The sequence below is a fragment of the Humulus lupulus genome, chromosome 1 (assembly GCF_963169125.1).
Source record: "Humulus lupulus chromosome 1, drHumLupu1.1, whole genome shotgun sequence".
Lineage (NCBI taxonomy): Eukaryota > Viridiplantae > Streptophyta > Magnoliopsida > Rosales > Cannabaceae > Humulus > Humulus lupulus.
The window spans coordinates 8,346,168-8,417,526 of NC_084793.1; the positions used below are offsets into that span (position 1 = coordinate 8,346,168).

At 36.1% G+C, this 71,359-nt stretch overlaps 7 protein-coding genes across 9 annotated transcripts in view; 6 read left to right on the top strand and 1 right to left on the bottom strand.

Moving 5' to 3' along the window:
• Positions 1-3,624: 3,624 nt before the first annotated feature.
• On the top strand, positions 3,625-6,104 carry LOC133785135 (TOM1-like protein 2). 2 transcript variants are annotated; one of them, XM_062224394.1, is made up of 5 exons: positions 3,661-3,777; positions 3,878-3,908; positions 4,011-4,529; positions 4,878-5,153; positions 5,450-6,104. In XM_062224394.1, the coding sequence occupies exons 3-5, from the start codon at positions 4,044-4,046 to the stop codon at positions 5,897-5,899; spliced, it is 1,212 nt and encodes a 403-aa protein (XP_062080378.1). In that variant the 5' UTR covers positions 3,661-3,777; positions 3,878-3,908; positions 4,011-4,043; the 3' UTR covers positions 5,900-6,104. The 2 variants fall into 2 exon arrangements, with proteins under 2 accessions (XP_062080375.1, XP_062080378.1); XM_062224391.1 differs by lacking the exon at positions 3,878-3,908 and having other exon boundaries at positions 3,625-3,777.
• Positions 6,105-18,749: 12,645 nt separating this feature from the next.
• LOC133831413 (putative ubiquitin-conjugating enzyme E2 38) lies at positions 18,750-19,785 on the bottom strand. The gene has a single exon (XM_062261730.1). It carries the CDS (start codon positions 19,783-19,785, stop codon positions 18,814-18,816), a length of 972 nt encoding a protein of 323 aa, XP_062117714.1. The 3' UTR covers positions 18,750-18,813.
• Positions 19,786-23,540: 3,755 nt separating this feature from the next.
• On the top strand, positions 23,541-34,441 carry LOC133785142 (structural maintenance of chromosomes protein 1). 2 transcript variants are annotated; one of them, XM_062224401.1, is made up of 19 exons: positions 23,541-23,715; positions 23,841-24,292; positions 25,071-25,307; positions 25,837-26,070; positions 26,322-26,560; positions 26,787-27,053; positions 27,314-27,584; positions 28,491-28,615; positions 29,253-29,362; positions 29,446-29,553; positions 29,627-29,766; positions 30,923-31,012; positions 31,100-31,308; positions 31,699-31,868; positions 32,598-32,707; positions 32,789-33,168; positions 33,442-33,693; positions 33,849-34,076; positions 34,175-34,441. In XM_062224401.1, the coding sequence occupies exons 2-19, from the start codon at positions 23,855-23,857 to the stop codon at positions 34,221-34,223; spliced, it is 3,657 nt and encodes a 1,218-aa protein (XP_062080385.1). In that variant the 5' UTR covers positions 23,541-23,715; positions 23,841-23,854; the 3' UTR covers positions 34,224-34,441. The 2 variants fall into 2 exon arrangements, with proteins under 2 accessions (XP_062080385.1, XP_062080382.1); XM_062224398.1 differs by having other exon boundaries at positions 23,541-24,292.
• Positions 34,442-34,609: 168 nt separating this feature from the next.
• Positions 34,610-36,835, top strand: LOC133785150 (patellin-6-like). The gene is made up of 4 exons (XM_062224407.1): positions 34,610-35,808; positions 35,906-36,030; positions 36,119-36,260; positions 36,346-36,835. The coding sequence occupies exons 1-4, from the start codon at positions 34,978-34,980 to the stop codon at positions 36,610-36,612; spliced, it is 1,365 nt and encodes a 454-aa protein (XP_062080391.1). The 5' UTR covers positions 34,610-34,977; the 3' UTR covers positions 36,613-36,835.
• Positions 36,836-37,860: 1,025 nt separating this feature from the next.
• LOC133802213 (11S globulin seed storage protein Jug r 4-like) lies at positions 37,861-39,864 on the top strand. The gene is made up of 4 exons (XM_062240785.1): positions 37,861-38,212; positions 38,307-38,563; positions 38,658-39,197; positions 39,297-39,864. Exons 1-4 carry the CDS (start codon positions 37,885-37,887, stop codon positions 39,708-39,710), a joined length of 1,539 nt encoding a protein of 512 aa, XP_062096769.1. The 5' UTR covers positions 37,861-37,884; the 3' UTR covers positions 39,711-39,864.
• A 2,809-nt stretch (positions 39,865-42,673) lies between these two features.
• LOC133803235 (prunin 1 Pru du 6.0101-like) lies at positions 42,674-44,617 on the top strand. Its single transcript, XM_062241554.1, has 4 exons — positions 42,674-43,003; positions 43,096-43,346; positions 43,445-43,975; positions 44,051-44,617. Exons 1-4 carry the CDS (start codon positions 42,703-42,705, stop codon positions 44,444-44,446), a joined length of 1,479 nt encoding a protein of 492 aa, XP_062097538.1. The 5' UTR covers positions 42,674-42,702; the 3' UTR covers positions 44,447-44,617.
• A 26,723-nt stretch (positions 44,618-71,340) lies between these two features.
• LOC133831491 (protein FAR1-RELATED SEQUENCE 5-like) overlaps positions 71,341-71,359 on the top strand; it is an 876-nt gene continuing 857 nt past the window's right edge. The window contains exon 1 of the mRNA XM_062261841.1: positions 71,341-71,359. This exon is cut by the window's right edge and continues 857 nt beyond it. Coding sequence (XP_062117825.1) covers positions 71,341-71,359 — 19 coding nt within the window.

Genomic DNA, 71,359 nt, shown 5'->3' on the forward strand with positions numbered 1-71,359 from the left:
TTTGAGCCTGAATAATATATATTTGATCATTTTTGTAATTTGTGTCTAATTGTGTATATTAGTTCATACAATGTTCAATTGATTAAATAGATAAATTAGATACATGACAAAATCGTATATTCTTTGTTAATTTTTACCAAACAAAAATCTAAAAAAAAAATCGAATACATAAAACCTAACTTAACATATTCCTTGATTTTTCTAATTACATAAGTTAGGTAGAACGAAGTCCATTAATTTATGAAATTTTCCCCTAAAAAAAATAGTCCATTAAAATTAGTGGGGTCATGTGGTTCTCAATTTCCATCAACTAAAAATATTTAAAACTAATTGATTGTAGACATTTCTATTATTATTATTATTATTTCTAATAGTGGTTCTTGTATCACATTAAAATGAGTGGATTATACAAATAGATAGAGCATTTCATTTCCTTAAGTTCATTGTGTAGCCTAATAATATTAATTATCTTTAAAAAATTTCACAAACCACCCAAATCGAATAATCAACCAAAATTAAACCAAATAAACCAGTAAAAAACATAACTCAGATAACCTAATGAAAATTCAAACCATACAATCTAAAAATTATGCGGGTTGAAAAATATTTCAACAAAATATTCCAACCTATCCAAATAACCTAAATAAACCAAATAATTTTTTTTATACATATATATTATATAATATTACAAAAATTGTCTTTTTAAAAAATGAAACTCAATATTTTTAACAAAGAGTTTAGAATATAATATTTGTGAGCTTGAAAGACGTATATTATATTTTTAGCATATTGAATTTGATTATTTCAAAACTAAAAAAAAATCATTAAAGATTGGGATCGGTGTAAACGGGTTAATCCAACCAAATCGCTAAAATTATTAAGCAGGTTAATTTTTTTTTTCTTATTTAGGCGGGTTACAGTTAGATGTTTGCAACTCAATATTTAAATTATGTTACTTAAAATATAAACCAACCAATATACAACCCTAAAAAATATGATTCTATTTATGTGTCGCTTTAAAAATATTGCACCTTACATACAAATGTCTGAAAATTTAAGCTTTAAAAGCATAAACGAGTAAAAATAAAAAATATCTGTATCAAACAATTAAAGAAAATTAATTAATTAATTAAGTGAGAGTAGTGATATATTCATACATAATTTAGTAATTTACACTAAAATATTATATACAGTAGTATATTTTTTCAATTAATTACATTTAATTTAAGATATGTAATATTCTAGCATAAATTATGTGTAGATACTAATAGTCATTAGTTAGATAGTGATAAAGTCTAATGCCATCTTACATTATATAGTTATTGGTGTCTATATTTAAATTAAAATATGTGAAATTCAATATAAAATAATACCAATCAACATAAGACCATCTCCAATAAGAGATGTAAATACTAAATATTATGTTATATTTAGCACAAAAAATCAATAATTGATATATTTGACATAATTTTTACAATTATGTTCCAATATAAAATTGTAAATGACACGTTTACTAAACTGTAATCGTAATCGGAATAAATTAATGAGATAAATTAATGAGAATAAAATATTGAAAAATCAGAATTATTATTTTATTATGTTGTTTACTAAACTGGCTAGAAGGAGAATTAGAATCATTTTTCTTACATAACTAGAAAAAGTAATCAGAATGTTTTAATTTAACTAAATTGCTATTTATAGAAAATGTACATGTTGTACGTGTTTTCACCAATTGACACATGACGTAAATTAAGAGTGTTTAAGGCTCCACGGGAGCTAAGTCCAGTTTTCATCATCGTTACCATCATGGGTGGAGTGCATCCTCCAAGGACATCACCTCCCGAGGACTTAGTCGAAGAGTAATGCTCCAATAACCCTTCATGTTGTGACTAATTCCTCCAAGTGTGCGAGAACCCTTCTCCGGAGTAGAAGAACAATTGTCAGGTGTCAAGCTGAGAGGCGTTCTGGACCACAAACAACTACCTAACACCCACCTGCCACAGAGGTCGTGTTGTCGATCTCGTACAAGCGACAAAGAGGATGTCTCACGACGCCGTCTGACATGAGAAAACGTGCAGCTACCACCCTGAAGGATGTTTTCCCCAATAAAGTAGTGGATTGAGCCTCCTCGTACTGGGCCCACACGAGGTACACTAGAGCCCATGAGCTTAGTAAATGCAAAATGTATAAATTTATGTAATAACAACTCTCATCAAGAGATGAATAATTGTAATCAACTTCAATTAATGAGCTTAATCTTCCTAGTTGCCTATATATAGGGTTAGGACACACTTTGTAAAGGATCTCAATTCTCGTTTTTCAGAGTGAGAACATACGTTTCCTGAAAATCTAGAGAGTATGAGCTTTGCAAGCTCTTATTCGTTCTAAATACAAGTGACTCGTGGATTAGGGTTAATTAATAACCTGAACCACATACAATTTGGTATTTTTTTTCTTCTTCTTTAAGCTTTTCTCTTAATTTGGTAGTTGATGAAAAAATCAGTCAACAATATATATTTTTTAAGAGAAATTTTTTTTTTAGGATAAATTTGTCTTTTAATTTTTTATCATAAAAAATAAAATAAAATAAATAAAAAATAATTACCATTAATGTCATTACTAAAGAAAATGAGAGAGGAAGTATTCTCATTGTTTTATCCCAAATTCATGTGAGTCCCGTATTTCTATTACTAAATAAAAGTAAATAAATAAATAATAATAATTACAACGTATGTGATTCTCGTTACTGACGAGTAAACATGCCTAAAAATTGATAAAAATATGAAGTTTTCATTAACGTTCCTTTAATATTTATTGAAAATATAAAAAAATTTATTTTTATTTTATTATTATCTAAAAATCTAATTATATAAAAAATATTCATTTACATTTACTAAAAGTAATAATAAAATATTAAAAGTAGCATAAAAGTAACTAATTAATGGCAATTTAAAAATTGTTCTCATATAAAAAAATAGTTTATAATATTTTGGATTTTGTGTTTTTTCACATTACATGTTTGTAATTTATGTTTTAATAAATTATTTTTTATACCTTTATTTTGTAAAATAGTTCAAATAGATTCAAAACCCAATTTTGATAAACAAAAAAATTGAATATAACAATACTATTATTAGACAGAATGATTGAATTTTTGTTTAGAGTTATTAGTTTGTTGAATTATTTGTAATTTTAATTCAGAATTTAAAAATTTATTTAAATTATTTTATAAAATATAGAGTTAAAAATATAATTTATTAAAATACATTATCCAAACCAAATAGACAATAAAACAAAATAAAAAAATCCAAAATATTGTATTAAAAAAATATAAAAAGAGTTGGCACCACCCGTCTTACACTTTTCAGATACCAAATTATTTACTATTATTATTATTTTATTTTTGGTGACACTCCATTATTTATTATTACTTAACAAAATATCTGACCGACTGGTCAACCAACCTCATAAACCCATCGGGGACCACTCGGCATTAAAATGGCCGTGGAACCCACCAGAATCAGAATAACGAATATACTAGGATGACGCCACGTACACATTGCCCACGAAATCTCAACCATCCATTTTATTATGCTAACGCCACGTGTCATCATCTTGCCGATTCCCGAGCTTTCGCTCGGCTTTTCGACAGTAAGGCTCATTCAACTAAAAGCTCTCTTCTTTCTCATTGTGATTTGAATATCTTAAGCTGATTTCTCTGCTTAATCTTCAAGCTATGCCTTTTTGAATTCGAATCGAAGCATCAACGAGATTCAGGTCTGTCTAATTTATCTTAATCTCATTTTCGTTCCCCGCCAATTTTCCCGGGAAAGCAAACTTTTCATTGCTTATGGTTTTTTTTTTCTTTTTCGGCCAGGTTTGTTTTGATATTGAGATCGAATAGTATGGTACATATCGTGTTTGTTTTTATATTTCCTGTTTAATTTTTAAATATTTGTTTACATGAGTGTTTGAGCTTGAGAGAAAGCTAAAAATGGTGTTTATTTCAGTGAAATTAGGGTACCAGTAGTAGAGGTGAGAAAATGGATAAGTTGAAGTTAGGTGAATTGGGCGAGCGGTTGAAAGCGAGCGGAGCTAAAATGGGTCGGATGGTAAGTGAGAAAGTGAAGGAGATTATGCAAACCCCAACCCCTGAATCAATGATGGTCGATGAGGCAACATTGGAGACTTTGGAGGATCCAAATTGGGGTATGAATCTGAGGATATGTACAATGATAAATTCTGAAGAGTTCAGTGGCTCAGAAGTTGTTAGAGCCATCAAGAAGAAGCTCTCAGGGAAAAGTGTTGTTAGCCAGAGGCTGAGTCTGGAGTTGTTGGAGGATTGTACTTTGAATTGCGAGAAGGTTTCGTCGGAGGTGGCATCAGAGAAGGTGTTGGATGAGATGATGAGGCTAATCGATGATCCGCAATCGGACAATGGGAATAGGGTCAAGGCTATGCAGTTGATAAGGGCTTGGGGAGAGTCTGAAGATCTTGCTTATCTACCTGTTTTTCGTCAAACTTACATGGTACGTTGTTTTCTTGTCTTTCCACTTGTTTAATTGGTAGTGGTACTTACCATTTTTATCTAGTGTGAAGTATTGCCATTAATTTTCCTAGATGGCACTAATCATTTAGAGATGTTTTTATAATTGTGGGAACTAAACTTGAAAATATGAGTCTTTAATTAAACTTGAAAGTACGAGTTTAATATAATTTTCCTGCAAATATCAACTACCTTGTTATGACTTAAATTCTTTCTTGGCAATGCTCAGATGTGCTGGTTATGGTTACTTTGCTTTATGAGAGGCCCTGTTTCATTTAGGTACAAGATGTTGATGTCTTATTTTTATATGTATAATCTGTTTGTATGACAGAACTTGAAACGAAGAGGAGCACCTCCATTAGTACAGGAAGGAAATTCGCCACAGATGCAGCACGACTTAGAGTCATACGTTCAACAACCATTGTCTCCCCCTGAGAGGTACCCATTGCCTAACACTGGATCGCATGATGCAGATGGCAGTGCTATTCCCTTCAATTTTCGGAGTCCATCACTTGAGGAGACGAAAGAATTTATCGTCATAACTCGAAATAGCATTGAACTGCTGTCGACTATTTTGAATAGTGAAACAGAGCCAAAACCCTTGAAGGTATTTCATTTTCAGGCTCTTTAGCTTAATTCAATAAAAATAGTGTGATAGTTGGAACCCAGCTAAACTATAGAACTTTATGATGTTTCTTGTATGTGCTCCTGTATGTCCCCATAGGGTTTCTACTTGTTTTGGTACTTTGGTGGCAATAATTTTGTTCTTTTGAATTTTTATCTTATCCTGCTGTGAAGTCTGGTCTGATCTGGCCATGTTCTTGTGTTCAACTTCTCACTAAATGTCACATATATGTATTGGAAAGGAACATGATGCTAAGAGAAACTCTTCCATGATTGCAGGAAGAACTTACACTGAGCATGCTGGAAAAGTGCAAGGAGTCTCAGCCTGTGATTAAGGCAATCATAGAAAGAACCACCGACGATGAAGGAATGCTATTTGAAGCTTTGTATCTTCATGATGAACTTCAGCAGATAATTTCCAAGTATGAAGAGTTAGAAGCATCTCTAAAGCCCGAAGGAGAACAACAGCATGAGAACTCTGACTCAACCAGGCACGTGGAGTCGGAAGAAACTGCTAAAAAGCTTGGGGAAACATCACCTCCAAAGTTTGACTCAGAACCAGAGAGATTAGACGGTGCCAAAGCGCACGGTAGAGGAAAGCAGCCCGAAAATGTGGCCGAAGTCAGTTCTTCTTCTCAGTTGGGAAGTGAAAAGGAAACCAAAATACTGGATACTCAAAAAGGAGGAGGGAGCTCTGAATGGAGCAGCAGTGAGAAAGAGGGTGCATGAAGTGGGTATTATTAGGTTCTCTCATATGGTTGGTGTATGGTTATTTCCGCATTATGTATGCTTTGAGCGCCGGACTAGCTCCGCGTGCTCATAATCCTTTTCTCCTCTTATTCTGATGATTTTTAATTTTTATCGTCTGTATTAGATACTATGTTGTTGTAATTATAATTAGCCAATAGAGAAACTTTAGATTTTCTTTTTTTAACTACTATTTTTTTTGGCATATATGGTTCTACGGAGACATAATAGGTTATTAGTGAAAAGATGCGTATCTTTTAGCTTAAAGACATGTGGAAGTCCCAATTTATATATACTACCTAAAAATAACGTGATTGCAAGCTTACAAATCTATTAATTTTTTTTATTATATTTTTTTAATTGACATATTTATTTTTATATGTAAATGTCATTATTTTGTCTTCTTAATGTCGCAAAATACATCTATTTTAATTAGATTAGCCTTCTATGTTTTAATATTTCTCTTAGCCGTCCATTGATTTAGTTTTTTCTTTACTCTTCACACAGCGGCCACTTTCCATCTTCCATGCATCCTTTTATGCTATTTTCATATTATTATACACACTATTATTAGAAGGGAAATTTCACTTTTGTATGCCTTATAATATCCTAATTGAAAAAAAATACCAGCATTATTCACATTTTTAATTTGATGCTAATGAATCCCAATGTACCAAAATACCCCTTCCATTATATTTGTAACACTTCTTCTCTCTTTCTTTCTCTTCTCTCTCTCACAAAACTCTCATCCAAACCCATGGTTTGCACTTTGTCTACAACCTGAGCCACATTGTGTTCTCAAATCATTGAAAGCCATCTCCATTGTGGTTGTAAAGATCCCGATATCAAATGCAACATTTATTTTGAGAGATTTTGTATGAGAAAAACCATGACTAAGAAGATTATTCATTTTTTTTATTGGGAATTCTTTGTTTGCTTTTTTTTTTTTGCTATTTCGAACAGAACTGAGTATAGGTTGGTGTGTTTTTTTGGTTTCTTTGAGAGATTTCTTGATTAGCGAGTTTCTGGGTTTTCTGCAACTGTTTTGCTCGATAAGAGCTCGATAGTAGCTCGATAATAGGTAGACGATAAGTTATGTTATGAACTCGATGATGGCTCAATAAGTATACCAATTATTTCTCGATGAATGCTCGATAGTAGTTTCTCGATGGTGCTCGATGAAAATACTTGGTTAGGGTTGGGTTTGGTGAAAATATTTATTGCTCGATTGAGTTCTTTTGATTTTTTTTTAACAATTCTTTGTTTTTTTTTTCATCACAAGTTCCATTGTTTACGTTTTTGTATCTTACAATGGTGTTTGAGAAGTGTATGGGAGGAAGTGAATTTTCAAGGATGCACAATGTACAATGATACCGATGGAGAATGATGTAGCGTACTTGCAATTGTTGGGAAAAACTTATACTGGATCTTGTTTATTTTCATGTAAATCTTATATTAAACAAATTAATTTAAGACAACCTATAACATGTTTCTATAATTGAATTTAAACAGAGATAATGATAAGAACACTTACATTATATGCAGTGGAATGTATTAGTCATTTCTTCAGTTTCTCTAACCCTTAAATCCTTTTTGTCGCAGGGTATCACCAAGAAACTGGACCGATCTTCAAATTTCTTCACAGTCTTCCAAAGTATCTTTAGAATCACCTAGACTAGAGTGGCAATTCTCAACACATGAGATAGATACAAAGAGAAGAAGATAAGAGAATTTAGAGGCTTAGAAAATGACTTTTTGCTGTAGAGAGAATCTAAAAACCTATAGCATCAAAACTAGATGTTTTGAACATCTGTTCATCTGTCAGATCGTCTGATTTTAACTCTCACTTAGCATTCTTTTTATAGGCTCACTTAGGTCATTTATTTAATAAAAAAATCAATAAAATATTAGTCATTAGGTCGAAATTATCATGGGCTTTAGGCCTGTAGCGACCCAAATTTGCTAATAAGGCTTAGGACCTTGATTAGCGTGCCGGGAGAGCAATAATTGATTTAATTGAGATTATATATGAATTTGGTGACTATGTGATTAGACATGCATGATTGTGTGTGTTAAATATGCATGTGGGCCCCGTCTGGTTATTAGGGGCATGTTTGTAATTTTAGCCCGTTGAGGGCATAAATGTAATATTTGTGAATACTGTGATATTTACCATGTATGAGTGGTGATACATTTGTGATGCACGATCCGAGACAGTCCTAGGGAGTAGTCTAGCTAAAAAGTCACAACGGGGTCAAATACCCGGCTCGGGAGGAGCCTAGGGGTATTTTGGGAACGTAAACTGTGTTCGAGACTTATGGAGTAACGGGTAGTAGTTTGGTAATGATTTGGACATGTCAGGATTAATGGGGACTTGTAAAAATACCCGGGGACTTAACGGGATATGTCAAATGACTAAATTGCCCTTGGGTTACCTAAGGGGTTAGGATAAGCTTTAGGGGCAATTGTGTCATTTGCTAAGGGATATATTGGGATTTATTTGACTGATAAGGCACTAGAAGAGGTTAGAAGGGAAAACATTCAGAGGGAAGCTCTCTCTCTCTCAAGTCGGTTCTCTCTCTCTTTCTAAGCTAAGGAGGATTTTCTTGCTGAAAATCAAGGGAGGAGCTTGATGATTGAAGGAAGTGAGGTCTATAAGTAGTTAGCAACAGCTGAGGAATTGAATTTGTCATCAAGGTAAGAGTCTATATTGAATTATGTTAAGTTTTGGCTGTAGATAGATGTTATTTTTAAAAGTTAAGCTTTAGTTTGATTTTTGAGCTTTGATGGGTTTTGCGATAAGTTTTATGGTTGTTAAAGTGGTTATGTTGGTTGGATATGAATCCTAGGAAGAATTCTGGGATTAGGGCTCTGAATTGAAGATTTCCAGGGAAGTTAGCTCTTAAATTTTGCATGGAATTTCTGGATTTCGGGGTTGAGCCGCGGCCCGCTTGAGTTTTTAGGCCAGAAGGGACTTTGGGAAAATTGCCTAGGCGCCGCGGCACAAGTTTGGGCACCGCGGCCCTAGGCTGTCAGATGTGAGGCAATTTCGCCTCTGCTTTGGGGTGCGCCGCGGCGCTTAAGGAAGGCTGGGCCGCAGCCCAAAAGTGGATTTTTGGCAAAATGAGGGTTTTTAGCTCGGGAACTTGAATGTTAAGGCTCGGGAAGGTTTCTACTACCCATATTGGTAGAAACCAAGATCCCGGAGGTTAGAGTTAAGTCTTGAAACTATTTAATGAGTTAGAACTTGATAGTTGGTTTTATTCATGTGTTGTGACTACGATTTCTCTTCAAGGCTCGGGTTAAAGGACTGTGCTCGTGATCGTGGTGCTCGGGTAGCTTGGGACATAGGTAAGAGAACTGTTTGTACCCGTAGAGCTATGTGGTGTGTTGTACTGTGTGTATTTCTTGTGGTTTGCCATGTTATTAATGGGAATGTGACTGGTCGGCAAGATCCGGGAGTGGCAGAAGCCGGGAGAGGCAAGAGCCGGAGGCGGCAAGAGCCGGGAGCGGCAGAAGCCGGGAGAGGCAAGAGCCGAGATCGGCAAGGGTCCGGGAGCAGCGTTAGCACGTGGAGTGAGAGTTGCCAGGGTGAGACCCTAAAGGATACCTGAGATATCCTCACGGTGTGGACCGTGAACCCAGGGCTTGGTAAAGCACCTGGGATGGCACGACCGCTTGGTGCTTAGCTTGTTGATTGCTTCATTGTATGTTGTTGTATTTCTGAACTACTAAGATGTTGTGCTACGATGCTTATATGTTTGATGTTCCTATGTGCTGTTGTTCTGCTATGGTATGATGTTGCTATGCTACTGTGCCTTTTGTATTCAAATAACGGTTTAAATAAGTGTTTATTTGCTGGGATAGATTATAGTATGTTGTGTTTTAAGGTTCTCTTGCTGGGCCTTGGCTCACGGGTGCTCTGTGGTGCAGGTAAAGGCAAGGAAAAGATTAATCAACGATGAGTTAGAGGGCATGGAGCAGTGAGTACATGTTTGGTTTGAGGAACTGGTCATGAACGCTGATTTTGTCGCTTAGGCCGACTGTTAAATAACCTTTTGAGTTGTAAATATGTTTTTTTGATAATATATATGGGATCCCAATGTAACCCTTTTCATGTATTAAAGGAACGACCGACTTTTTATACCAAAATCTTATTTAAGCAAGTTGCACTTTAATTAGCTACACATTTCAACCTAAAACCTCGATTAACGAGTGATTAGCACGTTTAAAACTCACTTAGTAACGGCTCTAAGGAAATAGGGCGTTACAAGACCCGCGAAATTTCTCATTTAATTATAAGCCCATTGGACTTAAAATCAAAGTCTGTATTATTTTCTATTGATTAATTAATTAAATAATTATTTAAATCCTTTATCAAATTGATATTTTATAATTTGAACATTGATTTAAACCTATTTATTAATTTAGACACAAATTTGTCTTACTTAATATATATGTCATAAAATCTATTTTTTTCTCTAAATTGTATAACTCTGTGAAACTATCCAAAATTGACCTAGACAACTTTGATAATTCTAATTGATAATTAAATCAATTAATTTGAGACTATCTAGATGATTTTATCTAAGGTACATTGGGGACCATGGGCCTATGAAATCAAGCTCCAATAAGTTATCATAAATCTAACAAATAAATTTACTAACTTATTAATTCCTCGTGACTCTACTAAAGACTCAGAATTGCACTCTTGAATTCATAGAACGCTCTATAAGCAATATAGATACGCTATTAATTATTCATTGTTACAACCATAATTATCACTCAATCCTCTATAGACTGTCAACAATGAGATGAGACTAAAATACTGTTTTACCCCTGATTGTATTTTATCCTTAAAACACTTAGTTCCTTGTAAATGATATTTCAGTAAACTAATATTAATTACTGAAATGAGATCTCTACCATTTAGCACCTTGAACCAAACTAAAAGAAAACCATCGTTTTACTTCTTCATCAGAATCTATAGATGTTCATATCTATGATTAACACTCCCACTCAATTATGCTACCGAGTTCCCAAGATGTAAGTATGGGCTAGTCTGTAGGGTAAGCTGGTAAGAAACAAGTCAAAGAACTCATATAATACAATCAGTTAGAATACTAACCACTCAGAATTGAGATTGAATGGACCTATGGTAAACTATATGATATGACTATAATAGATAATAACAATATGTTTACTTATCCTATCCACTGTCAATATCAGTCCAGTCCGATGTAGCAAATACATCTGATCTTATCTATTTCGCTAATGTTCTGGAAAGAACATAATACTACAATGTGTAAGTAAATTATATCGTAGATTGGCAAGTCAGTGTAAACCATGTGCACTGACTAATCTTAGGACTAACTTATATTTGAACATATAATCACATTTATATTCCACTGTGATTACGTCACTATAAATATGATTATCTATATGTTCGATATTTAATAGAAGTTTATATTAAACAAATAATCACGAAAATAAAACATGTGAGCAAAATGACTGTCCCAGTCAAAAAGTGATTCCTATTATTTTATTGACAATAAAATAAGATTACAAAGAAATTGAGTTTTAATTAGGGCATAAAACCCCAACAACAACTTCTTGACATATTGCATAAGGAACTTCGTGTTGAAAAATAGTTGTATGAGTTAAAATTTGAGGTTCCTTACACATGTGGTGACCAACCATTTACACCCGTTTATGTTGAAAGTGATCTTGGTGTCCGTGCACTCTTAGGAATAACATCACAAGAAATGATTGCCTTGTGTGTCACTCTTGTTAAGAAGATTGTCATTGTAGATCTATTTTCACTCCCAGTCCCAGTGTTAATAAAGTTCATAGTGAGAAAGAGATTTTATGGGTATTGTTGGTGTTGATATCCCAACTGGAGGTCCTATTGGTTTCTTGGAAGGACAACATGTATGAGTACGACCCCTATGTGAATGACGATCCAGTAGCTGAATTTGATGAGGGGTCGGGGGACAATTCAGAGGCATATTGTATAGTGTAGAAGTGTTGATTGACAGGCATGTATATTATACTCATTTATCAAGCGGTCACTAGTTAGACACTCATCCAACTCTGCTTGTGATGGTCCAGAACTGAAATTCAACCCCATCACCAGAGCAAACTCTCCCATGCTGAATCTATAGGCCATTGAGCCCAAAAAGAAATGCACCTCATCTTATTTTTTACTTGTTATTTTCCTCAATAATAGCTTATGCACTAAAACTATTGAGAAATTAAATTCTAAAGCTAAAAAGACATGTTTGAAAGGGATTCCTTAGCTCTTTCTATCTGCCCGAGCTCCACAAACCTATTCTTAATGGTATCTGTTTACCGAGATTTTCGGAAACTATATTAATAAAGATTAAGCAAGAATAATGCTGAAGGGTTTAAGAGATATAAACAAGATTTTTACGTGGTTGGGGAATTAATGAGCCTTAGTCCACGATACAGTTGTATTAGAGCTTGGAAAGTCCTTAACAATGGAGTTTCTCTCTATGTTTTAGCAGAGTAACTATATACAAGCAAAAATCGAGCCCCTTTCCTCAGTGCTCTGTCACCTGTATTTATAGGTTCACAGGAGCACCGAGCTTGGGCCGGGCTGACCTGGGCCCAACAAGGATATAAATCCCCATGGCTTCTCTATCGAAAGCCCAATACAAAAGATAAAAATATAAAAGACAAAGAATGATCAAAACCCACTGGCCCAACCCAAAGCCTGTATTTCGCCCGACAAAATAGGGCTTTTGGTCTGGGCATTCCGAGTTACGAGGCAGGTTCAGGGGACAAAATCATTTAGTGCAGTGGCAGCGCAGATCTGAACCAGCGGCATGCAATCCCGAGGTGGCCTTTTTCGCAGGTGAAAAGTGGGGACAACCCCCACGCGTCATGGGGCGGCTTCAGGTTCACGGATGCTTTTTTCTGCCAACCCTGAGGACTTGACCCGGGTTCATTTACTTCTGTCCCTCTTCGTTTACTGCAAGCCCGGATCATCCACCAGGAGCCCGGATCGTCCACCAGGAGCTCGGATTGTTTACCAGGCTCCGGGACCGTTTGCATACATCCCGACTGTAGCCCCAAACAGGTGCACCTCTCCCGGAGGAAGGTCTCAGATTATTCTCCCCGGACACCTTTCGGGCCTGGGCCCACACTTGGGCTGTCGAAGCCAATCACATTTCTTGGCAAACGGGCCTGGGCTGGGCCCAACCTCATTCGTCTTGCTAGTGGGCCTGGATCGCGATTTCCGGGCCTAAGGCAGGAAATGGGGATAACAGTATCCAAATGACTACCACCCCTATATGTGACTCGGCCAGGAAAGTGATTGTGTAACGCCCAAAACGTGCATCCGCTAAGCGGTGGTTGTAGTATAGATCGGGCGGTCGACTCCACAAGGAGGCAAATAAATAAAGTTAATTAATAAATAAAGTTTAGAGATAAATAATATGAGGAAAATAGAACAAGTGATATTTTTGTTGTTTTTGTGATTTAAAGATTAGAAATAAAGATAGACTAAAGTGTGATGTAACAATAGGTAACAAGTAGGAATGATCAAGAGTCACTAATATGCATAATTATTTATTTGGATATTTGATTCACAAAAATATGCATACTTATTTAACATTGAAGCACAGATATATTTTACAAAAATGTATTCAAGTGATTACTATTCTTTACCATAGAAAGATGAGATAAATCTGATGAGAAATCTAAAAATGACATTATACCATTGGCAATAATGCAATAAAAGATTGGACATAAAACCTAACACAAATATTACTTTTACTATTTATAAAATACATAGAAAAAGCATGACTAATTCTATATAGATTTTAGCAAAAGTAAATATATATGAATGAGATGGAGAAAATGATAAATATATTATCTATATTATTTTCACTAATTTGATAATACATAGAAAGTGCTTGACAAAATCTATATACTATTAGTAAACATAAACATAGATAACAAGAAGAAGAAATCGTGATGAAAGAAAATAAATCACTCAAATATATAAAATTTAAGCACACAGTGAATAAAAAATACCAAACAAATTCATAGTGCATATAGGATCATCCTAACCTTCCTAAGAATGTTAGCCTATTATGGCAGACATTCTCATTAAATTCTAGAGAGAAAATATGAGAAATGAAACTAAAATTTGGTAGAGTTTTGCTACCTAAAAATTGCATACAAAATGTGAATGAGAGTCCATATTTATAGAGGGAGAAAACGACTAAAAAGAAATTAAACAACAAAATAGGGTTTACAAAATAAATCTGAAATATTAATAATAAAATATGATTTTGAAAAATCAAATCTTATTATAAATATTAACCTAGTTATTTTCGTGTATGGGCCCTTTTTCTAAAGCACAAAAAAAATATGAGCTTTAAAGCTCAAAATGGCAATGTGCAAGGCCCAAAGTGCACAAAAAATTGGGCCAAAGGTGGCTAGTTGGGAGATGGTCCATTGACCCAGCCGAGCCAATCAGGGCATGCCACATCAACAGGGGGAGCTGAAGGGAGAAGGCATCTGAACCGGGTCAGGAGGCGGGTCACGCGGGTTTGGCAGGCGGGCGCTGGGTGCTCTAGGTGCTGGCTGGGACGGGTGGCGGCCTTGGGTTGGCTAGCAGAGGACGCGTGGCACTGTAGGAGCGCGCCACGTAGGCGTGGCTGGGGAAGAGAAGAGGCTGGCAGGCCTGAGTGTTTGGGCCTATTTTTGGGCTTCGCTCTTTCAACAATGCCACATTTCCTTTTCTTTCTTCAATTTTATTTATTTCTTTTTTTCTTTGTTTCCAAGTGCCAAAAATACCAATTAAATCCTACAAAATAAAACAAACTAAATTAAAATTAAATATTTTCATTTATAAATTTAATCATATTAATTTGATGAAAATATTAATTAAAACTTAATTTATTTTGACTATTAAAATAAATAAATGTGTATTTTTAGGCACTAATCAGTGATCACCAAATGCAATAAGCAACTTCGACATCTGCATTAACACATGAAAATAGTTAGTGAGAAAATAGAAAGCTAAACAAAATTGGGCAAAGTTTTCATAACAAAACTGAGTTAAACATTGTCATCGAGCAACCATCGAGCCTTATCGAGCTACAACATAACCCTATCGAGCCAAAATCGAGATTTTATTGAGCTAACATCGAATAAATTCAGAATCTGCCTTAATTAAGAACCATCGAGCTTATATCAAGCTCCTATCGAGCCTATCAAGCCACATTAAATCAATCCCATCCAGAAACCATAGACCCTGTCAAGCCTAACCAATTACTATCAAGCTACTCTTATTGAGCTAACATCGAGCTTATATCTAGCCCTCGAGTTCTAATGTCTCAGTTCTATCGAGCCACTATTAAACATTATCGAGCTTATGATTTTCCAAACACTATCCTATTGTCGAGCTTGCATCGTGCTCTCATCGAAATCGAGCAATATCGAAAAACTCATAAAAAATATCTAGAACTCAGATCGACATACCCACCAGACATTCTCATATGTTTCCCCAAATTTTCAAGGGAAACATGCATTTAAGCTGAAAAAGTAATTTGGAATCAAGTTTTTACCTCCTCCATCGTCTATGGGTCTCAAATTTATGTTGACAAACCATAGGGGTACCATTTCTATACCCAGTCGCTTTCCTTCGCCGACGAGTTGCCTCAATGGTGGTGGGTCAGAGTGAGGGTTGTGTGAGCTTCACGAGAAAGAGAGAGAGAGGGGTGAGGGTTGGGGATTTTGTGGTTTTCTTCGGGTCAGACTGAGAGAAAGTGAGAGATTTTGGGAGAAAATCTTTTTTTTTTTGGTGAATGATAGAGGTATTTTGGGTAAATGGGGAATTATTGCACTAAATTGAAAAATGAATAGTGCATGACATATATATATTTTTAATTTGGGTATACTACATGCATGGAAAGTGAAATTTTCCTATTAAAATTTCCTTGAATAAAATGACTAAAATATAATAATTTTAATTATATTTATAAAATTTAAAATTTAATAACTGCATCTTAATTTTAATTTTTGTTAATATCTTTAAACTATGTTCATTATCAGAGTAAAACAACGATAAAAGTTTATCAATAATCGTAATAGCTTATGTAATGCCCCGAATTCTCCGATGTGGTTTAATGGCGGGATTAGTAGGCTGGGAGGGCCATACTTGCTTAATTATGCCATTAGTTGATAAATGCATGTATATGTGAATTATATTATAATATGATGTTAAATGCATGCATGTGGTCCACATTTTTAATTACAGGGGTGTGATGGTAATTTGGCCCGTTGAGGGTATAATTGTATACATGTCGGTGATATGTTGTTGAGACCACATTATAATGTGGGTTTGTTCGAGCTATTCGGCATGAGACGATATTGGATTATTGATTAGCGGTCTAGTCATAACAGGTTTAAGATCGGGGCTCGGGATGAGTCTCGGGGTGATTTTAATGATTAGAGCGTTATCGGGAACTAAAGGGTAACGGGATATGAATTATTGGTGTTTGAGATTATCGAGAATAGCGGGAATTTGAGAGCGTTAATTATGATTAACGAAATAGGTGGAGAATACCAATTTTGCAATTGGGAACCTTTAGAAACCTTTAATTGACCTAGGGGTATAATGGTCATTTCACCCCTAGGATAGATATAACCACTTTTGAGCTCAGAAAGAGGAAGAAAAAGCACAGCAATTTGGAGAGCCTTCCCGTACCTTCTTTCTCTTCAGTTTTCTTTGAGATTTTTGAAGCATTCTTGAGAAACAATTAATAGTATTTTGATAACTCTATAAAATAGAGTTATTTTACCACTTTTTATGTGCTAATTGTTGCTTAATTCTTGAGTTTTTAATTGATTTATTAAGTTTTTAAGTAATTTTGAATTTATTAGTCTTATTTTGATTTTATATATTTTTGTATGTTTTTATAGTTATTTTGTTGTAATATATTGTAGTTTAATTATTTGAATTATTGTTTTGTTTAGTGGTAAAAAAAATGTTGTATTATTGAAATTAAATGTAAAATATAAATTAAGTTATAATTAATATTTTCAAATAATTAAATTGATTTATTTTATAGATTGAAAATATTGTATTATGATTTATTTTATATTTATTTTGTAGGGAATTTATGCTCTTGAAAAGCAAGAAAAATGAGATAAAAGTGGTATTTTTGGAAGAAAATATAGAAAAATTGGCATTTTCCCAAGCAATTCGGGCCCATCAGCACAAGGCCCAACTGCTCCTCCATTCAGCCACCAGCAGGCCAAGCTTCATTTAGCCTCCAACGTGGCCCACCTGCCTCCTGAAGCACTCCCACGTTGACCCCAAGCTCCAAAGCCTTCAACATCTCCAATTCATTCCAGTGTTGCTCCATCAGCCGCATGAAGCCAAGGCCAACTCCACCGAAGCCCAAGAGCAATCCAAAGCAGCCCAATTAGCCACCAGGTCCAACGCCTGACTTCTCTCCACCAAAGCCCAAGTCCTTTCTTCAGTCCACTTCGGCTCAAGCACCATCTGCCTAGTCCAAGTCAACCATGCCAAAGCCACAAAAAATAAGATCAAAAACTCACATTTTTATTCCCAATATTTTTCACCAAAATATCAATTCACTCTTCCCTATTTTTCTTACCTAAATAAACATTCCTAATTTATTTTTTTACCCTAGCTTTTCACTAATCTTTTACCCAACAAAACATTTCATCTTTCCAATACTCTTACACTTACTCTATTTATCCTACCACTTCCCAACACAATTAAATTAATCAATTTATTTATTTTAATTTGATTAATTTAATCTCCACATTTTGCCTATAAATAGAGTCTTGTAAGACCATTTGGGGAGCTCTTCTTCTTCATCTTTTTTTTCAACATCTTCTACACATTTTTCTCTCTTCTTTTCACTAGTTTCTCTCTACCATTTTCATCTTTTGAAGAGCATGTCAAGTATGTTATTTTGTAATTTTTATCTAGTTATGAGCTTCTAATCTTTTTCAAAGGTTATTAAGATGATGATGAAGCAAAATGTAACTAGATAGTATTTTTTATTGTATGTTGATTTCCCATTTGTGTAACATTGTTTATGGATTTTTCTATCAAAGATATGCATTTTTCATCTATTATTGAGTGTTAAAGCATATTACACTTAGTTCTTCATTATGCAAAAATATGATATTCTTTGATTAAATGTTTTTCATTAAATTGTTCACATCTAATTCTTAGAGCATAAGTATCATATTTTGCCTAAACATAATCTCTTTGATTTTTTGTAGTTTCATTAGGTTGTAACACAACTAATGCTTAGAAATTATATCTTATATAAGTGAAGAAAAATCCTACATTTTTGAAAGAGTAACTTGTGCTTGAATAGAAAATATATTTTGAAAAAAATATATAGTGATTTATTTCAACTATATCAAAACTTGGGAATCAATATACTTATAAATACTATTGAACTTGCATTTTGTGGATTCTAAAATTTTAATAACCTTAATTTAAATATATCATTTGAAAATCATTTTTCTATTTAATCTTAAATCTTTTTATTACTTGTCTTTTATTTTTCTAAAACAAAATCTCATCAAATATTTGGAACTAGGTTATAATATTATTGCTTTGTTTGAAATAATTTCTTTTGATGTTAGTAAACTCCCATGGGTTCGACCTCGTACTTACATGAACATTATATTCCGAAACGATTCGTGCACTTGCGAGTTTAAATATGAAAACACTCTCTTTTGGGATCAACATATTTCATCTCAAAATAATTGGAAACTAAAACAAAACAAAAAATGAAAAGAAAAACTATGTAGTAATTAGTATGTACTAAGATTCATCCTAAATTCCATTGTGTCTCCATATAAGACTCCTAGTAATGATGTTTGCAATATGTTCCATTCTTCTCAAACGCCTTAATCAGCTTCAAAAAGAGCTTATTCAAATCCTCATCATCTGGATCAGTAAACTTTTTATAGTTCAAAAGAATATAATGAGCCCTTAAGAGAAAATACCCCACCACAAAAACTTCATATCCCTTCAGTGGAGACTCCAACATGTGAAGAATGGCTTCACTCGTTCTCACCACAACATCCTTCTTGCACCTCATCACCATGCTTCTCTCCAACTTAAATTCAGAAATCGAACTCGAAACAAAGTTTTGGATCGAAACAAGCACGTTGAGAATGGGAGATTCCTCGTTTGATTGAATCAACTCCCTCCAATTCTTGAAAAGATTACTACAAACCTCTCCTCCCCTTTGATGAAGTTTAGGATGTGATTCTCCATAAGAGTGGTAAAAAACCATAGGAGGCTTAGAAGGGTAATCTCCAGGGAAGAACAAGTCAAAGAAAAACAAGCCATGGTGATAAGAATTAGTGGCTGCTTTCTCATTGATCACAACAACCCTCAAGAGATCACGCCTTGACTTGTAAACCCTAATGTAAAACATTGAGTTTGGAAGTTGGGATGCCAATATCTCCCACTCTCGACTCATTTTTTTCTTTAGTGACTTCTTTGGAGTGGGAGCAAAAGAAAATAGTTTAGCAAACCTGGTTGGGTAAATAAAATGATGATCTGAAGGTGGAGTTTCGAATATGTCAAAGTGTTTGAGCCTTTGAAAGTTTGTCTCGGCCTCAACTTCTATCTCTTCGATCTCACCATAATGAGTGTTATGATGAGGTTTTGTGACCCCAGCAAGGTTTAGTCTATTCATTTTTTGAGTTTGATTCAGTTGTGATGCTTTTGAGATCTGTTCCATGCGGAGTTTGACTATTTCGTAAAACTCTTGTGCTTCTCTTGCTTCTAAAGATTGCATGGCATCGTCGTAACCGAACAGCTTCATCAAAAGTTTATTGTTATTCCTATTTGGTGAGTATACCTCTTTACTAAGTGGGGTTGATTTGAGCACTGAAAAGTGAGAATATATACATGTATATATAGTATTTGGTTGAACTTTAATATCTATTTTCAAATTTACATTTGGATTAGAATTACTGATAGAAAAATTGGAAGTACAATAAGATGATAGTTATTCAACTATTTAATATCTAATATTTTATTTTAAATTAAAAAAAATCGATTTTTTTTTTTAAATTTGTTCCAACTTAGTTTGTTACTCTTTGTTATAATAAAATTAAAATTTCTTCTGGGCCCAAAATATTTGTTTGTTATTAAAAATATCAATAAAAACGCTTAAAATACATATTATTATACCCTTCATAAAAATTATTTTTTTCTTCCTCCATATTCTCTCTATTTTACTAATTTTAAAACAAACTAACTAACCAACTAATTTTTATAAAAAACACACAATTTTAATTTCCAACCATATTTTTAAATTATACAAATTTTAACTAGTATTTCAAAAATTATTAGTTTCCGATTCTAAACCAACCAACCATATCCAATTTGAATTAGAACTAAAAAAATTGGATTTATCTGTTTTTTTTCAAAAAAAAAAAAATATATTTTTTACGGTTTTTAATACATAGTTAGTATTGGATATATAAACAGTATTTAAAAAAATAGATGAAATTACATTTTATATGCTTTTTAAGTTTACAAAAATATAATTCATACCTAACCAATAAATAAAATAAATAAGTCTTTTTCTGAGTTCTTTTCCCAGAACTTAGCTCTTCCCAAATCCCTTTTCCCTTTAGTCTTGTCCTTTGACATGGTTTCCATTAATGGGAAAGGCTGAGTTTTTCTGGTGGTTTTTTATTCGGAGTGGGCTGTTATGGCTTCAACGTCTGGGTCTGTTACGGATTTGGCAGAGCAATATGCTCAGATTACGTTGGAGGAGGAAACTTCTTCAAGGCTTGTGTACGAGGCGACTACGAAGGATGATGGAGTTGATACCCAGTGGTGTTTAGTTGGAAGATTTTTGACAGAAAAGGTTATCGATTTTGAAATTATGCAACATATGCTTGCATCTCTTTGGAGGCCTGGAAAAGGGATGTTCGTCAAAGAAATCAGCCCCAACCTATATTTGTTTCAATTCTATCACGAAGTAGACATTCAAGGGTCATAGATGGCAGCCCTTGGGCGATTAATAGGATGCAGTTGATCTTTGCTAGATTGAAGCAGGGGGAAAATCCTAAAGAACTGATCTTGAACAAGTTGGATCTTTGGGTGCAAATCCATGATCTTTAGCCTGGATTTATGTCTGAACGGGTGGCTAAGGATATTGGCAACACAATAGGTACATTTTTGGAGTCTGATGCATCTAACTTTATAGGAGTTTGGAGAGATTTTTTTTGCATCCGAGTCACCATTGATATAGAGCAGCCTCTCAAACGGAAATTGAAGATTACTAAATCAGGATCATCCGAATTTTGGGTTCATTTCAAGTATGAAAGGGTTCCAACCTTTTGTTTCATTTGTGGATTGATAGGGCACTCTGATAAATTCTGTGACAGGTTGTTTCATCATCCCATAGAGACTATAGAACGACCCTATGGTGCTTGGATGAGAGCTCCCCCCCGAAGGCACAATCTCTTCATTGGAGCTAAGTGGCTACGTTCTGGTCACTCTTTTTCACCTGATGAAGACATCAAGATTTCTAGGATGAAACAAAGCACTCAGCCAATTAGGAGACTAACTGGGCCTAGCGATGCAGTTGGGGTATCTTTTATGGAAGAGGATGAGGTTGAAAGCTGTGGTGGTATAGGGAGATGGGGAAGGACTCTATCTACGGGATTAAGGCAAGATTGTAATCGGGTTCTACTTCAAGGCAAATATATTCAGAAGTATAGTTCCCAAATTACTCAGTTATGTGTGACAGAGTCTAAACGGAGACGTCAGGAAGATCAGGGGTGCGACCAAGGGGCAAGCACTATGGCAGAATGTGTTAACATTGATGAAGGACGGGTGGTAATCCAATCAGGGGTGGGCCTTGATAAGGGGGCTCACCTTCAACCATGACTACCTTAAGTTGGAACTGCCGTGGACTTGGGAACCCACGAACTATTCGGTTCCTTAAGGAGATTGTTTCTCAAAAGCGTCCCCAGTTCATTTTTCTTTGTGAAACGCTGTAAAGTCAAAATTGAAGGTTTGGCTCGTTTGTTGGATTACAGAGGAGTTTTTTGGGTGGAGGCTCAAGGTCGTAGTGGTGGTTTAGCCATCTTATGGAAGTACAAGGATGAGTTGTCCATTCTAAGTTTCTCCCAACATCATATTGATTCCTTGGTTTGCTTACTAGGGTATTGTCCTTGCCGTTTAACTGGTTTTTATGGTGAGCCTAATCGTAACAAAATGCGAGTTACTTGGGACCTTATTCGGAAGCTTAAAGCGGAACGGAATGAGCCTTGGTGTATTATTGGAGATTTCAACAATGTTCTTCATAGTACTGATAAGCAGGGAGGTAATACTTATCCAGGGTGGTTGATTAGTGGTTTTCAACAAGTGGTTCAAGATTGTGGCTTATTCCACCTATACATTTTTTTTAAGATTGCATAAACACACTTTATTTTTATTTTAAATTATTGAGCTCAAATTGCATGTTTTGACAATGTCCCATTAAACATTTTCTCTAGAATGATATTTTCTTATAAATATAAAATGAGCTATGTTTTTACAAAGAATAGTTTTAGACGTTCTTACACAATGACAATTGTTTAATGTATTGAATTCATAGGTATTTTTTAAAAGAAAATTAGAAAAATATATTTAATTTATAGACACCATAACTTTATATCTAAAAAATTCTAACGTGTTATTGCTTTAACAATTTTTTTTAAAATTATCTTATTTTTTATTTTTTTTTAAACTACAGACAATATTTTTTAAAATATATTTATGTTATTTTTTATAATATATGATATTGTTTATTTATTTAAAATTTATATGACAGTAAAAAAACATAATAAAAATAAATCAATACATTTTTTAAATAAAATTAAATAAATGTATATTACACGTTGTTTTTACCAAATATATAAAAAATATGAGAAATAATTATATATTTGTTAAATTATGAAATAAAAGATGCTAATAAAGTTTATTAATAAATGAAGTTATTCAAATATTAAAATCAACAACAGGGTTATTTGTGGCAAAATTACAAAATCTTTCATAATAATTGTACTTAAATACTAAATTAATTTTTGATGACAATAATACAAAATATTTGGTAATAGTTACCCTTAAATACTAAATTAATTTTTTTTTATGACAATAATACTAAATTTTTACTAACAGATGCACATAAATAGCAATTATTTTTTTTTATATTAATAATACTATAAATAAGATTTTATATACTACATTACAAAAATAATTTAGTACTTAAGTGTATTTATTAATAAAAGTTTAGTATTAATGTCATAAAAAAATTTAATCTGGTATTTAAGTAGACATTTAATATTATATTGACGTAAAAAAAATTAATTTATACTTAAATACAACTATTACAAAAAAATAAAATATTTTTGTGGCAAATATATCTTAATCTTAATCTTAATATATATTTTTGGGAAATATGTCTTAATATCATATACACATACATATAAAGAATGATAAGATAACCAGAGCACTAAAATTACAAGAATACCCCAGAATATAAATTCTTCTCGAGAAACTGAGAGAGAGCAAGAGTAAAATAATTTGGAGTTTGGATCGCGAAAATTGCGAAAGGATTACTGCACTTCCTAAATTTGTCGCAAAATCACACTCCCGCCAATTCCCCTCAAACACTTTCCATTTTCCCTCCACTTTCTTACTCCCTATTCCTCCAATTTCCAGGAAAGTTTCCACTCCCGTCTCCACTCAGGTTCATCAACTCATACTCTTCAATTTAGCTAGAATCCCCTGAATTTTATGAGCATTTTGAACCCTAATTTTACCGTTTTTGTCTGAAATCCCTTACTTCAGTGCTTTGTTTACCTTGCTGTGTAGGGTTTCGGCCAACCATGCCGTCCATAATCGCTCGGGGGAAAATTGTCCGTTTGGAGCTTGAAAATTTCAAATCCTACAAGGGATTTCAAACAATTGGTCCCTTCTACGACTTCACTGCCATAATTGGCCCCAATGGTGCGGGCAAATCGAATCTTATGGACGCTATTAGCTTCGTGCTTGGCGTTCGAACGGGTCAACTTCGCGGGACACAGTTGAAGGACCTGATCTACGCTTTTGACGATAAGGAAAAGGAGCAGAGGGGGCGAAGGGCTTTTGTTCGCTTGGTTTACCAGCTCGGTAATGGCTCGGAGCTTCAGTTTACTCGGACCATTACCAGTTCGGGTGGGAGTGAGTACAGGATTGATGGAACCTCCGTGACGTGGGACGAGTACAATTTGAGGTTGAAGTCGTTGGATATTCTCGTCAAGGCTAGGAATTTTCTGGTTTTTCAGGTTTGTTTCTTATTCTCCGATATAATGTTCAGTCCCTCAAGTTTACATCTTGATTTTAGTTTCAGGTTATTTGATTGTCCTAATATATTACTTACCCATTCCAACTTCCCTTCTAATCTTATAGGCTCTAGAAATTGTGAATTGTTCATCCCTTCAAATCCAATTTTTGACTTTTATTTATAAAGAACATAAATAGGGATTTTGACAATGGCTTTGAGACCAGATAAGACATCCTTTTTAGGGGCATTTGCTTCGTGCCTCATGCTACCTGAAGTCAACTGGTTCACTTTTCCCTTTTTTTCATTTTTCTGTTTAAGAACAACTTGTTTAAGACTGGCAAGGGTCAATTGGAATAAGGTGGGAAAAAGTTGTCTTCGGCATGGCCATATTCATTTTGTTGGATATAATCTATCAGGTTAGATTTTTAATTTTTTGTATGAATGTCCTATGCTGCTAGGTGCTTTTAGGGACACCAGTGTTGTTTCCAACTTTGAACTTCGGTCCTTTATGTAATACTTACTAGAATTCGTACACAGATATAGTTGATGAGCACAGGAAATAGGGGATGGAGAAGAGATGGCTAGTTAGATTGGTGTTGGGTGGTTTGTTTGAAATTAAACTGTAAAAGAGTGGAGGTGTATAAATATGGGTTATGCTCTGTTTCTTAGTTCACATGCTGCTTGCTAAATACTATTATAAATTTGCTGCCTGCTTGTGGATTCAGTATTCATATTCTGGACTTTATATTTTTTTCTAAGCTAATGAATTTATTGTGCAGGGTGATGTGGAGTCCATTGCATCTAAAAATCCCAAGGAACTTACTGGACTTCTTGAGCAGATCTCAGGTTCTGATGAGCTGAAGAGAAATTATGAGAAATATGAAGAAGAGAAAGGTATAGCTGAAGAAAAATCGGCACTTGTTTATCAGAAAAAAAGAACAATAGTGTCGGAGAGGAAGCAAAAGAAAGAACAAAAGGAAGAAGCAGAGAAACATCTACGTTTACAAGACGAACTGGTGCGAATCAGAAGGTTCTTTGGTTGTTTATGGTTAGATGCATTTTTAGATGCTGATGCATGTGTTTTGTACACGTGAGATCCAGTTGCACATGCATATATTACAGAATTCTTTTTAGAACTTGATCATGCTCCCAGCCTCTTAGGTTATTATATTCTTACCAAGTTTTGATTTGGTCTTGTCTAGGTATGTAATTGATATTTCTAATGGCTTTGATGTTGGTCAAGTTTTTTTCAAGAGAATTTAAGGTTACTTTCTAGAGAAAGTTGTACTCAATGATGGATGATTTGAGATACTATATGAAATCTGTGATCTCTCTCCACCCTATTTTCGTAGGAAAAACCAATATAGGCTTATATGAATTCTTTTCTTTTCTTGGGGATTATTTTAATTTGTTTTAATGGGCTGAAATTAATTTATAGTTACTTGCAGCATAACAAACATATTTCTATTATTGCATACCTTTCTTTGTTTATTTTATACTGCAGTCTTCTCTTGTTATGTAGTTGCTGTTTTTTTCCCTCTGTAGAAATCATTGAAGAGAGATTACTTCTTATGGCAATTGTTCAACATAGACAAAGATATCACAAAGATATCTGAGGAACTTGATGCTGAAAAGAAGAATCGTGAAGAGGTTATGCAACAACTAGAGAATTTCGAGGATGAAGCAAGTAAGAAGAAGAAAGAACAAGCCAAGTATCTTAAAGAGATCGTTCAATGTGAAAAGAAGATTGCTGAGAGAAACAAAAAACTTGACAAGCATGTGAGTTTCTAAAGTTCTTTATTGCTGTAATATGTTGAAGTTGTAATGTTTCCATTTATGAGAAAAAAGAGCTTGAGCTAGGAAGCAGATTTTTAGCTGACTTGCATAGGATAAGTTATACCCCTATCTTCAATGTCTGCAATTTGACTCCCCTACTACCCTTTAAAATGGTAAAAAATGAAATGGAAAGCAAGGAAGTGAACAACCAAGAAGGTAAATAATCTCACTTTTTTTCGTTTATTTTTTTGCAGCAACCAGAGCTTTTGAAGTTGAAAGAGGAAATGTCTCGCATAAACTCCAAACTAAAGAGAAGCAAGAAGGAGCTTGATAAAAAAAGGGAAGAAAAGAGGAAACATGCGGCTGAAATAAAGGAGCTGCAGAAGGGAGTACAAGATGTGACTGCAAAGCTAGATGATTTAAATGAAAAAGGGCGGGATAGTGGTGAAAAACTTAAGTTAGATGACACCGAGTTAAGGGAATATTTTCGAATGTAAGTGTTGTTAATTTTGGCTTTGCCAATTTGTTTCCCAAGAAATCTGTTTATTTACATCCTTCTTGTTTTGTTGGGCTAGAATGCATATGTTTTTTTTTAATGTTGTTTTTGATTTGGTATGCTACTCGAGATTTCAGAATTCTTAATCCATACTTAGCCTTAAGATCTCAGATATTAACTATAACCTTTTTGTTTTTTATTATTTGAAATGCTGATGTTACAGTAAGGAGGATGCTGGCATGAAAACTGCAAAGCTAAAAGATGAAAAGGAGGTTTTGGATAGGCAACAGCATGTCAACCTTGAAGCTCTAAAGAATTTAGAAGAAAATCTCCAGCAGTTGAAAAATCGTAGTAGTGAACTTGATACGCAGGAGGAACACATGGAAAAAAGGCTGAAAAAAATTGATGATATGTCAGCAAAACATAAGAATGAGCTTACTGCACAGAAGAAGGAACTGCGTTCGATGCAAGATAAACATCGGGATGCCAGGTCATTATTTTATTTATTTATTTTTTTGGGAGAAAGGTCATTAACTTTAATTTGTATTTGTTTAATTGATTCTTCATAAAAGTTTCATTTAAAAAAAAAATTAATTATCAGAGTTATACACGTGGCATGTGGGCAGGTGTATTTCAGTTTCCTTTATGGACCTGACATTTACATATTTTCCTTTTTCCATATATCATGCTTTGGAAAAAAAGAGCATATTATAAGAGACTTATTTATTTTTATCATCATCGTTGGCACAGATATAAATATGAAAATTTAAAGTCAAAGATTGGTGAAGTAGAAAACCAACTACGCGAACTGAAGGCTGATAGACATGAGACTGAAAGGGATGCCAAGTTGTCTCAGGCAGTTGAGGCTCTAAAACGCCTGTTTCAAGGTGTCCATGGTCGAATGACTGATCTTTGTCGTCCAACTCAAAAAAAGTATAACCTTGCTGTTACTGTTGCTATGGGTAGATTCATGGATGCAGTTGTAGTTGAGGATGAGCAAACTGGAAAGGAATGTATTAAGGTATTCATTTTACATTCCTGATCTATATCATAACCTAGGCTGTTTGTTTCCAATTATTTAGATATAGTGTGAAAGTGATGAGACCATTATATATCTGCATTTTCATTTTAACATATTAATTGTTCATTTCTTATTTTTGTCTGTTTTTAAATTTACTTAACCAGCAACCAAAAAATAAAATAAAAAGCACGATCTTAACGTTAAAGTTACGACTAACTAAAGGGAACTGTAGATGATAAGTTTTGTTAACTGCTTTTCTTGCTGACTAGATATTCAGAACTGCTGCAATACAGTACATCCATTTATTGGAGATTGGGATGAAGTTAATGTTTACTGGCCAGAATCCCTGATTCTTTCTTAGATGTGTGACTAGATATATCTTTTGAAGAATATTGTTTTTTTTTGTTTGTATGTATGTATACATGCTTTTATTTTTGGTGTGTGGAGAAATACATGATAGCGTTAGGATCTCACATTGACTAAGTATGAGATTGGTTGGTGGTTTATAACCACTTGGGCACCCTTCTCTCATAGGCTTGTCTTTTGGGAATGAGTTCTATCGAAGTGGTTGAAACTGATAGTTATAGTGTGGGGGTACAGGATTATATCATATCTTTTGAGGGTTAGTTAGTCCTGGCAGATTTGATAATGGCTGGATTAAAATGTTGCTTGTAAGAACTGTGAGAAGCAGCTTGAAATAGGTTATCTGCTTGATGGGGCACTTGTTGCTGATGGTAACTTTTTGTAATGGGGACTGTCTTCTTAGTGTGCAGTTGCTGTTTATTTTTATAATTTTGACAAATCAATGTGTTATAAGATTAGCTTGTTGGATACATTCCTTTCTTTGTTATAAATTTTTAGCTAAATGCTCACAAACATAATTATATATTATTTGCTTTGCTGCAGTACTTGAAGGAGCAAAGGCTTCCTCCTCAGACATTTATCCCTCTTCAGTCTATTCGTGTAAAGCCAGTCATTGAGAGATTACGGACCTTGGGTGGAACAGCAAAGCTGGTCTTTGATGTGATCCAATATCCTTTGTTGAGTAACTACAGTGGTTGATGCAAATCTTTGGAAAGCCTGCTGTAATTCCATGTGATTATTGTGCTATAGCTGTCTGGTCTTTTGATATACTGTTATGGTGCCATTGGTTCCTTGCATATGTACATTATTGTGGTACTTTATATGTTGATTAACATTTATGATTTCAATCATTAGCATGTCATTTTTATTTTTATTTTTCAAGTTAATATTGTTTTGCAGAATCTAAGATCAGAAATTCAAATTCTTGAGTAATCTTTGGCTCTTTGAATGTGATTGAAGTTTTTAATTTTTTTTTATGCATTTATAACTTATTCTACTGTGTTATATCACATTCTTATACGTTCATCCTGATTTCAAGAATAGATGCACAAGTGACTATTGCATTATTGTTAACCATTGTTCTAGTTGAACCACTGATATGCAGAATGCTAATATTTATGGTTCAACTTTGTCTGTGTTATTTTCTCCTTTATGTTTATCAAGAAATTTTCATGCTTCTGCATATGCTTTTTGCACATGTATCCGCATTGCAGTTTGATCCTTGGTGAATGCTTCTATCTGTTTCCTTTCTTGGGATTTTTCAATCTTACATTTCCTTTCAAGTGTAAGACTTAACTATCCCACATTTGATCCTGTGTTGGAGAAGGCAATTATTTATGCTGTTGGGAATACTCTTGTTTGTGATGAACTTGAGGAGGCTAAAGTTTTAAGCTGGAGTGGTGAGAGGTTCAAAGGTATGTAGTTCGCTACTTGTTATCCTTTATATATCTGGGTCAAAAACATTTGTAGGTAACCCTTTTTGTCTCTGTTGAATTAGTTGTGACTGTTGATGGGATACTTCTCACTAAAGCTGGCACAATGACTGGTGGTACCAGTGGTGGAATGGAAGCAAGGTCTAAACAATGGGATGACAAAAAAATTGAAGGTTGGTATCATTTGTGTATGCATTGTTTTTTTATAGTTGTATGGTTGTATCATTAACTGTTGCTGCTCCATAGGACTGAAGAAAAAGAAAGAACAGTTCGAGTCAGAGTTGGACGAGCTTGGGTCAATAAGAGAGATGCAACTAAAAGAGTCTGAAGCTTCAGGGAGAATTAGTGGACTTGAAAAGAAGATCCAATATGCAGAGATCGAGAAGGTAACTTCAATGATTATTCCCCAAAACCCACCCCACACCCCTCCACCCTCTATTAAGTAAATAAATAAAAAACTAATTATATAATATAGCATTGGAAAGGCTCTATTTTCGTTTATAGTTATTAATTTTAATGTATTATATTCTACCCATGAGGGTTAGGTGTGGTGTTAGGCCATGTTTGGCTGTTCCCATAAGGTCTGGTACTCAACTCCTCATCGAGAGTACACGATGTTTTAGAATGAATCAGCTTCTTGTAGCTGATAAGGCTGTAATTCAGATGAGATGATAACCAACCATATTTTTTCAATATGAACTTGTTTCTTGTGTTAAAAATAAATCTTCATGGAGAGTTTCCTAGCAATTTTCTAGAGTTTCCCGCCCCACAAAGGTTTTAGGATTCAGCAAGAGGACAAGTATAAGAAACAGTTTATATATATTCTCTGTGAAATGACCCACAATATTTTCATTTCTTTTGGAATCCACGTTGAAAGATGCAAAATTTCCAGAAGTAAGATTATTTTATAAATTAATCATATTTTTTAATGTGGTTATATCGGTCAATGGGGAAATGCAGATTCATGTCAACAAATTAGGAATTCATACATGTTTTTTTTAAAATCTTTTGAAAGCTGATTTTTTCTACCTACTATCTGGTCCTTGGTGAGCTTCGAGTGAGAAACTGGAACTATGGACATTACAGGCATATCTGAGAGAGCATACATATATACTAAATTAGTTTAATCATCCACTCAGGAAGCAGTTCAAGAAAATATGTGTGTCAATTTAATAGCTGATAAATGAAGTAATGAACTGTGTTAGTGCTGCTAGTGTTTGTAATATATTATTACATGCACACTGTTTAGCCAATAAAAAAAGTTTTTTGAGCTGCTGGATAGTACAGAAGACTATTTGATCTTTGAAAATGAAATGTGTGTTAATTAGTTGGAAATGTTGCTCCCTCACTCTCTCTGAGACATTCTGAAAGAAGGGTTCACTTGTGTCCATGGTCTAACAAATTATATAACCTATGATCTTTAACAGCTTTTTTAATGTTACCCAGCCTTTCCTTATCACTGATACTTTTTGGATTTGCTTTTCTTGGATCTTGATAAAAACTGCGAGGTGGATTGATTAACCATCATTGTTTTATTTGCAGAGAAGCATTGAGGACAAGCTTGCTAATTTGAAGAAGGAAAAACAAAATATTAAAGAAGAAATTGATCGTATCACTCCTGAACTTCGGAAGGTGACACCATGTGCTTATTGCCCTCTCGATCTAGTTTTATTGTGTTGTTCCCTTTAAACAACTATATTGCTTTTTATTTGCTTGCAGACTAAAGAAGCTATTGATAAGCGTAGTGCAGAAATTCGTAAACTGGAGAGGAGGATTAATGAAATTGTTGACCGAATCTACAGAGATTTTAGTAGGTCTGTTGGGGTGGCAAATATCCGTGAGTACGAAGAGAACCAGCTTAAGGATGCCCAAAATCAAGCTGAGGAAAGGCTTAGCTTGAGTAGTCAGCTCTCAAAGTTGAAATATCAGTATGCCCCTCCACCCCCACCCCACTTGAATTTTTAATTTATTTTAACTGTAGGCATATTACTTGATTTCCTTGTTTCTGCAGATTAGGTACACATATATATAGCCAATGATGTTAAATTGTATGAGTTTTAATGCTTAAGCAAGCATGCTGCTTTGATGAAATAGTTATACGTATTGTTTAGATTTGTGAATGCTGTAGAGTTTAGATCAATGAACGTTGTATCTGACTTTCATGAGTTATTTTTGTTGTATAGTAATTTCTAGGCTAGAAGGGATGAGTGGTGCACTTTTTAAGCAAATGTCTACATCATTTTATATTTCTATTGTGGTGGTCAGGATCCTCCACCCCTCTGTTCTTTTTTATTTCCTTTAATATTCTATTATGCCAGGTTGGAGTATGAGCAAAATCGAGACATGGAATCACGGATCACGGATCTTGAAACTTCTCTCAGTGCATTAGAAAATGATTTAGAACAGATTCAACAAAGGGAAACTGAAGCCAAGTTATCTGCGGAAAAAGCTATTAGTGAGATCAAACACTGGAATAATGAAGTAGAAGGTGAGACATGGTTTATCTTACCATATAAATGTTCTCTAATCTGCATATTTTTTGTCTGTTGGTGATGGTAGCTTAAATAACCACTTACATACATTAAAATTAAGATATATTCAACCGGGCTTTGTTATGGAGGGTTACCATGTTGATTGCTGTTCTCGTGCTTGGCTGGGGAAATCTTGAACTGTCTTCCTTTTATGTTTGCTCTAAATTTATTGTTTAACAAGGAACAATTTTTTTTTTTACTTGGTTTCATTTTTCATTTCTATATACTAGTTTCTTTTTACTTGTGTTTTCCACTTTATTTTGACCAAACCCTGAGGTAACTTCTCATATAATTTGAAAATTGTCCACTTGAAATTTCTTGGGAATTAACAAGCAAGAGCTGAGTTTTTGCTTGGAGTTCCTGCTGAATTGCTCTTTCTTTTTCTTCTATTACTAATATACGTTGTTCAATTCATGTTTTGTGGAAGTTTCTTGTGGGGCTATTAATATCTTACCTTGCTGCTCTTTGACTTGTGATTTGGATGGTATAAGAGAAAATACTTGATTTTTTTGTTTCTCTTGCTGACTGCCGATTGCAATTTTCAATTTACTAAAAAAAAAGTAAAGAATGAAAAAAGAAAAGAGACACATACACACTGGCATATCTCACATCTTTATTTTCAGTCATTCTCCTGTTGATGTAAGTTGATGCCAGCTAACCAACTCTTTCACACATTTATCTTACAGAATGGAAATCCAAGTCTGAAGAGTGTGAGAAGGAAATGCAGGAATGGAAAAAGCGGGCTTCTACAGCTACCACAACCATTTCTAAACATAATCGTCAGATAAATTCTAAGGTTAGAATTTACTTGGTGCAACTTCTGTTCCTTGCTTTTTATGAACTTCAATCATCAGTATGTATTTTTCTCTGGCCACAGGAGACCCAGATTGAACAGCTTATAGCAAAGAAGCAGGAAATTGTAGAGAAATGTGAACTAGAACATATTAGCCTTCCAGTAATTGCGGACCCCATGGAGACTGAAATGTCAACGCCAGGCCCAACTTTTGATTTTAGTCAGTTGAATAGAACATATTTGCAGGATAAGAGGCCTGCTGAACGGGAAAAGCTTGAAGCAGAATTTAAGCAAAAAATAGATTCCATGATATCAGAAATTGAAAGAACTGCTCCAAATTTGAAGGCACTGGACCAATACGAGGCTCTAAAAGAGAAAGAGAGAGCTGTAACTGAAGAGTTTGAAGCTGCCAGGAAAGAGGAAAAGGAAATAGCAGATAAATTTAACAAAGTCAAGGAGGAGAGGTACTCGTATATTTTATACTGCTAAAAAGCCATTCTTAGTTATATTCTCATTAACTAGTTAACTATTTATCTTCATTTTGGTTAGATCCTTAAAAAATGGAACAGGATAGTTTAGATTCTAAAGAAAACGTACACAACAAAATTACACATCACACTACAGCCTCAAATAGTAAGGATATAAAGTATGGTTGAGTAGATTGTCAACATAATTTGTTGTATAAGCAACCATGACATCTTATTTTATTGTTGAAAATTGTCTTTTGGTGAATTCAGGTATGAGAAGTTCATGGCTGCTTTCAATCATATATCTAGTGTTATTGATAAGATATACAAGCAGCTTACAAGAAGCAACACACATCCCTTGGTTGGAACGGCTTATTTGAACTTGGAAAATGAAGATGATCCATTTCTTCATGGCATCAAGTATACTGCTATGCCGCCATCAAAGCGCTTCCGTGATATGGAACAACTGTCTGGTGGAGAGAAAACTGTTGCAGCTCTTGCTTTGCTCTTTTCCATCCACAGGTTAACATTTCTGTAAAATGCCAACTACAATTTCAATCTTGATTGTCATCTTTGACCGCTTGTTAAATCTGCTTCCACTTCTTTCATTCCGTCTTCTGTCAACTTTCTAGTGCCACCAACTAATTGCTTTTCACTTGTATTGTCTTCTTTTTCAGTTTTAGGCCTTCACCTTTTTTCATATTGGATGAAGTTGATGCTGCTCTCGATAACTTAAACGTTGCCAAGGTTGCTGGATTCATCCGTTCGAAGTCATGCGAAGGAGCCAGGGGTAGCCAGGATTCGGATATAGGCAATGGTTTCCAGAGTATCGTGATTTCTCTGAAAGATAGCTTCTATGACAAGGCTGAGGCTTTGGTCGGAGTATACAGGGACTCTGAGAGGGGGTGAGCTTCTTTAACATGATATATGCACATATAATGTTCACCTTTGTTAACATTTCCCTTCAAGAGATGTGTAACTTTGGCTTTTTTGTTTTTGGCAGCTGCTCTAGAACGCTGACATTTGACCTTACCAAGTATCGGGAGTCATAACAGTCGCAATTATGCATGACACTGAATTGTGGGTTTTCTCTTAATAATGTACATACTCTAGTAGTCACTCACTCACATTCCTAAAGTCACTGTAAATATTCTTTACGCTATCTGCGCAGCAGTTGGAACTATTCCCTGGTTAGGTACTCAGACAGATTATCAGTTAGAATTGTTACAATTTAGGCATGTGAAAATTAATGGAGCTGGATTTTCTGTTATTGTTACTACTATTTAAAATGCTTTCTTTGAACTCCCCAATGATAAACGATCAGCCCTTTGGCTTCGGTTGTAACAAGTGTCCAACTCTCACTCCATTTGGAATGAAGTATATAACTTGTATGGGATGGGGATACCCATGCCTTTTTCTACCGAAATTGAAAAAGAACCAAAAAAAGAGAAGAAATTCCACACAAGATTGAGACATCGTTATAACAAGGTTGTTTCATGATCAAAGATAGGTATGACAGCCAAACGTTTTCTTGGGGTAATAGCTAAAATCTAATGTTTGACCTATATGGAAGGCCTAATATTTTCCTCTGATCTGTTTATTATTCCAACCGAACATATAGGGGAAAATTAAAACCGTTATTTGTTGAATAGCAGGGCTAAATTTGGCGCCAGTCAACTGGCGGTTAGGAATTGTAGGAATAGTAGAAAATGACTCCCCTATCAAACTGTCTCATTGGTTTTTTCTCTTCCCTTTTTTTGATCTCCGTCCATTGAGTTCTTAACCCACCTCGGTTCGGCTCCAACAATGGCCGCCGAAGCACTGCCCGGGGTGGAGCTCCAAAAGATACTGGTGGCAGAGGAGAAAGAGGATACCTCCGTCGAGAATAGCCCTGTTGAATCAGAAAGTGATGAAGATGATGATTTTGAATTCATAAACCAAGGAGATGAGGAACAAAGTACAAACCATTGTATTGATCAAATGAGTAGGAAGAAGAAGAAAGCGTTGTTGGAATTTAGATGCAGGGTCGAGGACTCAATCTTGGGTAACTATCTTCTTGGAAAACCTCAGAAGTTTCTGTCTCAAGACGAAAGCATTAAGCAAAGGGCCATTCTTAAAGAAACTACACTTTGGGGTGTGCCTCTATTGCCCAGTAAATCCCACGAAGGAACTGATATTGTGCTCCTGAAATTCTTGAGGGCCAAAGATTTTAAGGTCCACGAGGCGTTTCAGATGCTGAGGAGGACCCTGAAATGGAGACTGGAGTACAAAACGGACGAAGTTATTGATGAAACGTTGGGCCCTTTGGATATTGAAAATAAGTTTCTGTACTACAATAGCGTAGACAAGCAAGGTAGGCCTTTGTGTTATCATATTTATGAGGCTTTTAAAGACGAGGAGTTTTGCAACAAGGTTTTTGGCTCGGAAGACAAGTGTAAAGAATTCTTGAGATGGAGGATTCATGTTCTGGAAAAGGGTATCAAGAAGCTTAGTTTTAAGAATGGTGGGGTGAGCTCTATTGTCCAGATCATAGACTTGAAGAACTCTCCTGGACCAGCCCTGAAGGAGCTTCGTTCGTTTAGCAAGAAAGCTTTGGTTCTTCTCCAAGAGAACTATCCTGAGCTCATATACAAGAATGTAAACTTAACAATATACAAAATACAACCCTCTCTGCATATATAGATAAATATTATATGAAAAATATTCACGTGGGTTCTCTTTTTTTCTTGGCCAGATTGTAATCAATGTTCCATTTTGGTACTATGTGGTACACCTTTTACGATCACGATTCTTAACTCACAAGACAAAAAAGAAGTTTGTGTTCGCAAGATCAACAGAAGTTACGAAGACCCTTCTCAAGTGAGCTTTTTTTTCTTCTTCTTCTTCTGTAAAATTAAATTCCCATATATATTTGAACTTTGACTTTTTCATTATTAAATATATAAAGGTTTATAGCACCAGAGAACATCCCAGTTCAATATGGTGGCCTAAAAAGAGAGAACGACGAAGATTTCTCTCCTCTAGATGAAGCTTCAGAGCTGAAGATCAAAGGAAACTCAACTGTCTATATAAAATTTCCAGTTTCAGAGGTGCCATATATAAATAAAGTTCATGTTATGAAAACCCTTTTGCTAGCTTATACTTACGAACTCGTGTTTTTTTTCTTCTTAAAAGGTTGGTTTAACGATGGTGTGGGATTTTACTGTGATTGGATGGGATGTGTCGTATAAGGAGGAGTTCATCCCTGATGATGAAGGGTCGTATAAGATTCTTCTTCAAAACCAGAAGAAAGTTGGACAGAGTGTTAGAAATTCTTTCTATATTAGTGAACCAGGAAAAATATGTATAACCATTGACAATCCTCATTACAAAAAGAAGAGGGTTTTATATAGATCTAAAGCCAAGCCCACTGTCCCCATGTACATCCTTTTTAAAAATTAATCCATTTTTTATTCTTTTATTACATGTATTAATTCTTTTGGACTCATGAGTTTGGTTAATTTAATTTATGAGACCTATTTATTTAGAGAATATGCCAAACTACACAAGTGTTGTACTGTTATTGTAATTGAACATCGAGTTCTACACATTTTAATTTAATAAGTATTATGAGTGTTGCTAATTAATTATAGAGTATCAATTCATGTATTATTTGACGTATTGTTTGACGCCTTTAGATAGTGTTGCGAAATAGCAATACTCATGTATTTATTGATATATATATATATAAGGATGATACAATTGATTTTGAACAGAAGATTTCCTTTTATAAAGCTCCTATAGCAAAAGAGTAATGATATGTGCATTTAAAATATGCACCAAAATATTACACAATCTTATCAGTACTTTTTAAATATAGTGGGTCTTTATTTTAATAAATATGATTACGTAAGCTAAAATACTATATCATTATGTGTAATGTTTGAGTGTATATTTTGAGTGCACATATCATTTATGAAAAAGAGAATGGGAATGTGATCATTGCTATATGATTGTTTAATTCTTCTTCTTCTTATTATTATTAATGGTTAACTGCGATTAAATTGAAAACAGAATGCCCTTACCAAAAAAATTCAATCATTGGTAATTATGTTTTATTCGATCGATCGCCTCAAATACCCAAAAATGAATTATAAAACTAAAAAAGTAACGCATATACATGACCAACATTAACGTATAGTTCAATTTTTTATTGGTTGAAATTCTAACTTCATTATTGCTATACACATGAGAAATGTGTGTATTTTCTAATTTTATACTCTTTCAATAAGGGAAACTCTATATGACACTTGGATTGAATTTTGTTCCAATATTATTAATTATTACTTGATTTCATAGTATTTAAGCATCAAGACACTTGGATTATTGTCGTTCACTGAACCTCAACACAAGAACAAAAAAAAGAAAAGAACAGAAATTAAATAACGGTAGAAAATTAAAACATGTCAAATAGGGCCAAACAGATCGATATATATGAAGTTTTTTGTACGCTTCTCTGAAACAGAGAGCCACCTGTGCCCTCACTCTAAATGAGGTGTAAGAAAGTAGGGTTTAATAGCCATGCAAACTGAAGAATGGCCAAAGATTCCTTACCAAAAACTCCATAACGTACGTGTCTTCGCAACACCACCATGGCTCCCCCTTTAAATACCAACGCCTTCTATTCTCCACTTCACCTCAAAACGAGTAGCAGTATTATCTAATAAGGCAATAATGGCTAATCGACCTGCATTGCTCACTCTTTCGCTTTGCTTTTTTCTTCTGTTGCAAGGCAGCTTAGCCACAAGCACCTCTCGCTCTCGCTCTCGTTCACGCTCTCAGGAGTCATTGCGCCAGCAAAACGAGTGCCAAATCGACAGGCTTGAAGCCCGAGAGCCAGACTGCCGTGTTCAGGCCGAGGCCGGACTCATCGAATCATGGAACCCCAACCACGAGCAGTTCCAATGCGCCGGTGTCGCCGTCGTTCGCTACACCATTGAACAAAACGGCCTTCACTTGCCATCTTACACCAACACTCCTCAACTCGTCTACGTTGTGAAAGGTCTGTATATGTATTATTCGCTCTTTTATTCTATGATCTATGTGTTAGCATTATGTGGGGGTGTTAATACGTTGTTTTTCATTTATTTTTTCAGGAAGAGGTATTCTAGGTATCACTTTCCCTGGATGTGCTGAGACGTTCGAAGAGTCCCAACGAGGACAAGGTCAAGGACAGAGCCAGGGTTCCCAGCCCGACCGCCACCAGAAGCTCCGACACTTCAGAGAGGGTGACATTCTTGCCATCCCTGCCGGAGTTGCTTACTGGAGCTACAACAGTGGCGACCAACAACTTGTCTTTGTTTCTCTTCTTGACACCAGCAACGTCAACAACCAGCTTGATGACAATCCCAGAGTAAGAACATAAATTAACACCGCATATATATAAGGAATATATACATTGTATATAAGACAGCTAATGCATCTTTATATATGTGTTTTTATAATAGAGATTCTACCTAGCTGGAAACCCAGAAGACGAGTTTGAGCAACTAAGAAGGGAAGGAGGACGAGAAGGCCGCCTTGAGAGCCGCCGGGAACAGCGCGAGGGCTCATCAGAGAACTACAGGAACATCTTCAAAGGGTTCAACAGCAGATATCTTGAGGAGGCATTCAACGTAGACTCAGAGACCGTTAAGAGGCTCCAGGGCCAAAACGACGACAGGAACAGCATCATCAGAGTCAAGGGAAGGTTGGACTTGGTGAGCCCATTGAGGTCAAGCCAGGAGCAGCAACGGGAGGAGAGGTCGGAAGAAGAGAGGCAGAGGGAGAGGGAGCAAGAGCAACGCAGATACAGCCGCGGCGGACGCTACGAAGACAATGGCTTGGAAGAGACCTTCTGCTCCATGAGGATCAGGGCGAACATCGGTGACCCCTCACGCGCCGATGTCTTCACCCCTCAGGCCGGCCGCATCTCCACCGTCAACAGCTTCAACCTCCCCATCCTTCGCTTCCTTCAACTCAGCGCCGAGAGAGGCGTCCTCTACAAGGTAACAAATGATAAAAAACATGTATATATATATATTTATATCAATGAATGGGTGATATTTAACTATTTAACTCATATGCATGAAATTTATATAATGCAGAATGCGATATACACCCCACACTGGAACGTGAACGCCCACAGCGTGATGTACGTGCTTAGGGGACGAGCTAGGGTTCAGGTGGTGAACCACATGGGACAGAAGTCCTTCGACGGAGAAGTGACGCAAGGACAGATCCTGACGGTGCCACAGAACCACGCCGTGGTGAAGCAGGCGAGCAGCGAAGGGTTCGAGTGGGTGTCATTCAAGACCAACGACAATGCGTGGATCAGCCCCTTGGCCGGGCGCACCTCAGTCATCCGGGCTCTTCCCGAGGCAGTCCTGGCCAACGCTTTCCAGATCTCCAGAGACCAGGCCAGGAACCTCAAGTACAACAGAGAGGAAACCTTCCTCTTAACCTCATCCTCTTCTTCTCGCCGTGATGAGGACCGATCTGAGAGGAGGGCTACTGCCTAAATTAATCCAAGTAATATATAGTGCAGTAGTATATAATGTATATGAGTACATTATATATGGCATGTAGCGTTTTGGGGTACTTTTTGTACTTTTAAAGAAAGTTCATGTTACACTGTCAAACTAATAATGTTATGAGAACCCTTTTGGTTATGCACCTTGTTTTTCTTCTGTTCTTTCTTCTTTTTCAAGGATGGTGTTATAATGGTTTTGGATTTTATGTGTGGTTGGAGTAGAAGATTCACTTACGAACGAAAAATTACGATCGAAAGTACTGTTAATAACTACTAAAAATGGAAGAATTTATACAAAAGTAAAATAACAAAAAGCTTCGATAGATATTCACAACTAAATTACAGAATGAATAATTGAAGAATCTCATCCACAATTTAGAGTCCAAATAAACAACACTTGTAAGTTGTAAACAAGGATAACGTGTGAAAACAACATTTATAAAATGCTAATTTGTTGTAGTCAATAATAAACCTTACACAATTCTCTTTCGAACATTATATATACTGTTGGAGTGTAAACATAATTTTTGTATGCTTCAAAAGTTCTCTATTGGTAAAGATTGAAATAAGGTATACTTCAGCTTTCAACTCATTAATAATGGAGGATTTGTTGAATATATATCATATTGACAGTTTAGCTAGTTAGCTTTTTTGTGTTGATGTAGTTACTTAGTTAGATAATTGTTAAGTTTGTTGCAATAACAAACTTAATTAGTTGGTTTTGTCATTGTAATCATCTATATAAGTTGTCATTGTACATACCTATTTTCAAGCTAGTGCTTCTCTGTTTTGTCTTGTTTTGCTTCTATATCTTTTCTTCTATTATGGTATCACGAGTCATGAGTTTTCGAATCTGCTTTTCATCTTTTCTTTTCTTATGGTTGATTATGGTGCGTAGTAGTGGAGATGTAATACTCGAGTAACAGCAGCCGGAAATACTACGAGCAATGCCAGCAAGGCTACTACTAATTGTTTATCTTTTTTTGATTTCACTTCCAAAATCCTCAGCGACGATTCAAGTAGCCACCTATTGTTATCTCAGCAATGCTGATCATCCTGGCTTGAATTTTATTCCAAATCTTTTTCTTGGTGACAACTACAATGCCTGGAACCGAGCTATGTCGACCATGGCTTTGATTGCCAAAAACAAACTCGCCTTTGTTGGTGGTACGTACCCTCTTGCAGATAGAATTATGTACATTATTGATGATGCTTCACTTGTTTAGAGTAGTGATTTACATGAATGGTTTCATCAAAATAATGGTACTAGAGTTTTTCAACTCAAGAGACTTCGATTCACAGGCCTTTCTCAAGGGTCAAATGATGCTAGTGGTTATTTCACCAGGCTTAAAACTTTATGGGATGAGCTTAAAGAGTTTAGACCAATTCCAGTATGAACTTGTGGTGCTATGAAGGCTCTTCTTGAATTCCAGCAACAAGCTAGAAAATGTCCTACAATTTCTTATTGGCTTCAATGAGTCGTTCACTCCAACCCGTGCCTAGATTTTGATGCAAGATCCTCTTCCTCATCTTAACAAAGTTTTTCTTCTTTAATAATTCAAGAAGAACGACAAAGATTCAACTCTAATAATCCTCTGAGTCTTTTGATACTAGTTCCACTTCTGGACAGTTTTCTGTTAATGCTTCCTTCAATCGCAACAAGTTAGTTTGTAATGATTGTGGCAATTCTGGACGCATCATAGCTAAGTGCTATACACTTTACGGTTATCCTCTTGTTGTTTGAAGCAAAACAGTTAGTTGACTCTGATAGAGTTAGTTAGTGTCCTAGTGACTGGTTGTTATTTCAGTTTTGTTCTGTTTTACTCTGAGTTTAGTTTCTCTTGATTTATTGTAACTAGAGTTGTGAGCTGTTATTGTAGTGTGGTTCTTTCTGTGTGTATAAATAGCTCATTCCTCTATTGGAATCGACACGAGTTCAAAGCATTCATTCTCAACTTCTTGTCTTGTTCTCAAATTCTTGTTTTCTCTGTTTTCTTCCTTGTTTAGCTTTATTAAGTTTTCCTAACTACAAATCAAATGGGGTTTCATAATGATCAGTATGAAGATAATCCAGAGACTAATCAAGATTCTAGTCCTATCCTTTGACTATTTGGCATATGCTTCCACAACAAAGCTCCCAATTATGTTTTTGACTATTTGGCATATGCTTCCACACTCCTTGGTCATAGGAACAAATTTTCTTCAAGAACTTAAGCATGATTTTTTATTCTTCCTTTTTTTTTTTCCCAAGTCCTCGTATACTCGTAATCATTTACATTTTTTTCTCTAATATATTCATATTCCTTGATCTTTTGGTCAAGTTGCTGGCTTCTGATTCTAATGCTTCATCTCAGCACAATTATTTTTCAAATACAGATTATTTTTAGTCATCCTAAGATCAACATGCCTATAATTCATACATTATTTAATAGATAGAAAAACAAAAACTTAAATAAAAGAAACATAAATTAATTATCTAAATTAAACGCATGCATACATTATACAATAAAAAAATTAAAATTTTCCATATTAATATAAATGAAAACTCCTAGTAAAATATCTTATAAGTATTGCATATGTATGCAAAATCTTATATATACGCGTATAGGAGTTTATTTTTAATCTATTATATAAAAGATAGAAAATGACATATAAAAATAATATATGGAGAATGATTAATGAGGTAGTATAAGGGTGCTGAAGTGCCAATGCAGATTTATGACAGTAAGGTATTTCATATAGGTTAAGATATACGTATGAGAACTCTGAATATATACAAATATATGTATATATGATATGATGTGTAAGAAAATGGGGTTTAAAAGCCATGCAAACTGAAGAATGGCCAACGATTCCTTATCCAAAACTCCTTACGTGTCTCTCCCTCTCTTCCATCTCTCCCACTATAAAAACCAACACCTCTTCATAACCACTTCATTCAAACCACAAGTAGTAACCTCTTCACCAAACTGTTACTCATAATGGCGCCTAAGCCTCTTTTGCTCTCTCTCTCGGTTTGCTTGCTCATCTTCTTCCATGGCTGCTCAGCTCGCAGCCGCACGGCTCAATACGGGGACAAAAACGAGTGCCAACTCAACAACCTTGAAGCCCGGGAGCCAGATCACCGCGTCGAGTGCGAAAGAGGCATGATTGAGTCATGGAATCCCAACCACGAGCAGTTCCAGTGCGCTGGTGTAGCTCTACTCCGTCTCACCATTAAGCCTAATGGCCTTCATTTGCCTTCTTACACCAACGGCCCTCAACTCATCCACGTTATCCGAGGTATATATATTTATGTAAATTACATTTTATTGGTATATATATGTGTGTGTTAGTATTAGATAGCTAATTGTGTGTATGTTTTTGTGGTTTAGGAAGAGGTGTTCTAGGAACCATGTTCCCAGGCTGCGCCGAGACATTTGAAGAAGCGCAAGTATCAGTCGGAGGCGGCCGATCAAGCCAGAGAGATCGCCACCAGAAGACCCGCCGCATCAACGAAGGAGATATCATCGCATTGCCCGCTGGTATGGCTTACTGGAGTTACAACGACGAAGACCAACCCCTCGTCACTGTCAACCTCATTCACGTCATCAACAACGACAACCAGCTTGATATGAGTCCACGAGTAAGAATACATACATCAAAACAAAAATGAAATATCATTATATGTCAAACCAATGGCTAATATTACACCGCCTTCTGTGGCCCTTTATTCTTTTGTAGAGATTCTACATTGCCGGTAACCCGCACCAGGAGTTCCCTGAGAGCATACTGACGCAGCAAGGACGACGATTCAGTGAGGAGAGACAGCAGCGCCGGGAGGAAGAGAAGGAGCAACAAGGCTTGCCCAACAACGTTTTCAGCGGAATGAGCGTCAACTTAATTCAAGAGGCCTTCAATGTGGATTCAGAGACCGCTAGAAAGATTCAGAACCAGAACGACTTCAGGGGTTCGATCATCAGAGTGGAGGGCAAACTCGACTTGGTCAAGCCACAAAGGTCTCGCCAGGAACAAGAGCAGGAGATGCGCCGCCAAGAGTTGCAACAGACCGAGAGGGAGCACGCTCGCCGCGAGGGACGTGATAATGGATTGGAAGAGAATCTCTGCACGATGAGACTTAGAGAGAACATCGGTGACCCCGCACGTGCCGACGTCTTCAGCCCTCAGGCCGGTCGCCTCAACACCGTCAACAGCTACAACCTCCCCATCCTTAGCTATCTCCAACTCAGCGCCGAGAGAGGCTTCCTCTACAACGTAAGTATACATGCATACTCATACATACAGCAACAACTTTATAATCTGTTGCTGATGATATTTTGTAATTTGCAGAACGCAATGTACTCACCACACTACAACATAAACGCTCACACTATTATCTACGCCATAAGGGGACGCGCAAGGTGTCAGGTTGTGGATAACAACGGACGGTCAGTGTTCGAAGGTGAGCTCCGCCAGGGCCAGGCCTTGACTGTGCCCCAGAACTTCGCGTTGGTGAAACAGGCCGGAAACGAAGGATTCGAATGGGTGTCGTTCAAGACAAACGACAGAGCGAAAGTGAACCAATTGGCTGGAAGAGTGTCGTACATGTGGGCTATGCCTGAGGATGTGATCGCCAACTCATACCAGATCTCGAGAGAGCAAGCAAGGAGGCTCAAGTATAACAGACAAGAGGCCTCTCTTTTCGCCACCTCCCACCAGGGGATTAGGCCCGCCGTTACTGCTTAAGTACATTATAGTATGTAATATTATGTATAATATTACGTAACTGCGTAATGTAATAGCTAGTGCAGCTCGGCACACGTGGTCTTTTGGCTTTAATTTGGGTAATTTTTTTTATAAGGCACCATCGAGTAGTAATAATAATGGGGCTTTTATAAAATACCCCTTATGTTTAAAGACATGGTGAGTTTGAGTTTTCTTATTAAGCTCTTAATAACTACCTTTACAAACTGCTCGTTATGTAGGCTTAAGGATTTGGTGATTAGTTTGAGTTTTATTACTACTACAATTTAGACATTTAGACATCAGCCATCGTAAGCCGATTCTGCTTAAATCGACTTAATACATGTTCATAAGTTGATTTACATAGGGCCAACTTATCATGTATGTCAAAGGTAAGTATAGGAGGTCGGTTGTGTAGGAACTGACCTACCATATGGACATAATATGTCGATCCACATTGAACCGACCTCCCATGACTGTAGATATCATAGTAGGTCGGGTCCTGCAAAACCGACATTCCATACTGTCATGCTAGGTCAGTTCTGTGTGGACTGACCTACCATGTCCTCCCTTGCTCACATGGTAGGTCGGTGCTAAGTGAACCGACTTAGCATGTCACATTATTATTTATATTGCATTATTTGAATTTTAAAATACATTAATTTATTTAAACTGTACATATATATAAGCTATTAGTGTATGAAATAAATATAAAAAATTATATTAATTAATCTACATTATAATATTTTGAAATATAGATAAATGAATTAAATTAATCAATTATTTGTAACATTAAAAAATAATTATATTTTATAAACAAGACATATTTTAATATAATAATATTAATATTTTAAAATAAAAAACTTTATAAAATAATTTAGAGTTTCTCTTTAATAGTTTTTTAAATGACATGATAGGTCAGTTGTGAGGGAAATGACTTCTCATGTGATATTGTAGATTGATTATGTGGGAACATACCTACCATGTAATTATAAAATATAATATTAAAAAAACTCTAATTTTTTTTAGATTATTGGAATTTTAAAATATATTAATTTATTTAAACAATATATATATATAATTTATTTGGGTGTAATATAAGTATTAATATATATATATACTTATTAATATTACATATATTATCATTTTTGAAATATAAATTAATTAATTATTTAGAATAAAAAAATATAATTTAGTTTTTATAAATAAGAAAATATTTTAATTTATAAATGGCATATTTATAAATATTAGAAAAGAAATAAATTAAATAAATTGGAGATTTATAATTTAAAATTTTAACATCATAGGTGAGTTTTAGAAAAGATTTTTCATGTTGTATTATAGGTCGGTTCTAGAAGAGACTTATCATGTAAGCATCATATGATAAATTAAAATTTTAATTAAATTATATATTTTAAAATTGTAAAATTAAATTAAATAAATTACATATTTATAAATATTAGAAAAAATAAATTAAATAAGTTGGTGATCTATAATTTTAATATAAAATATCAATATATTAAAGTTATATATTGTTTAATTTTAACATTATAGGTCAGTTTTAGAACAGACTTATCATGTTGCATCATAGGTCGGTTGCTAAAGGACCGACTTACCATGTTAAAATTAGGGCATAAAAAATAAAATCCAAAATAAATTTGAAGTATCCCGCGTATTATTATTCTTCTTCTTCACTGTACACCCCGCGCTTTTCTCTTCTTCTTCATTCCGCCAGCGACCCAGCAGCTCTCCTTCCTCAACTCCGGTCACAACATCGACTCTCACCTCAACCCCGTTCGGCAGCCTCTTTTGTCGTTCACCAGAAATCTTCGGTCAGGTCAGCCTCTTCTTCAATCACCTCATATTTATTCATATATATATATATATCGTATATAAGTTAGGGTCAGAATTGTGTATATATCGTATATATATTTTATGAAGAAAACTGGGTAGTGTTTTAAATCAAATGAAACAATCTTGGCCAGCCACTTTGTCTACCCAAACTAGCTTGGATCCAAGGTCCCTTACCATAGCAGCCACGATTTCACCCCATACACCACCATGATCATCACTTCAGCCACCACAACCACCACCATCGGCCTCCACACATGACCACCCAATTGGTAACCTTCATACTCACAACCAGCCATCACTACCAACCTTAACCACCACCAAAACTTCTCAACCCTCAAGATCACACATATTAAACTATCCCCAACCCATTAATGTATGTTTCTAGTCTCAACATAGTGATTTAAATTATACAAAATAGCTCAGAATTTTTAACCAAGTCTAAGAAACGAAAAAATAAATCGGCACCGTAAAACTACGAAGGAAATGTACAGGTTTGTACCTCTTACTGTGGCTGGTTTCTGGTGGTTTCTTCTTCTCCTCAATTTAGTCCACAACACTATGAACACAACCAAACCATTTCTCATGAGTTTTGCACTCAAAATCTAAGAGAATAATCATCACAAAATAGATTCGTACTTACGTTTTTCCTTTGGACTGTTCTTGCACCGAAACCTTCAAGAATACTCTCCTTTCCTTTGCTTTCTTCTACAATGGATTACGAGGTTCTATGAACGTGTTGAGGGTCTGTAACTTCAATGAAAAACCCAAAGAAAATAACTCACCTTGCTCTTTTCCCCTTGGACCCGAACGTACAACACCACAAGCACTGTGCACTTCTTCATCCTTATACACGTGACCACCCCATTGTCTTTGTAACGCCCTGGTTACCCCAAGACAGTTACTGTGAACGTTGAACCGTGAATTTAACTCGCTACCTGAGTTCTTTGGTTAAAAGCGTGCTTCTAGGTGTTATTAACATGTTAAGGTGAAAAAAAAACCAATAAAACGGAAATGATATATTTTATTTAAAACATAAAACTGTTCATAGGCCCATTAAAACATTTACAAGTGATTTACAATTCAAAATGGTCATTATAGTTTAAATTTACAACCCGCCGACCTAAGCGACAAAAATTAGGGTAAACCCCCTAGTTCCTCTAAGAACTCCTTGGCTGTGGTGGTCAAGCAGCCGCAAATGTACACATCACCACCTAAGCTCTCCACTCAAGGCTGGGTGAGCTTTTCTTTCCCTTTACCTGCACCACATAGCACCCATGAGCCAAAGCCCAACAAAAAAACTCAATATTGCATGAATATAATATCAACAATGATCATAATAATCATTCAGGACTTTCAGTCCAAAATAAAGTAGTGACAGTTGTAAAAGTCACTAAGGTGGGTTTCGTTCCCATTAGCCATGTGACGATATGGTCACCTGGGCTTTACAAATAAGTGATCCTTTCACTAGCTTATCAAGATAGGTGTTTGATGAACTAGTCACCAACATAACCTACTGCATGACCATAGAGTCACAACCATGGGATTCCGCTCCCTAGCCATGTGACAAACAGTCACCTAGGTCTTAGGCCCTGGCTCTGAGTAACTAGTCTTAGACTAGTCAAGCGCTTATAATTTTTTTTGGCCTTAGGGTCGGTCCAGCATTAATGATCCTAGAGTCATTCAACGTTGATATCGATTAGATCTAATCTTTTATCGGCTCTGCGTTCATGACGCTTATGCCGTTCTTGACTCTTAGGTCAGTAATATGCGACTAGTGCCGATTCTGAATAATCAGTGCCATACACAGATAAACAAGATTTGCTAAGCATTTAATATGCAATCAATGTCCACATTTACAGCCAACATGCCTCTATAACAACCATGCATGTCATATACACATGGTGCAGTTTTCTTACCTCTGATTCGAGTGAAAATTAATAAAAGAACGACCCTTGAGAATGATACGACTTTAAGTCCTTTAGCAGTCACCTATTCATAACAAAATATAGGATTCCATCAATAAAATAAATAACAAAGGTCCCCAAACCAAGACCTAGCCTCCGGGACATCGAATCCCACTAAACCGGGTAATAGGAACGATCCCGAGGCCTAAATTGAGTTCCCATGATCAAAACACTCACTTGGCCTCAAAAACCCTCCTGAGTCGCGACCCCCAGCCCAACTAGAAGCAAGCGCCGCGGTGCACCTTACCCAGTGCTGCAGCTCCTAGCACGCACAACCTCCACCGCCCTCAGCACCCAACTTGGGCCGCGGCACCCAAGAATAGGGCCGCGCCCCCCACCCGGGAACCAGCCATAACTCCATTTTCTCATCTTTTAAACCTTTCAAAAACATACCTAAACATCTCCAAATCCAAAAATAAATGTTCCCAAACATCCCAATGATCCAAAATCATAAAATCCCGAGGCTCAAACGAATCAAAAACTCATCGATACACAAAATCCAAATCAAAGCTTAAAAACTGTAAAACTCAAAAGCTTAAAGCTTGGATTACCTTTGATTGGGTTGTTTCTTGTTAAATCCTTCGGTCAAGAAGCTTCTAATCTTTCCTAGGATCGCTATGCCTCGATCCTCGCTTGATTCTGACTCCTAGAACTAAAGATTTCTTTGAAATTGCCACGAACGGTAAAAAGAACTAACGGGAGAAAGAGAAAGGTGTTTGAAATTGAGGAGCCATCTCGCTAGGGAAAACAAGCAGATTGAGGAAATTTTAGCTCGGTTACCCCCTCTTGCAACTGACGTTAATGTTGGAAAGAGGCAAAGTGGGTCTCATAAGTCCCACAGGAATAATTGATCCAAACCAAGTCGATTAGTTAGAACCGCCACCCCAAGTTCTGTACCTGTGGGGCAGGATCACTAGAATGCTCGACCCAGCACCCATCATATGGGTCGTCAGCAAGTCAGTCGGTCGGTTAGGATTGCAACCCCAAGTTCAGTGCCTTCTTCACAGGTCCCCATGAATGCCCATGACAATCCACGAGGAGGGGCTGAGACAGGCTCACGAAGGAAAAATGCTCCAAAAAATCCTCCTACGCCACGATCGTATCACTAGGCACAGAGACCTAGAGATAGTGGAGTAGAACAGAGGCAGGCTAATTTAGACCGTCTTGATGGGACAAGGATAACCTCACCAATAAGGCATCCCCCATCACCTATAAGACATCCAACATCACTTCCTTCTCAACGGGATATTCCAGCTCATGGGGACAGTAGGATAAATCCTCCCCCATCCGCCAATACTTATGTCCCACCAATACTTGTTGAGAATCCAGGTCCTCGGTCCCAGTCGCGAGCTGCAAGCTTTGCAAACGGGAGTTACTGGACTGAAAGCCATCCTCACAGCAGGTCCCAGAGTGACCTAAGGAATCATTTGAGTTCAGCATAGAGCCCTTGGTATGATCTGAGGTCAAGTCTGTCAAGTCCTTTGACTATATAATCTTAAAGTTTATTGTAATGCCCCAAAATCCCTAATGAGGTTTTATGGTTGGATTAGAAGGCTGGGAGGGCTATAATTGATTTATTATGCCATTAAATGATTATATGCATGATTATGTGAATTATATTATTATATGATGATAAATGCATGCACGTGAGTCCACTTTTCATTTAAAGGGCATTTTGGTAATTTGGCCCGTTGAGGGCATATTTGTATATTTTCATGCATGTTGGTGAATTATTGATGAGGCCACATTATAATGTGGATTTTTTTGAGCTATTCGACATGAGATGATCTTTGAATACAAGTTAGCGGTTTGGTCATAACATGGTTATTTACCGAGCTCAGGGTGAGTCTCAGGGTAATTTGATGATTAGTACATTATTGAGAATTAAAGGGTAATGATATATGATTTATTACTATTTGAGAATATTGGGAATAATGAGAATTGGAGGACATTAATTATGATTAGCGGGATTAGAGGAGAAATGACACTTTTGCCCTTGGTGGCTGTTAAGGAAATGAATTAGGCATGGGGGCATTTTTGTCATTTGACCAAAGGATATGTGTGAATTAAGAAAGCTGTAGAAAGCTTAAGAAAAACAGAGTACGTTACGTCCTTCATCCTCTTCCCTAATCGTTTCTTCCTTCCTTTTCCTTTGAATTTTAAAGCTGAGATTGAGGGTTCAAGCTAGGAGATTAAGGCTGGAGGTTCTAGGCTTTTGTTCAGCCATTGATGGGGATGCGAACCTGAGTTTAAGGTGAGAATTCAGCCATGATTTTTCTGGTTCCTTGCTCTGTTTTTGTGTTAGTTTTGAGCTTGAGAGTTTTTGTAATGCCCCAAATTTCCTAATAAGGTTTAGGACCTTGATTAGGAGGTCGGGAGGGCCATAATTGATTTATTATAGTATTTAATGATTATATGCATGTTTATGTGAATTATATTATTATATGATGGTGAATGCATGCATATGGGCTCATATGTTAATTATGAGGGTAATTTGGTAATTTGGCCACTGTGGGCTTAATTGTATATTTTGGGTGCATGGTTGTGATTAATTAATGTAGCCACATTATAAGGTGGATTGGTTCGAGCTAATCGACATGAGACGATCATGAGATGTAAGTGTTCGGTCTAGTCATAACGGGTTTAAGTTCGAGGCTCGGGGTGAGACTCGGGGTGAATTTAATGATTAGAGCATTACCGGGAATTAAAGGGTAATGGGATATGATTTATTGGTATTTGGGAATATTGAGAATAGTGGGAATTGGAGAGCGTTAATTATAATTAACGAGATAGGCGAGAAAGGACGGTTTTACCCTCGGAAGCTTTTAGAGGGGTTTATTTGGCCTAAGGGCATTATGGTCTTTTGACCTTAAGGATTTATATCACCCTAAGGATATATATGACTTAAAGGCTGTAGAAAATACAGAACCAAAACAGAGCTATCCTCATCCTCTCTTCCTTTCTCTCCCGTACAAGCTTCTCCCTTCACTTTTTTTTGATTTTTGAGAGCCCAAATTGAGGAATTGAGCTAGGAGATCAAGGGTGGGAGCTAGGGAACTTGATTCAGACATTTAAGGGGATTCAAAATCGTTTTTAAGGTGAGTTCTAGCCATTGAATTCAGGTTATGCTCTGTTTTCCTTTTGGTTTTCAATTTAAGGTTTTTGATGTGGAAAGTGGGAATCAAGGGGAGTTTTTGTGTATGTTTGGTTGGGTTTTGATGAGGGGGAGTTATGGGTGATGTTTAGAGGTTTAATTGTGTGTTTGGAGAAGGTTTGGAACTGGTTTGAAGGCTTGGTTCCAAGGGAAAACGCAGGGGAGAGTTGGCTGGTGCGTGCTGGTTTCTTGGCTGATTTGCGAAATGAGCCGCGTCCTGTCTATGGTGTGCCGCGGCCTGTGTTGGCTCTAAAGGTAAAAATGGCTTTGTTAGGAGGATGATCCGCGGCATGGCTCTGGTGAGCTGCGGCCCATCAGGGCAGATTTGACCAAAATTGTGTTTTTAGCCTAGGGATGCCTACCATAGGCCTCGGGGTTGGTCCTAGTACCCGGTTGAGTGGGGATTGATGTCCCGGAGGCTAGATATTGATTTGGGAACTTAAGTTGATCATTTTTATTGATGATACCTTATATTTGGTTATGACTAGGTGACCGCTAAAGGACTAAAAGTTGATCGTTCTCAAGGGTTGTTCTTTTAATCATTCTAGCTCGACTTTGAGGTAAGAAAACTGCACCCCATATGTGACATGCATGGCTATGATTGATGCATGTTGGATGTTTAGATGTAAACATTGATAGCATAATGAATGCTTGGCAATCTTGCCCATTTGCATATGAATAATACTGAGGCATGCTGGATGATTAAGTGTGATGCATGTGATGCACGAGAAACATATGATTAGGGCATGCCATGAATGATGAATATGGGATTGTTCAGAGCTTGAGTCTCTGGGTTTGTGCATGATCATGATTATGCTAGCAACTGTTTAGTAAGCATGCTGAATGCCCTATTCTTGGATAACTGGCATATGATACATATTGATAGCATTGCTTACCTGTGCATGGTACTGACTAATTAGTCAGATTTGGCAAAGGGGCTAGTATCAACTGTGAAGTTGTGACTCATTAGTCAGGTTCGACAGTGGTACTGGGCACTGGTGCAAAGGTGTTAGTATTAGCTGTGAAGCTGTGACTTATTAGTCAGGTTCGGCAGTGATACTGGACACTGGTCACATAGCGCTGACTTATTAGTCAGAACGGCCTTAGCGTGGATCATGCAAGCCAACGGAGATTAGATCTAATTGACCATCAGCATTGAATGACTCGAAGAGCATTAATGCCAGACCGAACTCGAGGGTCGATGAATGAAATAAGTGCTTGGAGGCTAGTGGCTTACCTAGCAGCCACTCTCCCTCTTGAATCATGTGATGTTCACTCATTGGTTTGAAAGCTTTACGCTCAGTGTGATTATAATGATAATCATTTGATAATGTTTATGTATAGTGTTATGTTTTCTTGCTGGGCTTCGGCTCACGGGTGCTATGTGGTGCAGGTAAAGGCAAGAGGAAGTTGGACCATCCTTGAGTTGGAGAGCTTAGGTGATGACGTGTACATATGTAGCTGCTCGTCCGCCACGGCCGAGGTTTAAAGTGGAACTAGGGTTGAACCCTGTTTTGCCGCTTAGAATGGCCTGTTGTAAATATTTTCTGTAATAAACTCTGAAACTTTATTTTCGGGATCCAAATGTATATATTAAACGTTCTAGTGAAACGTTACACCCTAACCAAAGTTTTTAATCCCTAAACCGCTAATCATACTTAGTTCATGATTTTGGCCAAATGACTCGATTAGCGAGTTTAGCACTGTTTACAAGGCACACCGTAACGGTCCCTAGAGTTTGGGGCGTTGCAGTTTTGATTATAGAATGGAGTATTTGGTGTGGTTTTAAATGGTTTAAAGCTTGGGTTTTGTGGTTAAACTAGTGGACATGATGTGTTGGTGAATGGTTGTGATTTCTGGGTTGATTTGATAAGAGTTTGATGAGGTTTTTATGGGAGAAAACAAGGGATTTTGGTTGAAGGGCAGGTAGGGCCGCGACGCTTGGGAGGCATGCCGTGGCATAGGGTGCAGGTGCTTGAGGCTGGCGCCTCTGTTTGGGAGGCGGGCCACGGCATAATGGGGGTAGGGTCGCGACTCATAAGGGCCTTTTTGGCCAGAAATGTGTTTTTTTGTCATAGAAACTCAAACCTTAGGCCTCGGGATTGTTCCTACTATTCGGTTTAGTAGGATTCGTCGTCCCGGAGGCAAGGTCTTGGTCTGGGAGCCTTTTATTATTGATTTTATTGATGGAATTCTATATTTGGTTATGACTAGGTGACTGCTAAGGGATCAAATGACTGATCGTTCTTTTATTATTTCATGCTCGAACTAGAGGTAAGAAAATTGCACCAAGTATGTGACATGCATGGTTATTATTGAGGCATGTTGAGTGCTCTAAATGTGGACATGGATTGCATATCAAATGCTTAGAAAATCTTGCTTACTTGTGTATGGCATTGACTTATTAGTCAGAATCGACAATGATGTCAGTATTGACTGTGTAGCTGTGACTTATTAGTCAAGTTCGGCAGTAGTCCTGAGCACTGGTCGTATGGTTGTAACGACCCAACTATTCTAGACTTTGGACCATTAAAAACTACTATACACAGACACTAATCTTAAATAAATATACATATGAAATAACCATAACTTTATTAAAAAACTGTAAAGCAAAGGTTAAATACATAAAAAATTGGTTAGGATATGGGATCCCATTGTTTGAAAATAAAATAGAAGATAACTTAAATATTAAAATTTGTTACACAACAAAATGCGGAAGATACATATAAAGCATAATTTTAAAGGACTAGAAAACAACTTCATCCTCAAATCGTTTACGCAGTCCATCGATTCCATTCTCCCTCAATACACATTCCCAACCCACCAAGAACCTTTCCGCTGCCAAACTATTTTCCTGCACATATAAAACATAGAGCAATGAGCCTAATGCCCAGCAAGGAAAATCTACTACAAGCATGAAACATAATCATACACATAAACTATGAACATATATCATATACTATAACACATATAACACAATTCTAACCAATGTACATGGCGACTATTGGGGTTTGCTAACTAAGTAACTATAAGCCTCAAACTACAATGATGTTTGCTAGTTAAGCAACTATAAGCCCCAAAAACATAAAACTGTTGGGGTTTGCTATATGGGGTTTGCTAAATAACAACTATAAGCCCCAAAACATAAAAGTATTAGGGTTTGCTATATAACAACTATAAGCCCCAAACATACATATATCATAACACATAAAATCATACTATATCATAATCATAACATATTATATAAACATAGCACATATCACGCAAGAACTATCCTATTTTCCTTACCAAAATACCAGGATCATGAGAACAAGGTCAGGATTTTGGAACACTCCTAAAAACCATTAATAGAGAGGTGAGTATTCTAAAAGAAAAGAGATGAAAATAATGAACTAAACCATCGAGAAGATACTTACCAACAAGAACCTCAAGTTCTAAGAACTTAGATGCCTAATCAAGAATAAAGAATACTGAGTTAGGATTTGAGTAGAGAAAAACTATAAAAATTAAGGAAATATACAGAATTGAACTAAGAATAGGAATACCTTTGATTGCTTTATAACCAAACTATACATCAAAATTGAAATACACACTATGAACCTTACTTCCCAAGTGTTTAATAAGCTTATAACCCCAACCCAAGTGTTTAACACTCTAAAGTAAGCCTAGCAGCTTGTAGGCTATGAACTCAGCTTGATGAATGAAGAAATGGCTGGGTACTAAGTCCTATTTATAGAGTTCAAGAATGAAAAGATCTTCATTTATCTTGAATAAAATAATGGCTTTTTAATTGAAAAACATTTGAATAATCGTTCAGCAGAGGCTGAAGACTCGGTCAAAAATATTCTGGCTTATCAAGAGGTTTATGGAATGAAATGAGCTCGGTTTCAAAATTATTCAAAAATCATCCTCTTGAGCTGATATGTCGCCCCTAGTAGGCGATATATCACCTGGGATCATATTCCCAAGGCTCGTCGAAGTGTTCGTGCGAAGTTCACGTGTTTTCGTATTCCCCGAGCTGCGATATATCGGCATACGTGGAAATACTATACACGTAATTGCACTTTTTGAGCTCAAATTGAATTGAGTAAACAACTTTTATTAAGTCTTAATACGATTTAAAAGCTGCTGGCAAACTCAGGGGTTTTCAAATATTGCTCTTAATAAGGCTCTTAATAAGGCCCAACTTCGTGACTCACTCATTAGTCACTTATCTGATTCAAGTTCGTGACTCCATAGTCACTTCTCTGGTTTAAGTTCGTGACTCCATAGTCACTTACCTGATTTATGTTCGTGACTCCATAGTCACTTATTTGATTCAAGTTTATGACTCACTCATCAGTCACTTATCTGATTAGGGCTATAAGCCCCAGCATGGTTATTAGAATCTCAATATTATTTGATTATGGCTACAAGCCCAGTATGATTATCATAATCATCAATTGATATTGTATACATGCAGTAATGAATTTTCTTGTTGAGCCTTGGCTCATGGGTGCTATGTGATGCAGGTAAAGAAAAAGAAAAGTTCACCCAGCCTTGAGTGGAGAGCTTAGGTGGTGATGTGTACATATGCAGTCGCTTGACCACCACGACCAATGTGTTTCTCAGAGGAACTAGGGTTAACCCTATTTTTGCTGCTTAGGTCGGCAGGTTGTAACTTTTACACTGTAATGATCATTTTGGATTGTAAATACCTTTGTAAACGCTTTTATGGGCCCAAGTACGGTTTTATGTTTTAAATAAAATATATCCATTCCTTTTGATCGAGATTTTTCACCTTAGCCTATTAATAACACCTAGATGCACATTTATAACCTAATGACTCGTTTAGCGAGTTAAGCACTGTTTAAAGCTCATAGTAACAATCTTGGAGTAACTAGGGCGTTTACATTTATATTTATATGATGGCATATATAGAATGTTGAGATATATTGCATCATCAAAAGATTGTAAACAGTTTGTAGCCATTATAATAACACTAATACAAAACTTGTTCATGCTTGGCTTTCTTTTTATATATAATAGATTATATATATAGTCTGACGATGCTTAACTAATGTATCATTAATCGTAATGTTCCTGCAGGCTCCAATTAATTATTTTTCTTGGTTATTGTTAATTGAAAAAGGTAAGTATGTTATCTTATTAGAGGAGTTTGAATATCTTAAATATTCATCCATAGTGAAGTAGGTTATGAGATTAAATTTGTGTGTTGCGGTGACAATGGAATGTTGAGAATTTGTGTGTTTTAGTGAAGTAGGTTCTGGGAAATTTATTTGTGCGCTGTGGAGATATAAGGAAGAAACTTATTGTGTGTTGTTTGAATTGTTTAATGCTTTGTTGATAGATAGTTAGGTCCCTATTATAAGGGAAATGTTGCCCGAATTCATCTAGAATTATGTTTTATTTTCTTATATTTAAATTATGTTGTGCTTGCATAGTTCTTCTTTGATTGGTACAAGGAAGCTCTGTCAAAATTTAAGTTAAAAAGATAGTATATTTATAGGATTATGAAAACACTAAAAATTTGTTATGGAAATTTTCTACATGCAGGAGGATTTCTACATGCAATGAATTTTGTTTTAGTGTGGCAGGAAGAACTCTTACACAAAGGATGAGATCAATGAAGTACGTGAAGAATGGGCACAATGCGTCATGGATTTGATGAGTACTACATAGGTCCACTCACTTTTGTTAACTTAGACTTTTAACGAGATATACTTACAATGTTAACTTAAACTTTCTTGAAGATATACACACTTTTGTTGTCTAACTATAGTTTACAATGCTTATATGAGTCATTTTGTAATTAACTTAAGACTCGTTATTTTGGATACTTAGTTCAAATTCTAGTATTTTATATTACTATGATATCTGCTTTGTTTTGTTTAGTTTGCTTGTATAAAACGCAAGATTTTTTTTGGGCATAATACACCTTTTAATAAAAAAAACACCATAATTCGGTTCTACTAAAACTAACAATAGATTTCTACACCATAAGTCGGCTGTGAACCGACTTATCATGTTTTACACTAGAGGTCGGTGTGCCACACCGACCTACCATGATTTACACTGGAGGTCGGTGTGCAACCGACCTACCATGTTTTACACCAGAGGTCAGTTGGCTCCAAATCGACCTACCATGTCTTACACCAGAGATCAGTTTGGCACCAACTAATCTACCATGTTTTTACATCACAAGTCATTGCATGGGAAGTCAGTTCCCAACCGACTTATGAACATTCAGAAGTCAGTTTTTAACCGACTTAATAATCATCATAATAAAAAAATCAGAAGTTCATGCAATAACTTGTCAACTATTTTTGTTTCAAACGTCCTTTAATTTTGTTCAAAAACTAATTTGTTTATATCTAAATCACACATATATAGAGAAATTTTCGGTAGGGAATTTTTGTTTTTAGTATTTAATTAGAGAAATTATAATCTAATTTTCTATATGATTACTTATAATAGGTACCCCACCAATTTTCAAAACATTCTAAATACTTTACAATGCCGAAAACTTCAAAATTGTTAGTTGTACGCGTGTAAAAAAAATACGCATGTAATTAACTGTTTGAACTTTTTTTTGGGCATCGTAAATTATTCAGAATTTCTCAAAAACTGGTGCGATGCCTACTATATCTATAATGTACAACGTCGTATAAAATTTTTTGAGTTATAATTTCTCTACATGTCAGAAATAGAAACACCCCTACCGGTAGAGGTAAAGTGGTACCCCTACTATATAATTTCCCTATATATTTAAATTTCTTAGGTAGGGGCATCACTTTTGCCCCTACTGTAAGGGCGCTTTCTTTTTTCGATACTTGAAGAAATTATAACCTAATTTTTTTTGTATGATGACGTACATTATAGTTATAACATGCAACTCGCCAATTTTTGAGAAATTCTGAATAATTTATGGTGCCAAAATCAGAGTTCAAACAATTAGTTGCACATATGCCTAATTGTATTATACGAGTGGAAAAAACATAGTTTGAACTCTGATTACGACATGTATAAGATTAAAAAAATATTTTTGGAAGGACATGTGAGTGATTTTATTATTATTATTTTTAAAAAAATTATTATTTTTATTTACTTAATATATAAATATAAATTATACAATTTTGGCTCCATTTGTTTAGAATAAATTCTAGTTTAGACCCTCTAATTTAAAAAGTTATTTTTTGTTGAAGGATTAAAAATAGTTCTTAACACTAGAATTTGGTTAAAATATTAAAAAATATATAAGACCAAAATGCTATTGATTTAAACAAATTAAAACCCTAATTAAAATATAAAAATATTTCTAATTATTCAAAATATATTTAAATGAGTCAAAAACTTATATATATTTTTTAATGAAAATAACATAAATTCAAAATCAAATCAAAATTTATTAATAAAAATTATATACTATAATACTCGGATCAAAGAAGAAAAAGTGGTGTCTATTCACTTATAAATCTGGCTTTTTCTACCAGTTATAACCCTTCCTTTTATTTTTAGCTATTCTAGCCTTAAAAAGTGGTGGACTAAACTTTGACACTTAAAAATTCTCCCCAAAGTTAAACATTTTTATCTAAAGAGCTTGTCACCATACTCCTTGTAAAACCCAATTTTTTTTATGAATATTATATTGCTTATTTTATGCGATGGGGTCCATTATTTTTCTATTCAGAATTTTTAGATTTTTTTTCTTCTCCCTCCCCCAACCCCCACTGCAGCCATGTGCCGCCCAGAAGTGATCACCATCCGTGGACGAAGTCAGCCACCAAAGGGCAGCCTCTCACTCGCCGTCGTTTTCACAGAGTCGCCAATCAAAGTTTCACCATTCAAACTTTGAGCACATTTTTTGACCGACTTCGACCACCTCTTGATGAGTGGTTAGTACCATTGGAACTAGCCTGGAGAGAGGAACGAAACCCACCAAGTCATTCTGCTCAACTCAGAATTTTTCTTTGGCAAGATTTTGTGTATATCCGCCCCTTTGGGAGCGTTTTTCGGCGACACCAGTGGCTATTTGGACTAATGAGTTGCACAATTTATGATGTATTTATCGAGGTGGTCATTTTAATATATGTTATGCCTACATTAGTTGACATTGTCGGTGCACCGCTCACTACCGCCACCAACTTCCACTGTGCACCGCTTGAGTGAGGTTCTAGAACTTTAAATTTTAAATATAGTTCATATTATATGTCGTTGGACACAATTTTGAATAAGGAATGTGATGATGATAATCGTTTGCTCATTTGTTGCACGTAGGAAAAACATGATATTTTAATTGGAATAATCACACTAAGATTATAGTTAAGCTTAGGAGCATTACTTTGGACTCGGATTGACAATTCTAAGGAGGTAGAAACTCAACTTGATTATTGATTTTACTTGTGTTTACCCAAAAAACAACTACTGATGACGTGGCATAATTGAGCTGTACGTGGCAGGCATGTGACAAGTTTAAGTGGATAAATCACTATTAGACCATCGACCAGAAAATTATTGATTCGTTAAGCCTCATGCTTAGGTGTGACCAGTCTGGTCGCACACTTTCATTTACTGCCTTGTGAATATGCAATCTTATGATATTTGCATTAATTGTATTTTCCTTTGTTACCTTGATACGCAAATCTTAATTGTAATTAAGGCCTATGAGCCCATGTAACCATCTTGAGCCTATAAATAAGAATCAAAGGGCTCAAGGAAGGGACTTTTTGACTTTTGAACTTTTTTCCTTGTACCCAGAGAGAAAAAGATAGTGTGATTATTCACCGAAGTTGTAATCCTCCCAAGGCTTGTGAAACTCGTGAACCCTAGTTCATTGATCACAGTGTTGGGATTCATTATCAATGAGAACACTAAGTGGATGTAGGTCATTACCATCCAATTGGGGACGAACCACTATAAATCATTTGTGTCATTTGCTTTCCATTTGATTTTTATTCTTGTTTTCATCTCATTTTCTATCGTTTATTTGACTCCGCGTTGTTGACCAATTGGAGGGTCAACATTTTGGTGCTTTCATTGAGAGCTTAATCATCACTTTAAGAAGACGCTGCATCCACCCAGCCTCCTCCGCCAAATGTGGCTGAAGATGAACCACAAGTGGACTTTGAGGAGGAGGAAATGGATCCTGAAACCTTGAGGACAACACTGAGTGTGTTACAAGAGGAGTTGGCCAATCTAAGGGCCAATCAAGAGAATGCGGCTGAGACGTTAGCATTGTAACAGAAGGAAATCGAGCGCCAATGCCAAGAACTGGATGAGCGGCAGGCAGACATGGACCGATGGCAGAGAGATGCCACTGCAGCCCTGGAAGCAGCCATCTAGTTGGCCTGGGGGCAGGCGGCGTCTACTTTTTGACCGGATCAGCCACAAGACGTACCACGACAACGGGCCCCGAATCCGAGTCCTCCAGTTCAGTTGGTGAGCCCTCAAAGGCCGGAGCAACCACCTGTTGCTCAACAGGATATCCCAATTCAGAATCCTGAGCAGCAGCCACCTTCTCGCTCTGGTCGGGATAATCCCCAACGTCAAAGGAAGAATAGGGCCGGGCAGCCTCCCCGAAGCCCTAGACGCCAAGTGGCTGATGAACAAAATCCACCGAGCAGGGGGCAACATCCTTCTGCTAACAGAAGGTACACCAAATCAGGCTCTGGGGTCAGGGGACCCCTATGGCATGATAATGCTCGGGGACCTACCGACCAACGTAGGCCTCCCCCTAACGATCGGGAGGTGCCATCTCGAGGGGGGAATAACGTGACCAGCCGGTCGCGCCATAGTCGGTCGCAGTTCAGGGACGACCATGACTATAATGAAGCTGACTCCGTTAGAAGGAATGCTGATCGAGGGTGAGAAAAAAGAGGTGGAGAAAGGAATCCCCCACCAAGAGAAAATAGGCCAGCGAGCTAGAACGTTGGGGGGCAGCCTAATGTTTTTGATCGGTTGGGCGCTAGCGAGAAAAGGCGCAGAGATGATGACTTAAGGGACATGCTTAATGACAGGCGCGAAAGGCACGATGAGTACGCCCCTCCAACACTAGTCTCCCCAGCAATCCCAGATGCCGTACATGCCCAGATTGATGCATTAAACCAGGCTGTCCAGCAATTGGTAGGGAGTCGGACATCCCACATCGAGTACGATCGAAGAAGAGGCATTACGTTCATACAAAGAATAACTGTGGCAGAAACCCACAGCAAATTCAAGATGCTAGTATTGCCAAACTTTGATGGGTATGGAGACCCAGTATCTCATGTGAACAAGTTTGAGATACAGATGGACATCCAGAAGGTGTCGGATGATGCCCGCTGTAGGATCTTTCCAGCCACCCTATCTGACACTACACATGAGTGATATTTTAAATTCCCTCTACTAGCATAGTATCATGGGAAGTGTTCATGAGGGAATTCTACGGACAATTCTACGTTGGTCGTGTACACCCAACTGAAGCTAATTAACTGGTCGAGATACGCCAGAAGGAGGGAGAATCCTTAAAGGAATATGTCCAACGTTTCATGTGAGTAGCAGCTAGGGCTAAAACAGTTGTTGATGAAGGGAACATGATGGCTCTTACTGCTGGAGTAAGACGTCATTCTCCCATCTGGAATAACTTAAGAAAGAATGGGGTAAAAAGTACCCAGGAATTCCTGGATTGAGCAGACCGGTACATTAAGTTCGAAGATGTGATTTCCAATGAAGGAAAATCACCTGTGAAAGACAAGGCACCAAAGGAAGATTCCACTAAAGCCGCTAACGGGTCGGATAAACCCAATGGCAACGGAAAGGGAGATGGGAACAGTAAAAATGGTGGAAAAAGGGCAAACGTTGAGTCGTCGACGTTCGAGAATAAGCGCCCTAAGGGAAATAGGTACGAGCCAAGGTTCACCAACTATATAGCCCTTGTCGAGAGCAGAGCAGAGGTGTACTAGGCGACCAGCTCCAATGTCCCTTATAAATGACCTGCACCAATAAGAAAGGATATCTCCAAGAGAGATACAAAAAAGTTATGTCGTTTCCACAACGACTACGGTCATGACTCTAATGAGTGTAACCAGCTGAAAGACGAGATTGAGTTCCTTATCAGATAGGGACACCCGAGGAGATACGTACGAGCCACTGGAGGTTCTCAGTGAGAGGCTCAAGGAGGCATCGTGCAAGCGCCTGTACGCCAACGCTCGCCACCTTTACAACCAGCTCCTGTGGCAGGTACATTACTAACCATCTGTGGCAGCCCACACCTTGCAGGAGATAATGTGAAGGTGTAATGACCCAACTACTCTAGACTTTGGACCATTAACGAAAACTATACATAGACCCTAATCTTTAATAGAACTTACAAGTGAAAAAGATCATACTTTATTAAAACTTGTAAAAACCAATGTTTAAACTTACATAACTCAAAGCAGGATATAGTATCCCATTGTTTTAAAAAGAAAACATATCTTAATTGAAATAAAAAGAAATTACATAAATAGGTGCGGAAAAATTACACATAAACCATAAATAAAAAACTACATCCTTGAAATCGAACTCTCGACTCCTTGAATCCATTCATCACCGATACACATTCTCCCAAGCATCCATGAATCTTTCTCGCCACTAGAGCTATTTTCCTGCACATATAAACAAAAAGGAATGAGCCTAATGCCCAGCAAGGAAAATCTAACACATAGTTCATATACATAAATTTCATAAGAAACATAAAAGACATAACATAACACTTATATCATACACATACTATAATGGCCATTATTACTTGGGGTCCCATAGACCAAACAAGTCATATGCCCATTAGATTAGTGGGGTCCTACTAGCTAAGTAGGTCATATGCCCATAATCTATTTGGGTTCTTGTTAGTCATATGGGTCATATGCCCAAGCCTACATACATACATATCATAACACATTTCATAACATAAAAACATAAGATAAACACATATAAAACATATAACATATGAATTCTATCCTATTTTCCTTACCAAAATTACCGAGATAAGAGGACAGAGGTGGGACTTTGGAACACTCCTAAGAACCATTTGAAAAAGAGTGAGTATAGAGAAGAAGAGAAATGAAAGGAATGGAAGGACTAAACCATTGAGAAAATACTTACCAAAAACTTATGTGCAAGTTCTTAGATTTCCTAACCAAAATAAGAATAAGGTTAGAAGGCTGGTAAAAGATTATGAGAACTTAAAGAAAATAATACCAATGAACTAGAGTGTGGAAATACCTTGAAGACTTGTAAGACCAATCTAAACCTCGAACCAAAATACTATAAATCCTTACTTTCCCAAGTGTTTGATAAGCTTATGATGATCAAGCTTATGATTTCCCCACCCAAGTGTTTACACTCTCACACTCACCTAGCAACTTGCAGCCTCTGAACTTAGAGCAAAAGATGAATAATGGATGGGTACTAGGTCCTATTTATAGAGTTTAGGAATGAAAGGATCTTAATTTTTCTTGAATAAAAATAATGGCTTTTTAGGTGAAATTAATTTGAATTGTTGTTCAGCAGAGGCTAAAGACTCGTTCAAAAAGGTGCTGGACTTATCAAGAGGTTGAAGGGCTGAATGGAAAATGATTTCAAAACTTTTCAAAATAAGCTGAAGGAGGCGATATATCGCCCCCTATAGGCGATATATCGCCTGGACCATTATGCCCGAGGCAAACGTGCATCATTTCGTGTTTTCCGTATCTACGTGCTGCGATATATCGGCATTCGCTAATTATTTAAACACGAAATTACACATTTTTAGCTTAATTCAAATTGAGTAAACAGCCTTGACTAAGCCCTCAAACGTATTCAAAGCTGCTGATTGACCTTAGAGCATTCAAACTTTACCCTTATTAAATTTAATCCTCAAAATACTTAATCCTTAATCACCCATACATAACATGTGCTTAAAATCCTATTGGTTCTTATCTAAACCTTATAGTATAATAAATATTATCCTCAATATCAGCCATATTAATCAAACCTTAGGTTAACATTAATATTCTTAAACTATAGGTTAAACTTAGAAAATCTACAAGTACTACTATGAGTGTCCAAATAATTCCCGGTCTGAACCAAAAATCCACAGTCATAAAGATAATACTATAATACTACTATCTAACTAGCTAAGTAAAGTTCTTGGACTCTACAGAAGGCAAGGGAACGATACGCTCAAACCCTATGGCATGACCGGGACATCGAGATGCTAAATGTGGAGGAGAGAACTCCCAAAAAGGCTTGAACAGAGGAAGAGCTAATAAATTTCTCTGAGTTTGACGCGCAACATGTTCAATTTCCTCATTTGGACCCCTGGTCGTGGACGTCCAGATAGCCAACATGATGGTCAAAATGGTGTTAGTTGATAGAGGGAGCTTAGTAAATATCTTGTGCAAGTCTTCATTAGAGAGAATGAAGTTGTCAATGAAGGACCTAGAGCCATGCAACCAAACCATTTATAGTTTTTCTGGCGAAGGGCTCGCATCGACTGGGTCGATTAGGCTTTCGGTTACCGCGGGAGCAGTGCCTGCGAATAAGACATTACTCACTACTGTTATAATAGTTGATTGTCCTTCCGCGTACAATGCCATAATTGGAAGACCTATTCTGGTAGACCTGTGAGCTGTAACCTTGGTTTGGCACCTTGCCATGAAATTCCCAACTGACGCAGGGGTAGGATGCGTATTGGGAAACCAACGAGAAGCGAGGGAATGCTATAATTCAGGGGTCTGAAGATGGTTGCTTACTTGAACAAAGCAAAGGATTTGTTGGCACAATTTGAAAGGTATACTCTAAAGCAAGTTCCTTGCGACCAGAACTCAAATGCTGATGCTTTTGCCAAATTAGCAAGTGCAAGGGCTTTCATTTGGATCCCTGGATGAGGGGTGTTTTCAAAATGTGGGCTGGTCGACGGATTTTCAGCCTGAGGAGTAGGCTACTTGGCAGGTGGAGAGTTTTTTCTTTTCTTTTGGGTAGTGAATTTACTTGACCCATGTTTAATGGACTGGTTGAAAGTCTGTTAGAGGGGGTATGGGAAAAAGGAATTTCTGGGATAAGTAACGACGGCTGATCCTGGTCTTCAAGCAACTGGGCAAGCAAGTCGTCGTCGATCGGCCTCTCACCTCCCCACGGATCGTGCATGAAAATATGCGAATAGAGAAGGGGAGATGAGAATCTACGGCCAAAAGACCAAGAAGTGTAAAAGTTGGAATAACGTTGCTCGTGTATAAAAGTTAAGCTTTTATACGAACAACAACATTCTAACAAAAACACTAAATTTTATGCGACCGTTTGGAAAATGAATTAAAAAGCAGAAGTAAAAAGTTTTTCGGGAACTTTTTTTCGACTCTGAAAGGGTGGGAAAAACCCAGTTTTTTCCTAAGTCCCGTTTAATGTTTTTTCATTATTCTATCATGATAATATCTATATGCCCATTTACCCCAAAGCAGTTTCTTTCAGGAACATTCAAGAACTCAAAATATGAAACAGATATAGAATGGATATTGCATGGCATTTCAACTACTGAAAAGGTCGATAAACTTACTTGGGTAAATATTGGAGCAAGTTTCTGAGACGTTAAGTCAGTTTGGCTGGGCATGAACTTCGTGGATCGTCAAGGTCATTTGGGTTTCTGAGTTTTCTACGCCTTGTTCTTCAGTGTTCTTGAGGAGAAAGTGAAAAGTAAAAAGTGAAAGATGATTCTGAGGGGGTTATTTATATTGATTGAGGAGCAGTTACCAAGGTAATCATAAGTGGTAACTTTCCAAGGCATGGGTAAGTGTAGTAGCCGTCAGACCACTTTTGGGAAATTGCAAAGATATGATTGGTTGCCTTTTTCAAGAAGGCATGGGCGGCTCTAACAGATTTGATAGGGCATATGAAAGGACGGTCGCCTAAGTTTACTTTATGCTGGTCGCAGTAAAATAAACTTGGGGGGCAAATGTTTACCCAAAAAACAACTCCTGTTGACGTGGTAGAATTGAGCTACATGTGGTAGGCATGTGACAAGTTTAAGTGGATAAATCACTGTTAGACCATCGACCAGAAAATTATTGATTCGTTAAGCCTCACGCTTAGGTGCGACCAGTCTAGTCGCACACTTTCATTTATTGCCTTGTGGATATGCAATCTTGTGATATTTGCATTAATTGTATTTTCCTTTGTTACCTTGATACACAAATCTTAATTGTAATTAAGACCTATGTGTAACACCCTCACTTATTTTAATTAAAACTATATCTGAGGTGTTACGTTTTAAAACTATATCATAATTTCTTACCGCGGAAGTCTGGACTTTTTTTTTTTGAAAACTTATTTCACATTATTTATATTAAACATAAAGTGTGTCTCAAACATATTATACATAAGTATTAAATAACCCAGTTTGTTTTTAAAACATAACTTCACACTTTATTACAAATATCACATTGATAAACTGAAATAACCCACAAAAGGTCGATGTGTTCATATGTACAAATCAGGGTCGGGACCATGCTTCAGTTCTCCTTATGTCATTCACTCATTTCTTTCTCTACCTGCAACACAAGACAACTGTGAGCCTAAAGCTCAGTAAGAAAAGTAATGCATGCAATGCTAATGATTACTCAATGTCGAAGGACATACACAACTTCTTTATAAATTTTGGGCCCCTTAATATTGTGCACCTTGTTTGAATTGGTCAATGCCTGCAGGGCTTGTTACACATATAATATAAAATCCCATAGGTTCTCCTCCGGCTAGCCATCACCACAGTAGGGCACATTAAAAACCTTATTCCATCGTTGCCCTGTTGGGCTCAAGAGTTAAGGCGGCCACACACTGTGGTGTCAATACATATAACAATAACTCATATGGAGGAGAAATAAAAATGGAAACATGGCAAACAATATAATTGGTTCACTAAAACCTAGCCCAAATTATTGGGCTGCCACTATAAGCCTACTATAGGCCTCTGTTTACACTTATTAAAACTTTCATTTGCCTTTTCAAAACAGTGGCACTAAACTTAAACTTCTTATTACAACTTGCTTTTATGTTGCATAAAACTTGCTAAGGCATCATATAATTAATCATCATAATATCATGCATGGTCTTATATCATACAATAATTCACCATATCACTATTATGCCATGCTTACAAATTTATGATGAAGTGTCAATGTATGTTAATACCACTTACTCACAAAATATTCATACAATGCATACTTTCACATAACATATAATTCTTGTGTTGCAGTTGAGTACTTTACTTACCTTCTGTCAAAAATATATTTCACCGTGTAACAAGTGGTGTCTTAGGTGTTGATGTGCTTATCCTGACAATGGCATGGATTTCTCATCATAATGATGGCAGTAATACATTGAACTATCATTTAAAAATACCTATAAAACATCATATCAACTTTCATATCCAAATGATGCCTAAAATGCCTTAAACCACCTAGATCGAGCGTTAGATTTATCTTAGACACTTAGAGAAATTTTGACAGACTTTCCCCTTAATTTTAGCTATCCCCAAATATCAAAATCAATCAGTAATCAACATCAAATAACCTGCCATAACCATATATCCCAATTACCAACATAATTCATCACAAAGTTATCATATACCGATTTTGATAAAATTCTAATTTCCAAGATCATCACCCAAATTAAATGAGTCTCCACGTCTATTAAAACATTTATAAACATATATACCCTCTTATAAACTCAATAAAATAACCAAAAATCAGCTTGTACTCCAAGAACCCCAAAAACCTCATAAAACACAAAATTTCACTTACCGAGCAACTTTTCGGCGAAAACAATCTCTTCAAGCTTTTCTAAACCTCAAAACACTTGGAAACCACCAAGAAATATCTTAAAAAGGATAAAACACCATAGATAAGCTCTCAGAAAAATTAAAAAACATGGTTTAACTTCCAAGTACAAGAACTTACCATAAAAAGACCAAAACTAAGCTTAATCCACTTCTTTGGCTTTGATTTCACTTGGATCTCCTTATAATCTCTTCAAACCAGCCAAGGAATGGTTTTTTGTTTTCTTTTCTCTCTGTTTTTCAGAGTATTGGTCGTGCAAAGTGATAAGGTTGATGACAATTCTTTATTTTCAATGATTTGGCCTTATTGTATCAAAATTTGACACCTTTCACCTCATTATTTCACCTTTTGACTTATGAAAACCTTATCACTTCAATAATTTTGACTTAATAATCTGCTAGGCCTATTATCCTTAAGTGTAAAACACTCACACCAAACCTTAGGTCCATATGATTTCATACCCAATAGTTATGCTTACCCGATCGAGCGTAGCGCACTTATGCTAAGCTCGTTTTGACTTTGCATCAATACCATTGATTATGTATACCTCCCATCAAGACTTGATCTAATGGTTCTAAAACCATTTTTACTTCATCAATGAGACCTTAATCATACCTCAATTATATTTGGTAAATCCACTAATACTCAATTTTACCCTGAAATACTAGTAATCGACATTGTACTATTTTTCACCACTTAACATCTTTTGCCTTCTATATCTCACTTTCCTCACTTGATTTCATGCCTTGTCCATATTTTTCATCCTTTCTTATATCTTGAGCACATCAAACACCCATAAAATACAACTCAAATGCCACAAGGTTAATAATATTGAACATACGTATGGACATCACATACACAACTTTTATACTTATACATGGAAACACTTATAAGAATATGCATATGCTCAAATTATACATATTGTATGATATGTAATGCAATGCAATGCAATCATGTGATTATTGGCTATATTATATTGAAATAATGTGGGTGCTACACTATGAGCCCATGTAACCATCTTGAGCCTATAAATAAGAATCAAAGGGCTCAAGGAAGGGACTTTTTGACTTTTGAACTTTTTTCCTTGTACCCAGAGAGAAAAAGATAGTGTGATTATTCATCGAAGTTGTAATCCTCCCAAGGTTTGTGAAACTCGTGAACCCTAGTTCATTGATCACAGTGTTGAGATTCATTATCAATAAGAACACTAAGTGGAAGTAGGTCATTACCATCAAATTGGGGTCGAACCACTATAAATCGTTTGTGTCGTTTGCTTTCCATTTGATTTTTCTTCTTGTTTTCATATCATTTTCTATCGTTTATCTGACTCCATGTCGTTGATCAATTGGAGGGTCAACAACTTGTATTGAATTGCACTAAACATATTCCAATTTTGATATTTATAAAATGTTGAAAAATGAGAAACTTAATTTGTGTTTTTTTTTGGATTGTTCTGAGGACATTGTGTGTCAATTATATTTTTATATATACATATTGATGCAAGTTATAATTTTTGGGTTTTATTCAAATGCAGCCGTTATGTTGCCCAATTTTCTAAAATACAAGGGAATTGAATATGTTTCTTGCTATTCATGTTTACCTGCCTTTGGTTATACTGATGAGAGCTATATTGATCATGAATTGTGCATATTGCTGTTTCATGACCTAGGTGTTCACACACTTATAGGTGTAAAGACCTAGCATCTATATACAAGAAGTGTTTTGAGCCTCCCTCTTGTGGTGGTCATCAGGTTCGACTACCCGGTTTAGCATGTCAGTTTTTTTTTGGTGGGTATCAGGAACTAGGGATCTAGTGGACGATGTGATGTGCACGTGTAGTTTTTCTCTTGTGATTATTTATGGTTTCTCTATTTTTGTTTACACATGATGATGACATGTTTTATTTTAAAAGCTAACCATGCAGGGATTTTAATTATGGGTCATTTGTGATTAGTTGTTTTCCTTCTAGACTTTATAAGCTCACCCACATTTCTCCCTTCTAGGAAATGCTCAATTTAAAATTGATGGATGGGATCCGAACTTTGGATTTTTCTTAAGTTTAGTCTAACTTAGTTTTCCTTCAAAGGTTTCTTGTTTAGCTCTATTATTTTTGGGCTTATTTTTGACTAGTGACCACCCAAGTTATGGATATTATACTCTGGCATGTCCTAGGGCTCGGGGTGTGACACTCATTCCTTTATCATGAACCGTCTTTCATGGGAAAGTCCAGTACTCTCCTCACATTGTCAAAGATGCATGCATTGCATGAATCACATTTAAGATAATGTTCTAATTTCGGAGAGAAATTTCCTGTCCCTTTTTCCTGTCTCACTTGCTGTCCCACCACTTATATTTTAACACATCATTTAAAATGCCAACTAGACAACAAACAGAGTTAACTTTGAGTTAACTTTTTGATGAATCGTAATCCCTTTTTATTTTCCTTTTTTTATTATTTTAATTAAAAAAACTGTTCATATTCCATCTTCTCTCTCTAAACAAAAAAATAAAAAAGTTTCATTTTTTATCATTCTCTGCACTTTTGCGCAAGAAGAACAGTCCAAAACAAGCCTACTAAAGCAAAGTAAGGAATATAAATTTACTGCAAATTTATTTGTCATTTTTAGTATATTTAATAACATAATATGATATATGATATTTGTAGGCATCGAAGATTGATAAACTGAACTATTGCAATTTTTTATTCAAACAAATTATTGGTTGGGTGAAGGCAAGTAAGTACAAGTTTACTTTTTATTTATTTTTTATATTAAATTTAAAAAATATTATATATACAAATATTTAAAACATGAAACATTAGTAATTTTAACTTTAAAAATGAATTTATGTATTTACAAATATATATATATATATACGTTTATGTATTTATAAAAGCATAAATACTTTATTTTTTGAGTCATTCGTATATTTTTTACTGTATTATATTTATTATATTCAGTTGTGATTGTTTTATTTAATATTTTGAGTGATTATGATAGTTTTTTTCATTATTTTGTTTCGGTGGCCTGTCATTTGGCTTTTTAATTAGTATCAATTCTTTTACAAATTATAATTTCATTTTTTTTTCATTGAAGATATATAATGGATGATACTTCTTTTG

Coding starts and splice junctions, on each gene's coding strand:
- LOC133802213 (XM_062240785.1), top strand. CDS start 37,885: ATGGCTAATCGACCTGCATTGCTCACTCTTTCGCTTTGCTTTTTTCTT. Junction 38,213..38,306: donor ACTCGTCTACGTTGTGAAAG/GTCTGTATATGT, acceptor TTATTTTTTCAG/GAAGAGGTATTCTAGGTATC. Junction 38,564..38,657: donor AGCTTGATGACAATCCCAGA/GTAAGAACATAA, acceptor TTTTTATAATAG/AGATTCTACCTAGCTGGAAA.
- LOC133785135 (XM_062224391.1), top strand. CDS start 4,044: ATGGATAAGTTGAAGTTAGGTGAATTGGGCGAGCGGTTGAAAGCGAGC. Junction 4,530..4,877: donor TTTTTCGTCAAACTTACATG/GTACGTTGTTTT, acceptor TTTGTATGACAG/AACTTGAAACGAAGAGGAGC. Junction 5,154..5,449: donor CAGAGCCAAAACCCTTGAAG/GTATTTCATTTT, acceptor CCATGATTGCAG/GAAGAACTTACACTGAGCAT.
- LOC133831413 (XM_062261730.1), bottom strand. CDS start 19,785: ATGAAGCTGTTCGGTTACGACGATGCCATGCAATCTTTAGAAGCAAGA.
- LOC133785142 (XM_062224398.1), top strand. CDS start 23,855: ATGCCGTCCATAATCGCTCGGGGGAAAATTGTCCGTTTGGAGCTTGAA. Junction 28,616..29,252: donor CTGGTCTTTGATGTGATCCA/ATATCCTTTGTT, acceptor TAACTATCCCAC/ATTTGATCCTGTGTTGGAGA. Junction 33,169..33,441: donor AACAAAGTCAAGGAGGAGAG/GTACTCGTATAT, acceptor TGGTGAATTCAG/GTATGAGAAGTTCATGGCTG.
- LOC133803235 (XM_062241554.1), top strand. CDS start 42,703: ATGGCGCCTAAGCCTCTTTTGCTCTCTCTCTCGGTTTGCTTGCTCATC. Junction 43,004..43,095: donor ACTCATCCACGTTATCCGAG/GTATATATATTT, acceptor TTTGTGGTTTAG/GAAGAGGTGTTCTAGGAACC. Junction 43,976..44,050: donor AGAGAGGCTTCCTCTACAAC/GTAAGTATACAT, acceptor TGTAATTTGCAG/AACGCAATGTACTCACCACA.
- LOC133785150 (XM_062224407.1), top strand. CDS start 34,978: ATGGCCGCCGAAGCACTGCCCGGGGTGGAGCTCCAAAAGATACTGGTG. Junction 35,809..35,905: donor CTGAGCTCATATACAAGAAT/GTAAACTTAACA, acceptor TTTCTTGGCCAG/ATTGTAATCAATGTTCCATT. Junction 36,261..36,345: donor TAAAATTTCCAGTTTCAGAG/GTGCCATATATA, acceptor TCTTCTTAAAAG/GTTGGTTTAACGATGGTGTG.